Below are 64,251 nucleotides of genomic sequence, written 5' to 3' on the forward strand. Positions count from 1 at the left end.
GTAAAACACACACACACACACACACACACACACACACACACATGCTCACACACACCAACATTCACACAAAGCTGTCTTCAGAGTACAGAAATATTTCTGTTACAGAAACGTTTCCCTCTAATTCTGAACTGTAAAGTAAACACCCACCAAACACCACCGTAGTACATGTGGTTCAGGTGAAGGAGGACGGTGTGAGGGAATGGTCAAAGTCACTGGGGAAAAAAAGAATGTAAATCCAGTAAAAAGAAGGTGACAAGGTATTTGGTGAAGCACATTTGGTCACACCAAAAAAAATGTAAAAATCCAAGGTTTACGTCTCACTAAAAAGGTTCCTCTCTCTAAATGAGGTTTTTGTTATTCTGTCCATTTCCTGCAGAGTCTCCTCAGCCTTATGTCAACAAAAGGCAAACATCTGTGTCAGTTTTTGGTCAGCAGTAACAGGATTTTGAATTATGAGCTAAATTCAGTGTTTAGAGAACAGTAACTCATGAAAGGACATGTGAGACAACACAGTCAATGTAAATCCATCACAGTTACACAGCTGAGGATGGCACATGTGTTTAATGAGACCATCTGTGACACAGTAGCACACTGTGGAAGAAAGAACAAGTTAAACAGTAAAACTCTCCACCCAGTGTGAATTATCTCACACACACACACACACACACACACACACACACACACAAACACAAATATACCCACCCCCACCCCCACTCCCTTTCCGTGCACCCTGTCATTTTAAGCCTGGTGGACTCTTTCCAGGTTTTGCTTGGAACAGTTTTTAAAAACGTATTTATATCTTCAAACTCTGAGACGCCTTGTCATTAGGAGGCCTCATATAGCAGCGAGGCTGGTTCCACCCATCACAGCTCCACTCCCACACCCCTTTTTCTCCACATCGTCCTCTCTCAGTGAGGCCAGTACCTTTGTGGTTTTGCCTAAATAGTGGCAGAAGAAGGTCTCATGGCTTCTTCATGTCGGTGTTATATTTAACAAGTGTATCCAAACACAACTTGATTTATTTTTAAATCCATTTGCTGATCATTTCTTTGCAGCCACATCGTACAGTTGCAGACATCAATAATAAACCGACAGTGGCTTAAACAGGCAGCCACATTCACCATCTAGTTCCCACTGAAACCATTAACTAAACTCCATTAACCTCCAAACATCACTTTTGCTCTTTGGATTTCCCTTAAGTAGCTTTTGTTAAAATTGAAAGAAATATTTCCAGAGGAATGTAAGCACTATCAGTCAGTTTTATACCTCTTATGTAATGGTAATGTTGTTGCCAAAACATCATTTTTGGTGGTATATCTTCTAAAAGCTTTTGCAGCTAGTATAAAGTAAAGAGGGCCAGAAGGGTCTCAGTAGATGCCGTGCTGCTTGCTAACACTTCAGCATTCATGGCATTGACTGATAAAGTCTCTGCTGAGGACTGGCAGTTATGGATTTGCATGGTCCCAGCAGCTTTTATAACAGCAAAACATTATACTGAAATTATGACAATGTAATTACCAAGATCAGAAAATGCATTCTTGAAATCTTCTACTTACTTGTTTGGGGGGGGGGGGGGGGGGGGGGGGGGCTATTGTGGATCACTAGTTCTACAAATGTTACTGGGTGACAAAACTGGTGAGTACCCACTGGGGCTGATTGCAGTGCTTTGAAGCTTTAAAGCTCCTACTGTGGCCATGGTAATCAATGTCCAAATAATGTCCACATCAGTATTTCAAGGCTGTTTTTATGTCTCTGCCCTGTCAGCATGGAGTTAACGCGACATCTCAAGACCGTCTTGAAGGATTTTCTTCAAACTTCTGACAAATGTCCACTTGGACTCAAGGATGAATTAATTAGATTGTGACTGTAAGAGGTCAAAGGTCAGTGGTCACTGTGACCTTACATCCTTCCCTTTATTGTCTGGGAATATATCTGAGGAACACCTTGAGGGAATTTCTTAAAAATTGGTACAAATGTCCACTTGAACTCAAGGATGAGCTGATTGGATTTTGGTGGTCATAGGTCAAGGTAACTGTAACCTTATGTTCGTCCCGTTTTCATGAACATAATATCTCAAGAGCTCCTTCAGGGAATTTCTTCAAAGCTGTTTGCCTTCATACGCTAATTATGACATTTCCCACAAATGTCTAATGAGATACGAGAAGTGACGTGATATTTCATATGTAAAAATAGTCTTTAAGTGAAGACATGTTTCACAAGTACCATTTACATGTAGTTGGTGGTAATTACAAAGTGATGAAAATGACACTGTGATAATTTGCATGAAAACAGCACTTGCGAATTATCACATACTCACCATGAAATTTGGAGGTAATTTGCAGGTAAATTTCAAATAACCTGATTTGTAATTACCGCCAGCTAGATGAAAATGGTACTTGCTAATTATCACAGAATTCACCATGAAATCTGGGAGTAATGTAGAAGTAATCTGAGGGTAATTTCTATGAAATTTCAAATATATTGGTTTGTAATTACCACCTATTTACCATGAAATTATGTGACCTGGTTGAAACTGAGGCATCGTCATTACATATATAGTATGAGTCTGGAATCTGGACATACATGGATGTAAATGGAAAATTGATTGGTCGGTGGAGGCATACAAGCATGAGACGGTAATACTGATTTTTCTTGAAGATAAGGAGGGGGTGTTGCATCAGCTGCACCAAAAAAGAAGGAAAAGTCTTAAATAAATGGTAAGAGATTGTACTCCTCTATGACATATAATTAATTGCAAAAACTGTGCTCACAAAAACCACATGCATGTGTGTGATACAAACTAACACAACAATATTCACAAGTGGAAAACCCCCCATGCAAGGGAGCATTTCTACACAGGCTCAACCCTCTGTATACGCTTACAGCTGCTCAAGGCAGTGGTGGAAAAGACAGTGGCTCATGTCTCCCGACGTCTCCTCATCTCTCATTAGACTCATGGTGACAATAACAGCATTTCAGTAAGTAATGACTCCAGGTCTGAGGAAAGTACACAACATCAGGTCTGGGTTAGCTATTTTTAAAATGACACTGTCTGTTTAATATGTTTGGATTTATGAGCGCCCACTAATTTCTTGTTAGTTTACTGTTACATTTCCAAAATTAAACTGAAACAAAGAAACAAACAAAATCATTTGAAATGTTAAATGTATCAGGGATCCATTGATGATTTAGTGGTTTATGTGTCTTTTATATCGGGGCAATCTTACTGCTTGACTAAATCATCTTGAGTGGAACAATGAAATAGGAAAGGGAAGGAGGAAGGTGCAGTGTGGGTAAGGAAGCAACACAGGGAGAAAAGGAATGGGAAGAGGTGAAGGGGGGCAGGAGGAGGAGGGAGTCTGGGAGGAGCTCCAGTAGTCAAAGGAGGAGGTGGAGGTAAAATTGGTGTGTAATTACTCTCTTACTCTCTTAAATTAGAGGGGAGGACAGTGCTGCCGACCTCCTGCTGGTGCCTGATGTCTGCACCAGCATCTCTCCTCCACTCTCTCCCTCCCTTTTATTCCTCCCCTCCTCTCCTCTCCTCTCCTCTCCTCTCCTCTCCTCTCCTCTCCTCTCCTCTCCTCTTCCAGGAGTATCACAGAAAGGTTTTCTGTGAGTCAACCATGATGCAATGGGAATCTGGGACAATAATTTTCATTTATAAACTGCCAAAGTAGCTTTTAGGTTATGCAAGAGTCATTTTGCTCCAACTGGTTATGAACTAAAATGACAATCTGCATCTCAAAGAAAACAAGGTGTCTCTATAAACAGGATGAAGGATTGAAGTATCATTGATTTTAATATGTTTTATGAACAGTGCAGAGAAGGTTCACATCCAGCTGATACAGAGCAACATCAGCATTCATTCACAGTCATGTGTCTTGGTCACCTGGCAAATGTTGTCAAATATCCATTCTTCTTTTAGCTCCGTTTTGGTCACCACCAACTGAAAAATATCCGTCTCTTTAACAGCTTCTTTAAATGATCCACCATTTTTTTCCCTCCAAGAGAGGAAACAGAATACAGAACACAGTTTGTATAATATGTTTTTAAAATGCTTGAAGATTGAGTCATTACTAAAGTACATGGCCCCAATCAGACAGAGTGCAGTTTTTGAAGGAGAGGCATCTTATTTCCTGTGTTTTTTTTTATATTAATGAGAAAAGTTTGGAGCCGACTAACAGTCCTCAGAGGGACAGAGAAAGAGAGCACTCATGTGGACTGACTTCCGTGATATTTTTGACAACATAAAAGAATTCAGAAAATCAGTCTAATATTTGATCATGTGGTCAGTTATAGTTGACTAATGTATGTAAATTTAAGAACATTGATTACATGACCTGAAACAAGCCACAATTTAAGGCCAACCACCCGAAGGGATTATAATTTCTGATTTTGAGACCCATACCCACACCTCTACCGGTCCCTGAAGGCTACCTTTTAAATGATTTTGGATAGTGTTTGCTTTCAATTTCATTTCCATGGGTCATGCATAAACGTGCACACAGAATATCCTTCACTAGGGACACAAACACTATTTCCCGCCCACAGTCTAACCCTTGATCAGGATCTTAATTCTTATGACCTGGACAGCCCGTTTAATTGATTAACTACAGTGCCTGTGATTGTAGCTGCAGTCTGTGCATCACTAGCACATCACTATATTTACTTAATTTTTTTTTCTGCAAATAGATAACTTAGTTTGCCATTTGGTGTTAGACAGGTAGTGCGAGAACTAAAACAATAAGTTGTGGGCCAAAAGCTGAAAGACACTCAAGCATCCTGTAGAGCAGAGAGGAACTGTAAAATCAGATGATAATCCTCTGTAGTTTGTCACTATGAGCAACCTTTCCTGTCCCAATGTCACGTAAAACAGTGACAATATAAACACTGATTAAAGTCCAGCTTTAAAGTTGAAACTCTTCCATCTCTGGCAGTGTGGTAATCTACAAAAGCAGGATAGACAGGAGGAGGAGACAGATTTTGACAGACTCAGAGTGAGAGGCTTTGTTATTTCGAGGAAGCAACAGTGTCTGCTTATATCTACATATTGAACTCCAAAAAAAGAAAAAAAACAATGAACCTGGGGGTGATTCAGTGTTTTTGTGCAAAAAAATATTAGCAATGTGTGTCTCTTTCTGCCTCTCATTCCACATCTAAGCTCTTTACACCCCCTCACATTACAGTGTCTCCTTTTTTCACATTCCATTTATTTAGCTGACAGTTTTATCTAAAGTGACTTACAATAAGTGCATTCAGCCATGAGGATACACACCGAAAATGGCAAGAATCATGCAAATACATGAACTTAAACATCAAATATGCAGAACTGCTTCAAGTGAGGGAAGATGTGTAGAGTTTCTGCTGTCCTGATGTCAATCGGGAGCTTGTTCTACCACAGAGACAAGACAGCAGACAGTCATGATTTTGTAGCTGGACACCCTCGTAGTCAGGGAGTAGCAAGCCAGTTGGCAGAGGTGTGTGTGGTTTGACCATGTCCTGGATGTAGGAAGGCCTGAGCCTTTCACAGTACGGCCCACATTTCCACGTCTCCACAGTTACTGCTACTGTGTACTGTCTTTGAGTGTATTATTTGCTTTCAGCACAGTCTTTAATTGAGCTCTTCCAGTTTTAGTTCTGATCGGAATTCCAACTGAGCTGATTCTGTGCATAGATAAACATGAAGATGCAGGTCGACTAGTAAACATTAGCTCTTGGTGATGCATTTTGCTCCCTGAGGGGTCATTTGAGGATAAAATGTGTCTGTCAGAATATTTTAGCAGTGGGACAACACAGCCGAAATGGCAGGCCACCAGCATTTAGTTGGTGAAGGGGAAACTCATTTTCATTATGCTCTTTTGGTACAGTACTGTATGTGCTGCTCTCCTCAGCTTCTGCCAGACTGGATATTTTAGCTCCACAAATATTTCTTGAAGGCAGAGCCTCTCAGGAGGGAGAAGAAATATCTTCTTGGTTAATTAAGCTTTAACAGTGCCAAAGGACCTCAGTTTTTTATTTGGATAAAAACCATTAGACTAATTCCCAGTGTGAAAACCAACAGGACGAGAGGAGACGTGTGTATTTGAACAAGTCATACATTCTGCATCGTGGACAGTCTGTAGTCTGTCTCACAAACACCCTGACACCCCAGTCCTTTATTTTGAGTTTCAAAGGTTGGCAAGTTAAAACTGAGTCACATTTAGCCAATGATGATGTGACAATATTGGGACAGTGAGATTGGATATCAGAGAAGCAGCAGGGGAAAACAATTTCGAGCACTGACTGTAAATTAGTGGACAGAGCCACCTGGATGTCACCAATTTCTAGACAATTGTTTTGAAGCCACAAGTTTGGCATTACGGGGGCTGTTATCTTTTTTTTTTTTTTTTTTTGCGCCTAGAGCATGTGCAGCACTGAAAGCATGGAGCTGGTGAGTGACAAGTGTGACTTGGGCGGTGCTTGGTTTTAGTTTGTCCGTTAAGCAGGAGCCTGCTGGGTCTCAGTTTTTCTTGTATTACAACTAAACAGTACACTAAAATATGTTCCTGAAAACACGAAGTAGGCAATGTAGTAACAGGATCTTGATCCATATTTGATTTGTAGTCAACTTTCAGGAGGCTCTATTGGAAACCAGAAATGCACTGAATTACTTGCAGCCCACTTTTGCAGCTGCTGCCTGCAGTGGTCTTCCTCAATACTGGACCATTTAAAAAAATATTGTCCTCATTGGTCACTTGGAAGCACACACATTGCAAAATAGGGTCCAGGTTGAAAAAGCTACCTTTTAAAGGATAAAGCTGGTGTTATTCTGTATTATCATATTGTCAATAAATCCCATGAAATGATCAAAACGAACGATGAAGATGGTCATCCTGTCTGCTAACATGAAAATATAACCATTCTATATTTGAGAATTAACATTACAGTTAGTTTCTCTGACATTTGGGGAGTTGACTTTGGATATATATCAATTTTTCAATTTAGTGGACAGACTGGTCTGGTTTCATGTCAAAGTCTGTTTCCAAATTGATTTGTGTTTCCCTGAAAGCGATGCTGAACCCAACCTTAGCCCTAACTCCAACAAATCTCTCTGAAATGTGCTGTGTGCATGGAATTAACTCAAAATAAACTACACTTTGTGTATTCATGGAAGGATCCCAGTGACAGTGTCACTCGTTGATGGGTTTTATTTACTTTTATTTTTTTATGTAATTGTGGCACACAGGGGTGAGATACATCAGGTTTTCACACACAGACATAGTAGGATCAATTCATTGAGTCTGATCTTTTCAAGAGTTGACATTATGAAAAATTAAGACTATTTACAGGCCCTTTCTTTGATGTTAACATTTAGCATTAATTGCCCACGAGCATTGTAAGATAAAGTGGATTTACCAGAGATCATATTATATTTTTCAATAATAGCTTTTATTGATTTTATTAAGAGACACTTCCAAAATAGGTGTTATTGGCTGTCTCACTTGCTCCCTGTCTGTTTTCCATTGTCCTTATTCAAAGCCACAGTCAATTCATGTAATTACAAGATTTCTTAAGAACAGCAATGGTGCACACGCACAATTAATTAATTCATTTTTCCATACAGTTAAGCCCCAGCCTAATGATCCAATAGACTGCAGCAGACCCTGCCGCCTTCATAACTTATTCATATCCATGTGAAAATAAATAATAATAAATTTCACATGAATGAGGTTTTAATAGAATTTCCAAGGACACCCTTTAGTGTCCCTAGAAATGTTCCTTTTCCAGTTCCTTCTAGGCTTAATGATAAGATAAGAAGAACCATGTACTGAATACTATATGGATATTGCATGTAACTGTGACTGTGTGTGCACTGGTACCAACAGAGACGCAAAGTCACATCCCCTCCTGTGTGCCTCATAGGATCTTACTTATGGAAGCAATATGAACTGTAGTCAATGGTGAGAGACAGATGAGACACCACACACACACACACACACACACACACACACGCACACGCACACACACACACACACACACACACGCACATACAAAGTGACATGGTTAACAAGAAGTGGATGGAGCTGCCATGTACTCAGCTTTTATAAGTAGAACAAATTGCTGGCCTTGACCTTATTTATAAACACACTTTACATACAGTATATTTACACACACATGCACACACACACACACACACACACACACACACACACACACACACACACACACACACACACACACACACACACACATACACACACACACACACTCACTACAAGCATTCTCCATTCACTCATGTTAATCTAGTGTAGCGTTACTATAATCTTATTAACCCCCCGCGGTCTTGCCTTTCTGTACCTATCTACATTTTAGCTGTATATTACATAATAATAAAACATGGCAACAGTTTCCTGGAGTTACACAACATATAACACATAAAAGTAACAACAATAGCTTAGGCAGGGTTTTGGCTGCTGACTATATAACACTGAACTTCACTTCGATCATCAAGCAGTTTGCATAATGCAGACAGTATGTGCAGATTAAAGAATACAAACAGAGCCGTGGTACTAATACTGATGGAGGAGGGGATGATGGAGGGGTGTTCCTGAGTGGATTAATGCTCCTGAGACATCATGAACACACTGTAATGTACATACTGGAATCCAGTGGAATCCAACCCGCCTACTCGGGTGAGACTAAAGAGTTCTGCACAACATTTAGTTTGTGTACAGTAAAACACAAAATGTAGGTACTAAGAGGAATTCCATATTGTTCTAACTGCTAATACATTTGAGATACATTTCCTTTAAACTCCAGACAAAACTGAAAATACTGAATATACAGCAAAGCATTCAATAGAAGGGCAAGTTCAATCATGACTTATGTGTTATGTTCTTACAGTGTCCGTGATTGGACGCCTGGAAATTTTGAGATTTTTTTTTATCACTGGAATGACATGTGTGACTCCAGAAAAATGATTTGAGAAACATGTTGTCTTTACTTAGACATTATTTTTACAGAGAGAACTGACAGAGAGCTGGAGATTATGATGTTACAGTGAAGTTGACCCTTGACCTGTATGATATGAAATGCATTACTTAGTATTTACTATTACTATTAGTAATTTGTGTGAAATGTTGCCATAATAAGCATTTGAATTCTTGAATTATGGCCAAAAACATGCTTTGTGAGGTCACAGTGACCTTTAATCACCAAAATTAAATAAATTAATCTTTGAGTTCAAGTGGACATTTGTGCCAGCTGTAATGAAATTCCCTCCAGGTGTACCTGAGGTATTGCGTTCACAAATATGGGAAGGATGGTGACCTTAAACTTAAACTGACCTTTGTCCTCCAAAATCTAATCAGTTCATCCTTGAGTCCAACTGACATGTTTGCCAAGATTTAAGAAATTCTGTCAAATATTGCGTTAATGAAAATGAGACGTACAAACGTGCAGACGGACAAAATGGACATATAATGCCTCAGAGGCATAACTATGATTCCAAAGCTGTGTTAATGAACTGTAGAATCTGAAATATGGATTATTACACTCAACAAATATGACATTGTTGGATACAACAAATAACACACTGATCAGTAGACTTTCTAGCAGTGTGGCTCTATGGATGGTAATGCTGGTGGTTTGCTAATTTCAAACAGAAAAGATGGCCATAACCCTGTAAAAATTATATCTGAACTCCCCTAAAATATATTGTTACAGAAGTTTTATTTTCAGCACCACAGATACCACTTGTGCTTATTTTGCTATTTTCCTTATTTTGGTACATATATCTATGGTACCCACAGGATGAAACACCGAAATCATCAGTTTAAATTTGGGGGGCATTTTAGAGAGATTATTTTCCATAAAGCAAATGTTGTACATGATGTGACCCATATATGCAGGTGCGATCTTTGCAGTAGATCCAAAAGAGTTAGACAGACAACTGAAACTGTCCATACACTGCTGTCTGATACAGATCTACTCCAGTGTTTTGCAGTTTCTTATGTATTTATATTTCTGTCAACACATCTTGAAAAACTTTTTACTACTCCACTGAAAATCTTACACACTGGCAGCTTGAACAGAAAGACTCAAAACTTGATACCCCAAAGTCCTGCCAGACTCTGTCAGTAAACAGCACACAGGTCATGACCGCTAACCCAGTCTGCCTGTCATGCTTCATATCAAACCAAAGACACAAAGATTACCAACCAGTAAACATAGGTTGATTAGGATAGTATCTATAGTCTATACTTGGTAAATCAGTGTGTAGACGGGGCACTCTTCTCTGCAGCAGCTTGTGATTTAAGCTGATAAGCCTGGCTTACATTTACATGAAAACCCAGCCTGGTGCAGCTTTAAGGAAGCTGGGCAGCTCATTGCAGGGACAGCTGATGTCAGTCATTACTGGTAATCATCTGTATTTGATACTGGCAGCCAGTGATAATGGCTGTGTGTATCAGATGGACTCCTTAATGTGACCATTACATATTTATGGGTAATGATGGTGTGATGATGTGTAAAGGTGAAGCTGTCTGACTGTCGTCATGATATGATCCTGAAGACAAAAAAAACACGATGGACTTCCTGGCAATAAGCATGAGGATGTACTGTAAATGGTCAGTGAAGCATCAGCCCGTAATGTTCAGTGATCACACAGTTAAACAGACAAAAGTCCTCAGAAGATCTGATAATGATATAAAACTTGAAACCCACTGCTTTGGCCTTTTGTCTCAGTTCCTACAGCAACCGCTCTCTCCGGCTTATGTGCTGGGCTTGAATCCACTGGGCCTCTGAGGCCTTGCTGTAAGGAGCCAGCATTTTCAGTTTGCCTCTCTATTTCTATCTTCCTTGGTTAAAAAGAGAGAAGATGCTGTGGCTTCCTTTTCAAGCAATGAGGAAACTTTCTGCGCCTGTGGAGGGGCAGCCCACTCTCACTCCCAGTGCACACTGCAGCTTGGTCAGCGTCCCTGTGCTTCAAACTATGATACTGTAGGTGCCACTCTAGCGTATGTTTTGATGAGCGATCAAAGTCAAGTGAATAAAAGCATGAAGAGTAGGAAAGACTGTGTATGATGGAGTTGGGGTGGATGGATGGGATTCATCAAATAGTCCACACTGACTCCTTTTTGAGTAACATACAAGTTTATGTAACTTGAGAAACTTTCTTATTTTAACCCAAACCTAATCAAGTAGTTTTGTTGCCTCCATCTATCCAAGTAGTTTGTGTGCCTTTAGTTTGAAAGTCTTCCCAGACATCACATTTATTTATTTTTATTGTTGCTAACTTGACCGCAGAGTCGTGCATGTGCAAAACTGACACCTATAGTGTCATAGACGCATTGGGCCCCTCACCAAACTGCCGTATTTGACAGGTTGGGAGTTGGCTATATGCCAACGTCAGCATGCTAACATGCTCACAATCACAATGCTAACCTTAGATATAGAAAAGTAAATGCCAAATTGGCTGCTGTTGTAAGTCTCCATGATACATCAGCACAGTTGCTGTGTTTAGGAGGTCAAGATCTGCTAGCAGACTTCACAACAAATCAACTGTAAGTTGCTTAATTATGAACCGATTTTCATGAAATATGGTTTGTTATAAACATCATATTGCTGGTTACTTGTGAGAATTAAATTCAGTTGCAAGGTAATATCTAAGCTCTATGATAAAACATTAAGTTTCTGAATAGCCACAAATCGCATCCAAATGTAGGCTCTGACATTTTGTGAGAATTTAAGCTCAGTAATTGAATTTGATTCCACTTTTATATTTCATTTCTCAGGTTCTTTGTTCCTCAGTTTTATATTTGGTCATAATCTGACCACAGTCATAACCTGATGATAGTCCTGAAGGAAAAGCCAGGATCACCAAAGCTGTTACAGATCATCCTAAGGGCAACATGAACACCACAGGGGCTCCACAGGGGCCTAAAGCTCAGTTTTGCCCTGTAGCCCCCTCATGGGTTTTTTCTGCCCTATAGTGATGTACAATGATACAACCAAGGTGCTACTCTGAAACTGAGAATCTACCAAGGTGCTCTCCTGAAATTATGGATTACCATTACTTGAATCACTTATGGCTGATCAGGTTAGGTCTCATCAGTTGTACATCATCAGATGATAGATCTGTTGTCTTTCTGCATCGACATTTTCTACTTATTTAATACCTTGTTTCTGTATGATAAATTTCCAGCAACTCTGTTCTATTCATTTCTACAGGAAAAAGCCTGAGTAACATGATGAAAGAGAGGATATGAAGATAAAAATTACGACTTTGAAGGTTACGAAAATGTTGCAGAGTCCCAGCATATCATTACAGAACATGTAGATCCTCCCCAGTCTATTTCCCTGAACAGAAACATGAAATCACCCTGACCACATACACAGTAAAGAGTAGACCATTAAGTTTTGTCCTGAGCCAGCCGCCTCCTGTTTGGCTTCTTTAAATCTGCAGGGCAGCAGGTCTGTCATTATGTGAGCAGGGCTTTGGGTGTGTCTGAAAGGCAGCCAGCCAGAAACTGGAAACCAGGCCACAGCAGCAAAAACATCTGTCCTCCTGACTTCAGTGTGTGATCACACCACCCCCTACTGGCTACAGCTGGTACTACTACAAACTGCTCAGTACATACACAAGTTCATATGTGGAAACTTCTTAACAGTTTCAATAAGTCCCAGTCAGATTGCGGCAAATAACTGAAACGAGTGCAAACTTTCATGTTGCACATGTAACATGTGCCTATTATGTGTTACATTAAATTTATACGTTGAGCTTTAATAGCAAAATCTTGTAGAATAGAATTTAATCCTGTTAATAATTTTACCTTTATTTAATACTTGTAAGGTGTAAATATTTGTGTAATTTTTATATGTTTATGCTTTTATTTGTATCCTCCACATGAGTGTGTGACTGTCAAGTGAAAATCTGTAAATATATTATATTATATATATATGTAATATATTATTATATAGCCTATTTGAGGGAGAGATTTTGACTTCCAGAGTGTATATTTATCTGTATCTGTAGTGTGTGTAATTTTGTAACTAATTTCAAAGCTTGTTATCCTGGTTGGATTTGACTGTTGGCCTGTTATACAGTATGTAGCCTACTGTAACTTATTGTTAACAGCTGCTGAACTTGAGTAAGAAACATCTACCAGCCACTGACAGATAAATCTTCAAATTCACCTTCATTGCCAATATTATTTTGTGTCTGAAATCTCCCAGCCACTTTCATATTTTACCAGCTTTTTCTGGTGTTCAATCTTAATTTTTCTTATTTTTTTTTTGTAAATGGTTTGATTAAGTACATGTGTGCTGCTGGAGCTACTTTTTATTCTCCCAGTGAGGAAATAAAATAAATAAGATATTCACTAAAGCATACGGCCCTGATCAGACAGAGTGAGAGGTGTCCTCTCCAGTAGTTTTGATGAGTGTGATGCTGACTGTGATGCCGACAGACAGAGGGAGTGCTCATGTGGTCTGACAGCTGTATAATATTCTCAACATGACAAAACTACTGATAAAGTCAGTCTGTTATGATAACCTTGAAGTCACCAAAGTAATTACCTGGATCTCAGAGCACAGCAGCTTTGCTACAAATAGATATAACAAGGTAAGAAAGAGGAGTGATCAGACAATCAAACAGGTTTTAAACAAGCCAGATGATCTAAATCAGGGGTCTTCAGTGCTTTTCAGGCCATGGGCCCCTTAGCTGATAAAAAGATGCAGCAGGGATCCACTATTACATATACTGTATTGAATATTTTCAGGTCTTCCCTTGTTTTACACATTCCTATAGCTGTAGGTCAGCCGTATAGCCAATGTTAGGTGCTTTAGCATCACACACTACACTTTCACCAGTGGTTTCTGAGGTGAAATGTACATCAGAATCTCCCCCTGAAGTTGTCTTTGCACTTGGGACAATAATACAGCTGATTGGGCAACATGTTACAATCATGAAATTGTTAATTCAATGTGTATTATCAGATGTATTTTATAATATTTATTTACCCCTTAGGGATCCAGGACCCCCTGTTGAAGACTCATGATCTAAACGACTTCACTTTGAGGTAAAACTGACAGTGAATACATTCACGATGTTGCAAGTAATTCCTCACTACACAAACCATGAGTGTGCACAATTATAACAAGTAGAGTCAGTCAACGCTGGAATATAAATTCACAGTTCAGGTTTGTTTTTTTCTAAGTCTTCCACATGTGTTTGATGAACATGGGAGTTTGTTTGCTGCAAATCCTGGTGTTTGTTGACCCGTTGGACTGATTCTGACTAATTACTTTTACCATTTTTGACAGCAAGCAAGTTTTTTATTTTCACTGAAGCATTCTGAAACAGCAGTGCTGCTGGCTACATTGAGCATGGATGCTTCTGAATGTTTTCCAGATTAGACTTTCACATGTTTCACATGTTCACATGAGCGTGTAGTGTGGGCTTGTTGTGCTTAAAGTAATATGTTGTGTATTGATAACAGATTGATTGGTTGCTTGACTGGCTAGTGTCAAAACAAACCCTTTGTTTTATGTGATGTCTCAGCCTTGCAGCACGCTCTGGTGGTAAAAAAGCTCATTGCTGTCCTTTACTCAGGCTTCATCTGATTTGTACTGATGTGATTACAGTTTTTCATCACGTTTGATGAGCACCAACAGACGTTTAGAATCTACAGCTTCAAAAATATAACCGCATAAACACGAGTTCATATGCACATATATGAAATGAAACTAGTGACACTTTCCAGCAGCAACCTCTGTGGACCAGTCCACATGATATTAATGTTCAGAGGTGCACATGATCTTAAAACAAGAAAACGAACGTGTCTCTCAATAAAGGTTTAGTTACAAGAGTTTAAGTATTCAGATCATTTACTTGAGTAAAAGTATTTATTTCATATTGTAAAAATACTTAACTACAATCCTGCATTCAAAACCTTACTGGAGTAAAAGTATCACAGGATTATCAGCCAAATGTAATTGAAGTAAAAATATTCATGTTGCAGTAAAATGTTCCCTGTCAGTGTTATTTTATCTGGTGTTCTATTAATACTATTGCTGTAGACATTTAACGCTGAGCTCAGTTTAATCACTTTATGGGCCACTGTTGGCTAGTTTAATCTTCAGCAATGCATTATATTCTTTAAGATCATCATGTGACTGTACCATCACTGTCCTGTGAGAACCACAAATCTCCAAAATGTCTGAAAAGAGACTTTTTCACCATTACAGCAGTACAGTATTAGCCTCTGGGCTATAGTGGAGTAGAAGTATAGAATTAGATAAAATGTAAATCCTTAAGTTAAGTACAAATACTTAGTTACAGTCCACCAGTGCTTATAATTCTAAACTAATGGAAGATGAAAATTAATGGATTGAAATTGACCAGTGATTAATCGATTGATCGAATGCTGCATTAAAATAACTTAACTGACTAATCACCAGGCAGCAGAGGTAAAGATTTTTTTATTTTCTACATTTTATAGATTCTGAAATGTCTTGATAATGTTAATATTCATGTAACTTAAGATTCTCTGCAAAATATTCTGTTCAATGTTGTCTTTTTGTACCTCATTCTGTTCTGTATAGATCTACTTATTCTTTGACTGATGGAGCAAACTGGTTTAAAGGGAGTAGGATTGTAGTGGGAGCACTTGGCTGTCAGGTGTGACTATGTGGCAACAGCAAATCATTGTCATGTCTCACGGGTCGATTAAGAGAGCCTCTTAGCAGAATTGTGCTTAGGGCCCCATGGAAGTCAGGACCAGCTCTGGTTTCTCCTGTACAAATCTTTTTGTTGAGACTGATTGCTTACCACACTCTGCAAGAATATCCGTTTTGTCTAGTTGACTGCTGTTGTGTATCACACTGAGCTTTAGGTTCAGATTTTAACAGCATATAAAAGTTTACTGGGAAAGATCAATAATGTACAATACTGTAGTACACAGAAAATTGAGACAAAGCATGCCTGTTACAAGGTTTAATTGAGTTTGATCTTAAATATATTTTCCCAGCTTAATGGGAGAGTAAAAATCAAAGCACTCCTTAAAATACTCTCTTGTCCCAATTCTCAAAAAGAAGTGAATTTCACAAACTAATTTACAAAGCCCTCCACATGCTTACTTGTGCTGTAAACTGGATATGAATATACAGCAAACCTTTTTTAGATACAACGACCACCTCTGAAACACCTAGTTTTCGAAAATGATTGTATACTGTTAAATCTAATTTGGGCTGCAAATGGTAGCAAGATGGTGTGGCTCATGTATGAAGCTTGCATCAAGGTTTACTTGGACTGGATCAATATGTCTTAGTCAGAAGCCCTCTTAAGTATTACGTAAAAACATGATGATGTTAAGTTTTTTAGGCACAATGAATGTGATCCCTAACCCTCAAATGAGCCAAACCAGACTCTTGCAGTTGATCCAGCTCACTTGGACTGGATCAGCCACCCACTGTGCTGACCTGCCTAAAGTCATAGGTAATATTACATCTTTGTTTGATAGGACAGGCAATGTCGAACACTCTTAAAATCTAACTTGAAATACTTCAAGTGTTTTTTTTAAACTGACCTAAATGTTTATGTTTTTTGCCTTGCTAGCAGATGGCCTCCAGTAACGTTTAGACTCACCACTTTGGGTCAAACAGAAATGAAATAGCTAATGTTAACATGTTAACACACTCAGCTAAGATACTGAACATGATAAACATTCGCTTCTAAATGTTAGCATGTCAAAATTGTCATTAAGGATGTTAGCATCCTGTCAGCAGCAGTTCGCTCAAAGCCCCACAGCCTCAGCACAGAGCTGCAAGCATTGCTGATGAACGGACACACCGGTCTGCAGTTACAGCTAACAGCACAATGACTACAGTATATTTTCTATTGGAAAGAAATGCTATAATAGATTGTTATTATAGTTTTTATTATATCATTTTGGTTATTATTTATTTTCAGCTTTATTCAGTGTTGTGACATGACAAACATTTGTTAAAAAAGACAGTATGTTATAACATGGAGTACATCTCTGTTATGTCTATCTTGTTGTGAGCACAGCTAACATGTAAATTGCAATAAACAGCCAACTACAACGATTAGAACAGCTTCAGATCAGAAGTGGGCCTGGTAGGCCAGTAGATAGCCATCATTGTACATGTAGATCTGCTTGTCAGTGGGATTATAGCTCAGACTGGCCACTCCTTTAGCGACCTTCTCTAGTGGCAGTGCTAGTGAGTTGTCCTCTTTGCCTGTTGCTGTGTCGAAGGCGTAGAACACCTCCTCACGGTATTCGTCCACGTAACGAGTGGCATACAGCACACCACATACCATGAAAGCATTGCTCACCGCCTTCTTGAACAGCCTCGTCTCCCACGTCTGCGTGACATTGAGCATCTCAACATCGCTGTCCCAAACTAGACGGCTCACCACTAGATTACCATGGTTACCAACAGTGGCATAGATAGCCCATAGTCCTGTTTCATCTGCCTCCACATCTACATCACTATTGAGACGGCAGTCATAGTAACAATATGGGAACTTGTTGTTGAAACCAACGCCAGTGCCTGGAAGTGTCACCCGTTTAACAGTGCTGCTTTTCAGGTCAAAGCGGCAGATGTCTGCAGAGCGGTAGCAGTGATAGTACAGCGCTTCACCATACAGAACAGCACTAGGACCCTCAAGAGTGTCGGTGTGACTGAAGGATGGAGCCAAGGTGAAGTCCTGGGGGTTGGTAGAGGCCATGAAGTCTTCGTAAGTTTTGTATACGCGCAGGGTGTTGCCATAGATGTGGCTGCTGACCAGAGGCTGAACCCAGTAACTGTTCTTCTCCCCCTCACTGTCCTTCTTGGCCTGTTTGCCCCACGACCCAGAGGTGTAGCTCTTGCCATGGGGACTGACCTTAGTCATGACAGGATCACTAATGCTCCTCATCAGCCCCCTGCGGCAGTGCTTACCTGGAAACAGAGAGAGAAGGGTCTGGTCCTCACTGCTCCATTACTCTCTGCAATATTTCAACCTGATCGTCAAAAAATGCTGACTGTCTTGTTTTGTAGATGCATTTTTGATAAATGATAGTGGTTACACTAAGTTCACTGACAAACACATTGCATTTCCTGTGACTACTTCATGAACGACACCCAGTTTTTAATGCTGCAAATGTATAAATATTGCATGGAGGTTTTTGACTGCGGGGTTCCAGCTGACCCTGGTCCTGAGTATTATCCTCTTTGAGACCATTAGGAAGCCCATATGTTTTAAAATGGTCTAGTGCACTTGAGCCACTAGATGAAGACAGAGACCGTGCAATCCCATGAAGTCTGTTGACTCTCCTCTAGCTCCCTCTTCACATGGGGCCAATACAGATGATGACAGAGTGGCAGTGAGTGACTCAAATGATTTAGAAACAATAGATTATCAATCAGCTTTCGATCACTAAATAGACCTCTTTGTGTGTGTATTAAAAGTAGCTGACCTGTAGCTGTGAAAATGTGGCAAAGAGGCTGAACAGGGGGCACTAGAGGTTTTTAATATGTGGTCATTAATTTGCTTGGTGTTTGAATTGTGTTGGGTGAAGGGAAAAATGGTTTGTTCTGTTTTATTTGATGTGCAGAATGAATATGTTTCTACATGAACAGTATGATCTTTTGTTGGAGAGGAGCTCAAGCACTGGTACGCTTTCTATTTTTCAACAAATTCATTAAATAATATTGCTGTCAAAAAAATAAATAAAATCTCGTTCTGCTTCATTTTAGGTGGTTAACATATGACTCACTGTAACTCTTCCTGGGAAAATGTAAACACATCTCATCTAATTTCTGATTTACTGAATTCAGTCCCATTATACGTTATTAAAAATTGTAAGTAGTTTTTTTACTGGTTATGAAACAGTCTCAGTTTCTTACTGATGCCTTTATATGAGCTAAGTAAGCAAACAGGACCAAGAGAGAAAAGATTGACTATTTCTATGTTGTCGTTCTTAATGGTTGCCACTGAGTCTCTGTGAAATCAAATGAAACAAACCTGTATTTGTTACCACTTTTGTCCACAGGGGCCTCAAAAATCAACAAAATATGAAAACTTCTTTTTAGTAGCTTAAATAAAATTGACTGGGAGCAGTTTCACATATTATCTTTGTGCCAGTGTTGGAACATGTCCAACAGGAGCAGCTGCAGCTGAAATAAGGAAACTGGGAAATCGTAAAATGAAATCTTTGGAAATTCTTTTAATGTTTGTAAAGTTTAACAGTGTGACTGAAGTAGTAGGCAGTGTTGGTTGACCTTAATACCTTAAGCTTGAGCATATATCTGAAGTACAACTGAATTAATATCAAGTTTATTTGACAATAAAAGTTTAGTTGTTTTGAATCATTGCGTAATCACCTCAACTTGTCTTTTCAAATTCTGTCAAGGCAGCCTAGTGACACATTTACAATTTTGTAATGACTGTGTGAGGAACTGAGGTTTGGAGTTACATCATTTCCTCCATTCAGCCCTTTAATGATTCTGCAGTAATTTGACTGTCCGATTGTTTAACTTGAAAATAAGGTTGGATTGATTTTTTCTTTTGTTTTTTGTTTTTACATCAATATCATCTTTTCTTTATTTTCCTGCTGTGCTGCACTCTGCAACATGTTCATAGCCAACATACTTCGTTTAATTGGAGGTGCACATTTTCCCTCAGAATTCTTTTAGTTACTCCTACTGTCGTTATTGAAATATATGAGTGAGTACTCTCTTGCACACACACACACACACAGACACACACACACACACACACACACACACACACACACACACACACACAGTATATTTACCTATGTAGTCTTCGGGGATTGATTTGCAGGACTCTGCAGTGTTCTTCAGGTAGCGCAGTCTCTCTTTCACAGTCTTCATGTTTAGTGTGTTTGTTGTTTGCATCTTCTCTACATCTTTATGCAGTTTACCCATCTAACACACACACACACACACACACACACACACACACACACACACACACACACACACACACACACACACATTTCCAACATTGTGTACAAACAGTTAATATATATTCATGGTAAACTATTAAATTCAACTTTAAAACATTTTGAATGACTCAGCTCTGTTTCTTAGTGTTATATTTGTTCTCTTGATCGATCACAAATTTTCAGTTAGATTATGTAACTTTTCTTTCTGTCTGTTTTATGCTCACAACATGATACAGTTATCTAGCTCAAAGAGTTTACTAAAGTTTGACTACCTTACTTAAATACTGTTGCTTTAGAAATACTTAATTATCTTCACTGCATGTTCTGGTGTACCTCTTTGGAGAGTTTCTGTGTTTGGGTGTTGTTTAGCTGGCTGTGGATGACATCAATGTCTGTTTCCAGCTGGCTGAGCTCCTGACCCAGCAGCCGCAGAGCCAAGTCCGTGTACAAGCCCTGGTCGTGCAGGTACTGGTGAGGCTGTAGCCGGGCTGTCACGTTCTCAACCAGATCCAGGATCTGAGGGAGACGCTGGCTGGACAACAACACCTGTCCGGGCGCACAGACATAAAGTTTTTGATAACTGAATGTATTTTCAGGATTTCAGGAACAGATCACAAAATTCATGGTTTGGATTGTATCGCAGTTTTGAGTCATGGATTGGATCATTTTTCAGATCAGCAAAAAAAAAAAAAAAAAAAGATGTGAAATGCCCAAAGTACTGATTCAACTTCATTACTCATGTATAGGCTCTGAAAAAAAAAAAAAAAAAAAAAAAACTAAGTATGAAAGTAAAAAGTAATAGTAGTAACATTTTACACACTAAAGCCCAGGCCATCGCCTGCATTAGTGAATCGTCACTCCCCTAAAAATTTGTGTTTTCTATGTTTAATTGTCTCATCCATTTAGGTTAAAATTGTTCATGATCTTGGGAAGGTGGCAAGCAGTGATGCAAAATAGAAATAATCAATAATTCTTTTTAAATGCATTAATCCTAAAGTAATGAGCCTGTTTTGAAAATGTAGACAGAGTGGAAAGTACAGATATTTGTATTTGAAAGTACAGATATTTGTATCCAAATATAGTGAGTAAAAGTAAAAAAATAAAAACTTGATGCAAGGTAAAAATAAAAACTTGATGCAAGGTACATATACCTGAAAACTATGAAAATTATTCCCCACCTCTGCACGTCAGAGATGAAAATTTACCAGATTAATTATTATATTCAGCACTGTAAAATGATACTGGTCAATGTTATCTCACCTGTTCCTGCAGGCCGTTCAAAGACACTTGACAGGTCTCAACCTGCTGCAGCACGCCCTCGTACTTCACAGCAGGGAACGACCACAGGTCGGCGTCCACCAAACACACACACGAGCCGTTCTTCCTTTGGCTTGGCACACGCTGAGCCTGGCCATCGCCCTGCAGTCACACATGTATAAAAGTACACTAATGTTGAAAATTTACAATTTACAAGGATAGTAAAGAAAAGAACCAAAAAGAGGGAATAAGGCCAGTCAAATGTTATCATGTGCTACATCTTCAACTTTTATCCTGAGTTTCTAAAAGTAGGATATCAGTTGTTACTCACTGATGACAGCAGCAGTAGGAGCAGCAGCAGCATGTTTACAGCTGGAGAAATGAATGGTAGACTGATGAGGACTGAGGCTGTTAGTTCTAAAATCGCCATCCCTCCTCTTCTCTTTTCTTTAGTTAAGTCAGTCACAACAAAATTACATTTTGCAGACTTGCGTGTCATCACAAGTAAGTCACTAAAAACCTCTCACATGGATGTGAAACTCTAAAAATGCCAATCTATGGAGTTTCACAGGAGTTATTTCAATCCAGAATTTCCCATATCCCATAATATACTTCATGAATTGGGTATTATTTCCCCTTTACAATATCCTCTGTAGTATTTTCGTCTGTTCTGCACATTACTAAAATGTTATAATGCAGTGTATGGAGAATACTGAAAGACATCTCTGCACCCCTGAATGTGTGATAGGGGTATCGCATTTAAAACTAAAAAAAAAATCCTGCATGTTGTCTCACTGCTAGATTATTTCATATTTATTTAATGCAGACAAAAATATTTATTAATTAATGTAATGTGTCAGTCAAAATTACATTAATCAACCAGCAGTATGATAATGTAAAGGAATTTTCACTGTTCATTTATTAGCAGGTACCAGGGCAAATGTGCCAATACTAATTCAGGCTAACATGCTGTTATTTGGCTAACAGATTCCTGTTTATTCTGATTCAGCTAATTGTAAACAAGTCTGCACTTTTGTGGGTTTGGGACTTGTTACCTGTTCCACATGGTTTTAAACATAAAATCCAGACTGATGTCAAATTGTCAACCTGGACAGCTCAGTTATCCAGATTTGAGTCATTTGAACAATGAACAGGCGCCTGTTTACCACAACTTGTTCATGATATCCTAAACAGACACCAGAGGCCTCCCTCATGAACCAGGATTACCAGTTTATCTAGATAACTTTCAGAGGTCAAAGGTACATTAGCTGATCTTTTTACAACACTGGGTTATATAAATACATTGATGACTATCATGCTTTTACACAACACACACACACACACTCTCAACAGGTGAGGGGAATGAATTTAAGTCTCAAGTGTAGAAGGTGCTCTATACTGTGGTGGTACAACAGTGGATACTTCAGTATCCCTTGCCAGAAGGTGGCCTATCAATATTATTTTAATGAAGCTCAGCGTAAGTTCAATCAGGAAGAACTTCTATTACGCTGCCTTCATTCATAACTTTCCTTTACTCTGTCTCTCTCCTCCTATTCCCTCTAATCAGCTGTTTGTGGGCGTTCACCTTCGTCTTTACTATCCAATCAGATTTTGCCATGGTCGCGATAGCCAGTCAATTTGCTGCTGCCAAAACTTTAAATCGTCTCTGTCTTTGCTCCATCAGTTGTCATTCAGTCAGTCGCGCGACCCTCCTCCACCCCTCTGTCCTCCAGTCATTGGACCCAGGAAGCCACAAGATGTTCACCTCGATCCTCCCCGACGCCCTCTCCTCCAGTCTTCAGGTCCAGGCAGCAGGAGTCCAGAGCCACAAGATGTTCACCTCGATCCTCCCTGACGCCCTCTCCTCCAATCTTCAGGTCCAGGCAGCAGGAGTCCAGAGCCACTTCACCTCACCAGTCTCTGCTTCGCACCTCTTCACCACCACCACCAGTGTCTAGACCCCGGTTCCGGGTTCTCTTCACTACAGCTTCATCACCCCCATTTATATATACATATTGTTTCACCTCAATGGGGTCTAACCGTCAAAGACTGTTCATATTTCATATATCATGCACGTGCCAATAAACCATTTCTCTTTTACTCTTAGTCTCTCCTGATTGAAATAGTATTATCTATCTAATCTTTCTGGAAATCTTCTGAAATCTTTCTAGATTTCTGGCGGCGCCCCTGCCTACTACTACTGGAGACTACTGGTAGCAACAGGCTTACTGAAACTTAATTATGTTTTGTAACATAACACGTGTGGTTAATGTTGTAAAACAGCTGCACTTTGCAGGTTTAGGCATAAAAATTACTTGGATAGGTTCAGTAAAAGATTGTGATTTGGGTTAAAATTATGTTATGTGTATCACGTCAGACAGAAGCCATATATAATGACAATTAAGTAAATTAAAAGTTTAAATAACTTCACAAAAGACAAAGGATCCCCCCCAATCTTTTTTTGGAGTGCTTTTTGGTGTAATCGCCCCTCTCTTATGTACCTGTCTCATCTAATAGATGTGCGAAGTGTTCCTTCCCTAAAATCCTGCAGTCTGACTTGGAGTGTAATTTCTTTAGACGATATTTTTTTGGCTTAGTGCAGAATGGTCACTTTCCATTCCCCAATCCTGTAACCACATCTTTAATATAGATACTGTATGTGCATTTCTGCAAAACCATAGACTAAAAAGAAACAAGTATTAGTTCCTTTCCACATTTGCATTTCCTTCCCATGAAACCATCACATATTCTTGGCCTGCAGGACCAACAACCTCCAGCTTCCTCAGACTGATGTCTGAATGAACAGTGGAAACATTTGACTCTCATGAGACACTTCTAAATAGAGATATAAACTTATATTTTGTGAGAAATCTCTATGTTTTTCAGATACTGTATTATGTATTTTAGGCGCTCTGTTATGATATACCATAAAGTTCATATTACCAGTGCTACATAATGTGAAGGAAGTTGAACCTGTTTCAGGACCTGCTCGTTCAGTTCTACCCAGCAAACACCCAGCCTGTTTTCTGTTCATTCATCACTGTCTGGTTTGGATCAGCTGCCAAACAAGACAGGAACAGCTGGACAACAGTCAGTCAAGACTGCTGAGAAAATCACTGTTGCTAACCTGCCCTATATTCAGGACCTATACATCTCCAGAGTCAGGAAACAGGCAGCAACAAACATCAGCAGACCCTTCACACCGTTGACACAACTTGCTCCAACCTCTCCTCTCAGGGAGGCTACAGAACACTGTGTGGCAAAACAGTCACAGTACAGACACAAGAACAGTTTATTCCCACAGGCCATCAGTCTTTCAATGACAAAAACCCCCTAACACCAAATCACCAGGCCCACAGATAGCACAAAAAGTCATTTGTGAGCATGACAGATTGTCGATCTGAGTCTGTGTCAAGGGAATTTGAAGTGAACATTTGAGATGTTACAAAAAATGAACCAAAAAAAAAAAGAAGAAAATGCATTTCCATCAAGAAACAGCTTAAGAAAGAGTAAAAACTTTTTTCCAACTTGAGGATTTTTTTTTCACAAACTTTGCCGTTTCCATCGACCTTTAGGAATCAGCAAAACTCTTGTTTGTTTATTTCCCCTACTTAAATCTCTCTTCACACTATCTTTTTGGCCTGGTCATTCGTGTCCCCCTTGCACTGACTGCATTCATATTTTATTGCAGATGTGTACGTAAGTGTTTCTTTTCATTTCATGTATGCATGACGTGTGTATGTGGAATGTATGTGTGTGTAGGTTTGTGAACAAGTTTGTGCTGTGATGAGGATTTGATTTGTTGATCAGTTACTCACTCACTTTGATTACATGTAGCCATTGCCCTTCTGGTAGCTTTTGTTCTTCAGGAGGTAATAGCGGTGGGCTGCCAGTTTTTTTAGTTTTTTTTTTTTTTTCATCTCAACTTGTAAAAATTTCAACAATCACCACATTAAATTTTCTGTGACTGCTTTGTATTTGTGAAGCATAATACATTATTTCCAAAGGGAATATTTTTAGGTCAAGATGTCTTTAAGTTTCACTTAAGTGCATCCATCAGTGTTTATGCAACGTTTCCCTTCATCATGTAAAAATACTGCACTGCTGTAATACCACAAGAAGGAAGTGATCAAATTCTGATTGAAACTTGACACATTTCCATATGCAAAGCTAACTCACATCATATGCAGAGGTTAGTGGGAGTGTTCACAGGCTAGAGGCTGCTGCTACAGTCATATTCAAACTGTGGTCAGGGACTGTTTCAGTCGTCTCTGATCCACCATGAAGCTGTATGTGATTGTTCCTCTGTGTGCTCTGTTCAGCCTCACCCAACAGGTAAGAAAACACTGGGAATATAGCGATTATTATTTTTTTATTTAAGAAATTTCATCTCCTTAAATCGTTTTACAAATAATCATACACTGCTCATTTCAAATACAGATGAATTTACACATCATATTTAGCATTCATTTTTTACATACCATGTTGTTTGATGCTCTTAATTTCAGGTACCTTCACGTGATGTGAAGTGTGCGTGTCAGTTGGCTCATGCAGACAAGGCATTCCCTCATGACAAACTCAAAACAGCAGAGGACAAAGCATCAAAATGCAACAGTTTTGTCAACCCAAAGAAGGTAACGTGTTATTTTTCTAAGCCACACTGTAAAGAACACAGCCTTTCTCACCTGCTGTAAAACTATAATAATAATAATAATAATAATAATAATAATAATTTTTCAAATCCCTCTCAACATTAAGCATCTGTTAAGTATGTATCACGTATCAAATGCAGACGAGAAGTCAGATTCCTGCATGTGTTGACCTGCTCTTTCTACAGACTCTGGAGCTGGAGAGTCTGCTGCTGGGTTTGAACAACCGTCTGCCCCGGCTAGAAGAAGACGTGTCGATGCTGGAGAGGGAGGATGACGGACAGCTCCATGCAGTTGTCAGCCTGTACGTGGTAGAGAATGAACTGGTGGAGATCAGGCAGCTCATCGACAGGCTCAACAGCACCACCGTGGGACACCAGCGTCTCACTAATGACACCAGTCAACAGGTAAGAACACAGCACCTGCTGCTCAACACTTGACACCATTCAAGAAGGCAGCGTCTGTCAGCAAGTTCAGCACTGTCCAGCTATTTCTGGGTTTACGGCTATTTCTGGCTCTCAAAGGAATCTATGTGCTGTTCAGTGCTGTATCGTATCAGAACGCTCCTGCTCTCCTTTTGGTACTGTACCCTCAATTCAGCAGCCCTGTAGAGTCAGGATGTGGAGTCCGACCTCTAACTTTAATGTGACTCAAAAGAGCTTGCCAGCAGTGAAAATCAATGGAGTGAAAGTGTGAAAACACATAACACAGAATGTTTACAATGATGGCTATCAAAAGCGAAATTTAATGAAATGCAATGCTTAACATAGACCATTCTTTCAGTAAAAATGGTTCAATTTCCAACAGATTGAATGACCATGTGTAACGTAAATCATAGTTTTGATGGTGCAGTTCCTCTATACGTATTTTTAGTGCCTCTCAGCTCATTGTGTTGGTTTTACAGTCCATGACTTTTTAATATAACCTCTTAATATTTACCTCACAGACAGCATCTTTTGATTATTTTAATATTGGATCTCTGTTCTGGTGCTGTCTCTCAGTTGATGGACCTGAAAGAAAAGATGCAGGAGCTGGAGACGTATGACACCATGCAGGTGGTGAAGAGACAACAGGACAACCAGCGTCTGAAGAAAGACCTAGACCAGTGCAAGAATAGACCTAACTCCACCATTCAACCCACACTGCCTCCATATGGTACGTCTCAGTACTACATTACACACCAGACTGTAGGGAGATGTTTTTAGTCCTCTTTACTGTCCACTGGAAACCAGCAGATAGATAAAATTCTGGTTCTGACTTCCTGATCTAATTTGTTTTCGTAGTACTGAGTTGCTTGATATTTTACCAGAGCAAAATTAGATGTGACCACATTTTAACCACCAGAAAAATTACACCCAACATCAGAGCTGCTAGTTTTCTGTCCACTGTGTCTGAACCAGAAAATGGCACCACAGCTGTGAAGGGTCCCCCTCACTCTTTTTCATTTCATTTCATATTTTCTCCCCAAGGTAACTGTCCCCATGGCCAATTTGTGAACATTACTGGGCCGAGGATGCGCACACAAGGAGAGTACCCTGGCTCCTACAAGTATGGAGCCTGGGGTCGAGATCCCAAACCAGAGGCAGGGAAGGAGAGCTGGTACTGGCTGGTAATGCTGACCTCCGGTGACAAATTCTCCAACTATGTCCGTCTCTACTCCAGCCTGAGGGCTCTCATTGTTGGGAAAAGCACACCAGGTAAAGAAATCTTCTTTTCTAATGAATGACAGCATGTGACCAGGCCTTACTAGTAATTTGCTGAGGACTATGTTTAACCATTGATTACTGTAAAGTCCTCAGCACTGAGGCTGTCATTCAAAATACAACAAAATGGCTATTACGGGGGAATTACAGGGCAACCAATTTCTTCTGCTGGTGTTCAACCTTGTGAGTTTGGTGGGAGGGGCTTAGCAGAGTGATTGACTTGATGGCATTTGCTCTTCCTCATCTTGCTTTTTCTTCCTTTTCTTGTTCTTCTTCTTCTTCTTCTTCTTCTTCTTCCAGGTAATGCCGAGATTAGCCCCTCCAACCCAACCACCAACACCATCCAGGGTCCAAATGTTGTGATGTATGGAGAGGCCTTGTACTACAACTGTTACAACCAAGACGCTGTGTGTCGATTCAACCTCACCACCAAAACTGTTACCAACGTACATCTACCCAAAGGCACCAGGTTCGCTGTTCAACTTACTTAAGTTCACCTCCAGTCATGTTATAAACAATATAAAATGCTCTGCAAGAAGTGGTAAATGTGTCTGATATGTTTTTGTTTGTCTTTTTGCAAAATATGTTCAAATACCTACATCTTGCCTTCATTTAGTATTCAACATTTAATAAATATGCAAATAGTTCTTGCTCTCCACACACACCCCGACCACCACCCTTACCCCAAAGGCTCCTCCTCTGTTTTGCCAGCTAATCACAGTAGCAAGCTTCATCCGGCTTCTCCTGTGGGCTGGGCATTGCCACTAAGGGTGTGTCTAACGCCATGCCCTTGATTAATGGGACTGATTCTATTTCATATATGCAGCAATACTCAGACACAGAGTTTACTGCTTATTTTGCTCTCCCTTTGTCTTTTAATACATGAAAAACACTACATGACCATGTTAACAAGGTTAAAAACATGATTTTCACTGGAGGGGGAGGAATTGGTGTTGCTGAATTAATGCCTTGTTTCCACAAAGAAATAAAAAATAAGATATCAGTCTTTCACATTTGCATGCAAATGTTGAACTTTTAAGTTTTATAATGACTGAAACTATAAATGTGAAAAAAATCACAACATAACATAATGAGTCAAAGATTGTTTTCCAAATTTTCACTGAAAAAACTTAAATATCACTTCTGAACCTTGTTTTTTCAGATATAACTCAAAAGGTAATTTTTGCCACCTTGATGAATGCTACCTGTTCACCGACCTGGACCTGGCGACAGATGAGTCAGGTGTCTGGGTGATCTATACCACTACTCAGGACTTCGGCAACCTGGTGCTGTCCAAGGTAGACGAGGGTGAACCGCTGACACTCGGCAAAACCTGGAGAACTTCGGTCTACAAGCAGGGGGTGACCAACACCTTCATGGCGTGCGGCGTGCTCTACGCTACCCGGTATATCAGCAAAGACATAGAGGAGATCTTCTATTCGTTTGATACCACGACAGGGCTAGAAAGATTCAACATTGGCATCTTCATCAGCAAGATCAGTCCCAACATTTATTCCCTGAACTACAGCCCTGTGGACCACATGCTATATGCCTACTGTGACACCCACATGGTTTCCTATAAGGTTTTGTTTTCAAAGTAAAATGCTGGCAACTTTTTCCTTAAAAGCCTGTGAAATTACCTGTGCTTTACTTGCTATACATAGTACATTTACATGGTAAATTCAGCATAATATACATTTGCATTGTACTAATGTCATTTGTCGTACTCAAATTAGTTAAACAACTAATCAAATGAATAACATGTAAGATTATTTAAAAACTCCCAATGTGTGCTGGAAAAGTTGAACCTATTCACTTATATATAAAATACAGTGAAAAATAATAATACCATCTGCAGTCATTTAAACATCTTAGCGCACACTTGTAGCACCATTAAAAGAGATTAGTATTCACAAAAACGCTATAGTTACTAAAGAACACATTGCCTCGAAAATCCAAACCACAGAATTCAACACTGCATAAAAATGCTGCAGGCTGTTTGTTTCTGTTCCTGAATCAAGTAACCACATCTTTTATAAAAGCAAGTATTAGTCACAACTTCCACTCTACATTTGGATTTCCTTCCTATAATCATGTCACATCATTGTGGCCTGAAGGTCCAACAGCCTCCAGCCTCCATCGACTGTCTGCTCTCACTGAATGAGCAGCAGAAGAAACATGTGTTCATCTCAGGTGAAAATATGAAGATCCCAAATAAAGAGTGCTAACTGCGTGTGAATTCTAATATATTGCATGTTTCGTTGGTGTGTGTTTTGCGGGTGATCAGCTACGAATAACTGCTTAAATGACAGCAGGTGCAGATACTGTGGAGACAGCAGAATTTAAATGAGCGTTTTGCGTGTTTCAGAGGTTTCTGCCATGGGAAGTTTGGGTGCAAAGCAGAATGACTACAAGTGCAAAATTAAATTTGATCCCATGGAGGTATTAGTGAAAGAGGCAAATAAACATATTGTTGAAGTGCAGTAAAGTCAAGAACAACAGATGAAATTAAGAGAGGGTGGCAACATATCAGGCAAACAACAAAATAAAAAAATGGCTTATAATAAAACTTCAACTTCAAAACAAACAAACAAATAAACCCATTGCACAGGAGATGTGATCTATGTCCATTGTGGCCCGAGTGGCTCAGGAGGGACACTCGGGCCATTGTCACACACAGTAGGTAGCTGGTCAGCGCTGTATCTGGTCTGACAATGGCCATAAATGCTCTGGTACGAGGGACCAAAGATAGGGTACAAGCTGTGCTGAGGTCTTTCAGTCCAAGTGGTCCCACAGTGAAGCAGCAGGGGACTGGACAGGCAGGAGGAGGATATGGAAGCCCATTTCCGCCAGTGAAAGAAAAAATATCCCCAAGGTAAGTCATAATTATGAGATAAAAAGTTGAAATTATGAGATTAAAAGGTTGAAATTATGAGATAAGAAGTCATGATTATGAGATACTTAAACAACAGTTACAGTATCAGATCTCCTATTTTATTTGACACAGAGGTGGATTGTGAGTACATAAAAGACTACTGTAAATATGGATTTACAACACATACTTATAATCTGGAATTGCATTCAGTGGACACATTGGATGCATTGACAGGTTTTCCAGATCTAAAGATCATCACTGGCTCCTTCATAGATGCTGTGATCACTGCTGCTGGATGCCCTGACAGACTCTGACTTGATTTAGGAACAGAAAATGGCCACATGGCTGAAATACAGCATTTGTTTGGTTGGTTGTTTTTGTTTTGTTTTTTTGTTTTGTCTTTTGCATTTTTCTGAGACTTAAGCTCAGACAGACACGGTCACCTTTGGTCCAAGTAATGGAAACCAGCGCATTGAACAATGGTGGCTGATCCTGCAAAGTGAGCGTGTTTAGTTTTGGATAAACTTATTTAACAAACTGAGAGAAAATGGCTACTACTAAGACAATGTCTTGGACAAATCCTTGATCCAGTTTATCTTTCTTCATACAATACAGGTAATGGACACATTATGAGATGAAAGACTGCCCATTAATATTTTAACAGCCACAAATGACCATGTGTAAATAAAGTAATTGTCTATGTTCTGTGGATAGAATGAATAAAACATAAATTGTTTCTGGCTGGAAAAAACATAATTATAAAGTAAATAAATTCATAAATTCAAATTTTAAAATTAAAGTAACAAATGCACAAAAAAACCTTGGATATTCACTTAAATTATAAAATCATAAATTTGTGAGAAAAAATTTTTTTTTGTCACTGTACAAGGTTTTGACTCAACCTTAGTAGTTCCTGATGTCACCTCATCCAAATAGAAATGTTATATACAAAACAACAAACTGATTTGGATGAGGTGGCATCAGGACCTACTAAGTTTGAATCAAAACCTTTCACAGTGATAAAATCACAGTTTTTCCAAGTTTTTTCCTCTTAAATTTGTTACATTCGTCTAAGAAAATTCCTGAGATTTCCCCTACCAATTTATTATTTCAGAATCTCAGAGAATATCAGAATTTCTGTTTTCCTCATCAGTTTGTGAGTCTTGTCACTTTAATGTTAGAGAATTTCTGATCATTTATCTATGTATATTTATGTGTTAATTTGTTTATTTGTACATTGGTCTACCTAATGGTCCTAATATGCCATCATAGCTCAGAGCAGCTCTGCATCAAATTATTAATCATCATAATAAAATTGTCCTGTATAATAAATGGCATGACACATGATGTAAAATACCCCTTTTTTATTTTGGGGTTCTTCCACTACATTTTGAAAGCTGTGGAAATATAATTGCAACATTATATCAACTACATCAAATTACATTTTGCAGGTATTTATAGAGTAGTAGTAGAATTCACACAAATAAAAGAAACCACGGGTCAGAACTACTTGATTAACGCAGTAATCACCGATGCTAAATAATTTTATGCAGTTGTATTGAATATTGCAATATTTGTCTCCTAGGAAGAACTTCATGTGGTTGTATTGGCTTGGAACAACCACAGAATCCATCAAGTCCACAACTCACGATCACCTCATGGACGTCCCTCCATTCTGCATGCAGTCCCACACCTGTATGGAGGAGACTGTTTGCACCCTGTGGACCTGGAAAAGGTTCAGCTTGAATGTGTGTTCAAGGACTTCCCATGTGATGAAGACGTGTTCTATATCTGTGTGGACTTGATATCAGAATACAATCTGAAACTAACAAATGACGTGTATGAAACAGTCAACCTCTATATTAAACTCCTAAACGATGAACTAGAGCTAAATCATTAACTTTCATGGGCTTGTGTGACATTTTATATTTTAGACAAGATATTTTCCCAGGTCATTCCAGGACAATTTGAAATTTACATAGTGATTGCAATAATTATTGAAATCGTATGTTTTAACCTGTGATGATTTTAAATATATTTGTGGCTATTATAGTCAGATCAAATGTTCCAAATAGTTTAAATTCTAACAAAATCTGTACTTTGTTGTCCATTTCATTGTGTAAATCCACACACGTATAACTGAATTATTTATTAAAATATTTAAACAATCACACCATACAAAACTGCATGTTTTCATTTTCATTCTTCATCAAAAATATTAACATTTAAGATGCTCAAATCAAAGAATTTTGACTTTTTTTTTCTAAAATGACTCAAACTGATTAATTGATTATCCAAATAGTTGGCAATTAATTTAATAACTGATTAATTGTTTCAGCTCTAGACTCAAGACCTTGCATAACATACATTTATTATATGCTGATTTTTTTCAACAGTAAACATCTTGTTACATGCACAGTTGACTCACAGTTGATCAATTTTACATCACATATTTTGCTTGCTATCACACTTCCACTAGGCGTTTCCCTCCTCATGCACACAAGCTATACTTAGTTGTGATTAAAACTGAGCCTGGTAACTGATACAAATGCTACAATCATTTGTACAGATGGAACACTGTCTATAAATATACTTATATAATTATACCAAACACCTAACATTTACAGAAGTCACCTGTAATAGTTACCTTATTTAGCACTGCATATCACTAGCATGCTATGGATGTGCCCGAAAGGTGATGGAGGGTCCTTTAAAGACAGGGCCACTGCAGAGCATGTTTGTATCTCATAATTATGACTTTTTTTTATCTCATAATTATGACTTTTTATGTCATAATTTTGAATTGTTTAAATCTCATAATTATGACTTACCTTGAAGATATTTTTGTCTTTCAGTGGCAGAAATGGGCTTCCATAGCCTTACCTCTGATGCATGCATGCATTTCGGGCCTGTGAATGTATGTACAAAATTACAGCAGAGTGAAAAATGTCATTACCCCTCTGGGATTAATAAAAGTACACAATCTTCTTCTTATTGTATCAGAATACATTTTTTAAGTAACATTCCCCACCCTGCTGGTAGGAGTCCTGATATGGGTTTATGGCATTTGTTACCAGTTTTCTATCTATTTATCTATCTTGCAGCACACTCTAATGGTGAAAAATGTTCATTGCTGTTCTTTGCTCAGGCTTCATCTGTTTTGCACTGAATCATAATATCTTGTAGTACTTTATATCAGTATATATGTATATGTATATATATATATATGTATATATATAATGAAGCCCTTGAGGCTTATCTGATAGAAAAGTATGATTTCATTGTGTAAAATCAATCAATGCCACAGGAGAATAATTAATTGTAATAATAATAATAATAATAATTGTTGCAGCACCAGTCATTTGTGCATGTCATATAGTATTGTGAAACAGCATTTAGGAGTAATAGTACAATACAGAGTAAGTTAGCATGGCTTATAATATTCAGCAATCCTTCACCTCAATATGTCTTAGTCAGAGGCCATAGTCATCTTCAGACCTATGATAAAAACATACTGATGATAACTGATTTGTGTACAATGGATTTTAGTCTTATAGTCAAATAAAAACAAATCAGACTGTGAGAGCTCAGCACTCCTTGTGCCAGTCCCTGCTCACTTGGACTGGATCAGCCACCCACTGCACTGACCTGCAGCCTGTAAGATGTTCACTGGCAGGTTTTACATTATGATCCTCTGAGCTCATAATACACTGCGTTTTGTTGCTTTGTTTTTGTACCAGGCTGCCTAAAAAGAGGTCAACCTGACAGAAACACATTTGGAACAGTTAAGGATTATTTTATGAAACTGAACAAAAATAATTCATAAGGTGAACACACCATATTTCTATCTCTGTTATTTGTGATTAAATTCAGTGAGCACTGAAGGACATAAATAAACATATTATGATGATTAGTGATTAGTGAATGATTACTTCATTAAGAAACAAGTGAAGAACAAATGAGGAATGACTTTATAATTGATGAATTGTTAATAAGTACTTCCCTTTCAATTCTTAATGCTATATAGATAATGATGAGTTACTAGAGAACAGAGTGGAAGATCCTGTATTAATGACTCATTAGGTAATGATTATTCATGAATATCTATGAATCGAGCACAGTGACCACTGTCTTTATGAGTGGTTCCTGATTAACTCTGACCTGGCTAATGAACAGTACAAAACTAGTAACAATACATCATTATTAATTACTGAAACATTACTCACTATTTTTGTGTCTCCTAAAGTAAAGTGATGCATAATACTGAGTGACTGAGTTACTTAGTGGTCCCTCATTAATTCTAACTAGTGGTTAGCTCCTCATCCATTATTCATTTGTTCCCTGGCGACTACTGGTTAAGATTAATGTAATACCCACAGTTATTTTAAACTGAACTTTATTGATTTTCAAGCTTTATCAATACAGTGTTGCTACATTACCAATATCTGTTACAGCATTTAGTATGTGACATGCCTGCAAATCAACAAACAACATGGAGTACCTGACTGCTGACACTGGCTAACACTAATCATCATCATATTCAATTTAATTCAGTTCAGTTCAATTCAGTTCAATTCAATGCAATTCAGTTCATTAATCAACGATAATCATTGAATCATGTCAGGATGTAGTTTGACATAAGCTGTGTTTTCACTGCAGAGTGTGGCCTAACCTGCTTTTGGTACCAAGTATTTTTCTGTTTTTTTTCCACTGCAGATACTACCCGCATGGGCCAATCGTCTAAAGTGATGCCACATGTAACTGCTGGACATCATCTTCAAAACAACAACGTGACAACAACCAAGAAACATTTTGATGTTGAAAAAAGGTTGAAGTGATGTCTAAACCTAGATGTTGCCAGAAGGTTTAAATGAAGAGCTTAACCAATATGAAAGTTGAGCTAGCTGGTTGACACTGTCTTAGATTCAACCTTTAAAAAATATTCAATTTATATACCCTAAAGTTTTTGAACTGTCTTAAAATAATTTCTCCACTGCTTATGTGGACATCAGAGTACAAGGCACTGTCCATGAGAAAAAGGCAAAAAGAGCAAGCCGAGCTGAGTGGTACCATGCAGTAGAAAAGTGGCAATTGTCTTTGAGCTGGACCTTCTCTTTCTCTGTTTATTTATTGTTGTACATGTTATGTGAATACGGCTGACAAAGTAACTACAATTAACAGCCAGCTACAACGATTAGAACAGCCTCAGATCAGAAGTGGGCCTGGTAGGCCAGTAGATAGCCATCATTGTACATGTAGATCTGCTTGTCAGTGGGATTATAGCTCAGACTGGCCACTCCTTTAGCGACCTTCTCTAGTGGCAGTGCTAGTGAGTTGTCCTCTTTGCCTGTTGCTGTGTCGAAGGCGTAGAACACCTCCTCGCGGTATTCGTCCACGTAACGAGTGGCATACAGCACACCACATACCATGAAAGCATTGCTCACTGCCTTCTTGAACAGCCTCGTCTCCCACGTCTGCGTGACATTGAGCAACTCAGCATCGCTGTCCCAAACTAGACGGCTCACCACTAGATTACCATGGTTACCAACAGTGGCATAGAGGACCCATAGTCCTGTTTCATCTGCCTCCACATCTACATCACTATGGGAACGGCAGTCATAGTAACAATATGGGAACTTGTTGTTGAAACCAACGCCAGTGCCTGGAAGTGTCACCCGTTTAACAGTGCTGCTTTTCAGGTCGTAGCGGCAGATGTCTGCAGACTGGTAGCAGTGATAGTACAGCGCTTCACCATACAGAACAGCACTAGGACCCTCATTGGAGCTGGCATGACTGTAGGATGGAGCAAAGATGACGTCCCTGTGGTTAGCAGAGGCCATGAAGTCTTCGTAGGTTTGGTATACACGCAGGGAGTTGCCCCAGATGTGGCTGTTGAGTAAAGGTAGAACCCAGTAACTGTTCTGCTCCCCCTCACTGTCCCTCAGGGCCTGTTTGCCCCACGACCCAGAGGTGTAGCTCTTGCCGTGAGGACTGATCTTTGTCGTGACAGGATCACTAATGTTGGTGATCAGGCCCTTGAGGCAATACCTGCCCTGGCCTGGAAACAGAGAGAGATGAGAAGGGTCTATAGGGTGAAACTGTTTTCCTTAATAGTGATTAAATTGTTATGTAAACCTTTGAACATTTTGTAAAATTCTTAAAATCATGGTTTCCCTGATGGAGACCTGATATTACTGCCTTATCTTTGACTTAAGTTCAAATCTATCCTCTTTTTAATAAAATATTAACTGTGAATAAAAATATAGATGAAGCTTTTTTAAACCCTGAGTGCTGCCTGCAGGTCTTCCTTTCAGCCCAAAAAGGGCCCCCAACCCTTGTAAACCAATTTAATGATAAAATATCAATAAAGGGTTGTAAAATGTTGTATACCAACCAAGCCAAAAAATGTGAATGGTATAACACCAATAATACACTTTGACAATTAGTGTTTAGACATAAAGGATATAAGGTGCTTTTATATTATATTAACCATTTGAACCTCAATGAACCATTTCACTCCACATATTGCTTGCTATGCATTGTGACATTAAGAATACATCAGGGCTGTTCAGAAATGCCATCAAGTGGCACCTTACATGATCTGAAACAGTTATGAGAAAGGAAAAATTAAATTTCCATCTTGGAAAATCTGCTCCATAAAAAATACTTTTGATAGTGAGGAAAACATGGTGATTATAAGTAAGTGGCTCTGATTCCAGCAGTATGTGTATGATGCCTGTGTATTCCTATTGCACTGTGATTTTGAATGTAAGTGAAGAATTGGTCCCACATGATTTCACTTTTCTGTGGGTCCTCCATATCCAAATGCCACCCCATAGTTTGAGGGATTGTAACACCCTGTCCTCTTAATGATCCTCCATATAACCATTTAATGGTTCATCAACAATTTGTTTGTTCAGTTATTGCAATGAATGAGTGACTTCTGTCTTACATACACACAAACGCACACACACAGAATATATTTACCTTTGAAGTCTTTGGGGATTGATTTGCAGGACTCAACAGTGTTCTTCAGGTAGCGTAGTCTCTCTTTGACAGTCTTCATGTTAAATGTGTTTGACATTTGCATCCTGTCTACATCTGTACGCAGTTTACCCACCTAACACACACACACACACACACACACACACACACACACACACACACACACACACACACACACACACACACACACATTTAAAACACTGTATATAGACAGTTAACATATGTACACAGTAATCCATTAAATTTAACTTTAAAACATTTTAAATAAATCAGGGCAAGTTTTGATGTACCGTAGCATTCTACAAAAGTATACCTTAGCAAAGGAACTTTTTTTCCTACGAGTATTTCCCAGACTATCCCTTAGCAGGTGCCCTTAAGTAAGAGCTGCTAAGGTACATCAAAAGCTGTACAGACAGTCAGAAAGGCCATATCCTCAGCTCCACTGTGTAAAAAAAAATCCAATTTTTTTTACAAATTGGATTAGTATAATGGAGAGGTCCTATATTTTATTAGGCTGCCATTATGATAAAGAATATACATTAAATTACATCATTCTCATGGTGTGTAATGCACAGAAATGTTGTTTTCATAATTCACTTTCATTAAGTTAATTCTTAACCAAGAATGCAATTTGTGCAACTAGCCTAGATGTGAACTATACTGCAAGTGACCAAATGAAAAGCATAATGTTGGCCTAATAAAGCTAACACTGTGACAGGAGGAAGGGACAGCTTAGAGTGGTTCCGACCACCCTTCAAAAGATATACCTCTCAGATGGTATACCTTATCTAAGGAGACTCTGGGAAACAGCCTGTAAGCTCAGGGGAGACCTTAAGGTACAACCTATGATGCACATAGCACTATGGAGGCTCTGGGAAACGGGGCTCTGGTCAGTTCCATAAAATCATAAAATGACCATGATATGTCATTAGAGATGGAGGAAAGTTGAATTACCCTATCTTAGAGTCTGGGGAGGAGGAGGAGAGGGAAAACAACCATAGATTGTTTATTAAAAGGGGATTCAACCTATTTAATATACTGTCTATGGCCACAATTTGCTATTTGACTGCAGTACTCATTTTTGAACACTAGGTTCTTACATATCGCTCTTTTAAAGCTATATTTTGTCTCTTGATATAGCACAAAATTACAGTTAGATCCTTTTCGCTCATGTCTGCCTTATGCTTATGACATGACAGTACAGGGATAACATAATGTAGCATTAACCATATTTTTCTTTGCTGTTGTTGATCCAACAACAAGTTTCTCCATAGAGTTTAGTAAAGTTTGACTTCTGTACCTCTTTGGAGAGTTTCTGTGTTTGGGCGTTGTTTAGCTGGCTGTGGATGGCACCAATGTCTGTCTCCAGCTGGTTGAGCTCTTGACCCAGCAGCCGCAGGGACAAGGCGACGTACAAGCCCTGGGTGTGCAGATACTGGTGAGGCTCCAGCCGGGCTGTCACGTTCTCAACCAGGGCCTTGATCTGAGGGAGACGCTGGCTGGACAACAACACCTGCCAGGATACACAGAAAGTCCTATTTCTGAATGTTTTCTCATTGTCATTGGGTACAGTAGTGTCACACAGTCACAAGACATGCAAGTCATGATAAAAAACACAATTTCTGAATCCAATCAAAATGTCACATTTGAATAAACGCTTCTCACTAGTATAGTATGGCTCAGAACCGCTGTATCCACGTAATTCATCAAGTCAGAGGTGGAAATGGACTGGACCCAGTCTGAATTAAGTACCACAGTCAGCACTGTAAAATGAACCTGGTCAATGTTATCTCACCTGTTCCTGCAGGCTGTTCAAAGACACGTCACAGGACTCAACCTGCTGCAGCACGGCCTCGTATTTCACAGCAGGGAACGACCACAGGTTGGCGTCCACCTCACACACACACGAGCCATCCTTCTTCTCGCCTGACACGCGCTGAGCCTGGCCATCGCCCTGCAGTCACACATGTATAAAAATACACTGACATTGTATATTTACAAGGATAGTAAAGAAAAGAATCAAAAAAGAGAGAATCAGGCCTCAGTCAAATGTCATCAAGTGCTACATCTTCAAATTCATCCTGAGTTTCTAAAAGTAGGATGTCAGTTGTTACTCACTGATGACAGCAACAGTAGCAGCAGCAGCAGCATGTTTACAGCTGGAGAAATGAATGGTAGACTGATGAGGACAGAAGCTGTTAGTACTATAATCACCACCCTTCCTCTTCTTGTCTCTCTGATAGACTCAATCACACCAAACCTATATTTTGCTGACTTACCTCTTGTCAGTGATGTGTTTCTACAGAGCGTTAAAACCAGTCTTGTGGATGTGAAACTCTCAAGATTTCAAAATGCAGTTTCACAACAGTAAGGTCAACACAGAAATTTTCCCTCTTTCTCCATACAGTCCTTATTTCTCTTTTACAATATCCTCTGCAGTGTTGCTTTGCACGATATCATGTTGTGCAACTATCTGTCAAAAAAATAATGACAATGTTAACAGAATATGGAAAAAAAACTGAAAACTGTAAGATAAATTGGGGAGTGCAGATCTCTGCAGATCCCTAGCCTACTCTTCCATGATAAGCAAATCTGCAAGTGCAACCTTCATGGTCAATATTAGTGTTTGTTCTCATGAAATTCAAACAGTTTTCTTAATATCTCTGGTGGAGCTTATGGCAGACAAGTCACATTTGGATGCAATCACATTTTAACACCTTAGTTTGAGAAAAAAGTGTTGTCATAGTTGTTGCAATGTTACGATTGTACCAGTTCTCCCATGAAACCAGTCTCACAAGTGCTCTGTAATAACTGTTTACTGTAAGAAGTTTGAGCAATTACACCAGAGGTTTACTGGAAACCCTGGATCATACAAGTCATTGTTTTGCTACAATTCGGTATTTGATTTTTAAGCTGGCTTTGGCAAAAGTTAATGAAAGTGACAAATAATTTGTGTATCTGTCCCGTGATTCTGATGACAATATTTAAAGATACTGTACAGAGAAACATGTTTTTTACCACCCAAACAGATTTGAATGATTAAAAGAAAAGTACATAAAAATAGGTCTCAAAATCATGAAAAAAAAATCAGAAAAAGCACTGTGATAACACAGCAGTTGCAGAAATCACAACGAAAAAGTTGATCTTATTCTCCAGCCATCATGAAGTTTATGTTAGTTAATTATGTTAGTATCTGTTCATTCTCTGTGCAGCTTACATTCCTGGTTACCAGCTGTGATGTTCCTGAATCATCAGGTGTGTTGGGTTTTTCAGCATCTCACTCCTCCAGGTGACCGAGCGAGGGCTGATCAGACTCCAGCTTGTGTCCAGATGGTGAGCTGCTTGTGACTCAGTGGTTCTCCTCTTTTCAGCCACGGCCATCTTGAGACCCTCTCTGCCGCATCAGTGGTACTCCAGATGGGGACCAGACCAAACTTACTTATCAGGATTTTATTTTATTTTTTTTTATCACCAGCCTGTATCTTTCTACCTCACATTTTCATACCTCCATGCTAATCACGGGCTTCCGAAAACAGGAATTCATTCAAATGGCAAAGCACTTGGCACTTACTACCAACCTTCTCAGCCTCAGGATCCATTTTCTACATTCAGGCTACTCGCCCCCTGTAGTAGTCCTAACTCTAGAATCCATGTTCTTGCTGGTATTTTTTGGCTCCCTGCGGTGCTCTGAATTCACCCTAACTTCACCCACCTATAACCTGTCGCTTCATCTCAGACTATTAGAAATCACCTTGGATTCTTCCGACTTTCTCAAATTCACACTCTGGACAGGTAAAATTGACCAACTGGGAGTTTCATTCCCCATCTACATTTTCCATCTAGACTCTTGCTGCCATTTTAGCTTCTACAATCGTTCTGTCTGAGTTAAATGTTACTTCCACACTCTTTTATGCATATTTGTATTAGTTTTGTTGGAAAGAGACTAACAAATAAGAATTTCATTGCCAATGACTGCCTCATTGTAACTGTTGTGAATATGACTACATGAACTTAATGTCACTGGGTGTGTAATGTTTTTAGCAGATATTTTGCTTGCTCAATGCAGAGAGGTCATTTTCTGTTCCTGAAACCCGAATAACACTTCCAGTTTTTCCTCTGTTCCTGTGTATGATGGTTTTTCTAGGTTTTTTAGACATTTTTTTTATTTTATTTGCTTGGTCAGATGATTGGGCCTCGAATGGTCTAGAAGGTCAATACTCAATTCACTCTGATAACACAGCAGTTGCAAAAATCATTTAAAAAAAAGCTGATCTTATCCTCCAGCCATCATGAAGTTCATGTTAGTTAGCTATGTTAGTATCCGTTCATTCTAGTGCAGCTCACGTTCCTGGTTACCAGCTGTGAACACACATCTACTGATGCCTCTGGACACATCAGTCAGGGATGTTTGAATTTGAATTTGAATTTATTGAAGGATAGCCCCTTGAGATGTAGCATCTCATTTTCGAGGGGAATCATCATATGTGTTGGGTTTTTCAGCATCTCACTCCTCCAGGTGACCAAGCGAGGGCTGATCAGACTCCAGCTTGTGTCCAGATGTGAGCTACTCGTGACTCAATGGCTCTCCTCTTTTGAGCCACAGCCATCGTGAGACCCCTCTCTGCCGCATCTTCTCATTTCGTAAATGTAGACTCTTGACTTGTGAATTGGACATTCATTCATACATGTCCCACTGTCATAAGACATACTATTTAACATAGCTCCACAGCTGGAGAACCTTTCAAAGGCCTCATAAGAAGCCATCCTTGGCAGCTTCACCCCAAACACTTCTTAGCCAGCTATAAGTGTTTCAAGGTATATCACATTGATACCAGCTGCTTTTTCCCTTTCTAGACATCAAATGTTATGTACAAATTCATCACTGACACTCCATTCACTCCATTCCATGCTGAAAATCTGCTCCTCTACCATCCAGACATACTTATCGGGGATGATTTTTTCTTTACCACCAGCCCGTATCTTTCTACCTCACATTCTCATATCTCCATGCTAATTACAGGCTTCCGAAAACAGGAATGCCTTCTCACAGGAAAGCACTTGCCACTTTCTACCAACCCTCTCAGCCTCAGGATCCATTTTCTACATTAGACCTAACTCTAGAATCCATGTTCTTGCTGGTGTTTTTTGGCTCCCTGCAGTGCTCCAAATTCACCCTAACTTCACCCACCTATAACCTGTCCCTTCGTCTCAGACTATTAGAAATCACCTTGGATTCTTCTGACATTCTCACATTCACACTCTGGACGAGTGAAACCGACCAGCATCTACATTTTCCATCTGGACTCGTGCCTCAGCTCATATTTTAGTTGCTGCAATAATTCTGTCTTAGTCTTAGATCCTAATTAAATGTTATTTCCACACTCCTTTATGCATATTTGTGTGAGCTTTGCTGAAATGAGACTGAGATCTGAGAATTTCATTGTCAGTGACTGCCTCACTGTAACTGTTGTAAATATGACTGCATGAACTTAATATGACTGGGTGGATGTTTTTCGTGGATATTTTGTATGCTCAGTGCAGAGTGGTCACTTTCGGTTCCTGAAACCTGTTACAACATCTTCAGCACAGGTATTTCTCTCTGTTCATCCTCACCCCCAATATCCTATATTAGTCAATCCTTTACTTCAGCATTTGTATTTCCTTCCCATCATCCGATCATATTCCTGTGACCTCTGTTAGGCAACAACCTCCAGCTCCCATAACCTGTTCACTCTAAATCTGAATGAGCAGCCAGTCATTTTAGGTTAAAATATGAACTGTTATCAGAGGGCGACCTTTTGTTTCTAATCACACAATGCTAAAAACTGAGTTTTAAAATTGTTCAAAAAATACATCCAGATAAGGAGCAACACTTTTATTTTGTCTTCTGTTCCTGTGTGTTTGATAAATTAAGATTTTTTTGTCTTAATTTATTTATTTATTTATTATTTTCTGATTTTATTAGCTAGGATAGATGAAGACTTAGGAGAGATGAAAAAAGAGGCTGACTTGCAGCAAATAGTCACAGGCTTTAGCAGGGTGTCAGGATGTTCTACATGTGGTGCACACTCAAACAGGTGAGCTTGAAGCTTTAAAGTTCATCATATAAAAATTTCCCTGTGCTGCTGCAATGCCAACCACAAGGAGGAAGTGCTTCTGATGACACATCTTAAACACACGCACCAAACACACACACTCACGGACATTAGTGGGAGTGTTCGCAAGTTAGAAGCTACAGACACTGAAACTGTGTTCAGGGACTGTTTCATTTAGCTGTGCTCTCTGACCCACCATGAAGCTGTATGAGATTTTCTCTCTCTGTGCTCTGTTCAGCCTCACCCAACAGGTAAGAAAACACTTACACTAAGTGATTTAAAAAAAAACAACAAAACTTTAATCTTCTTACATTTTATTACAAATTATCTTATACTGCCCATTTCAAATGTAGGCATATTTATATGTGATGTTTGGTATTAATATTTATATTTGATATTCTTGATTTCAGGCACCTTCAGATGACAGGTGTGTGTGTCACCTGACTCATTCAGAAAGATCATTCCCTCATGACAAACTCAGCACAGCAGAGAACAATGCAGCAAGATGCAACAGTAACATCACCCCACAGAAGGTAACTCGTCATGTTATTTTCTAAACCAAGAAGGCAATAATAATAATAATAATAATAATAGTATAAAACCATACTACTATGGTACTGCTCCAAAACAAATAAAGGAATATCTCTGCTTGTCTGTGATGTTCATCTGATCAACTCCATGCTTAGCGGTGTATTGCCATGGGAGTTACAGAACGTATATACTCTGGACCACAACTGCGGACCAGCTGGATCTTTTCAGACTTTTGATATACCATTCAGTTTTGGCCCTCAAAGTTTGCTTAAATGCTGTGGGCAGGCATTACAAAGAATGTCATATCTCCTGAATGCTTTCTGTTACTGCATCCACAGTTGGTGGCATAGGGGGAATCTACAGGGGGGCTAAAGTTCAAGATAGGGGTGCAACGACCCCCGACTCCTGAGGCAAACCAGGAAAAAATAGTTGTAAAATTGCCACCGACTTATAAGTTTCATTGCCGTTTGAAAGGACTGCTAATAAAGTCATAGCATATGCTATATTATGTTTCAGATTTAATTTACATTATGAGGCTAGTGTGCATCTTGTGTGTTAACAGCTGAGCACATGGAACGCCTAAATAAATTAGTTAACAAACACAAAGCACAAATTAATTCAAACACTACTGACCATTAATGCAGTTACACACAACAGTCTGTCACCAGCTCTGTGTGGAAATACTACAAAAGATAAAACGACATTTGGAATATCGGATACAAACAGAATATGGAATTTGTCTTAGCTCAGTAAAGTGACTTTAAAAACACCAAATAACTTGTGTTAATGAATTTCATTAGTTTATACTATTGAGAATTGTACAATATTACTTTCATAAGGTTGCTCTGTCAGACAGTGACAGATCACAGGCAATAAACTTGACATTTAATCTTTGCAGTTGTGGCAAAGGTCAAGCTGCATGTAGCATGCACAGTTTATTATTATGCTCATTATACTGTTGATTAATGTTGAAATGCTATTCTTCTGCCTCAATAATTGTTAATACCACCAGATAATATACTAAAGTGGTCAGGTTTGAATTCATAATTATCCTTGTTAAATATTTGTATGAGATAGGCTAAGACTAAAGAGTTTTGACAGAGAGAAACAAAATTAAACCTTAAAAACAAGTGCATTTCCTAGGATAGTCAGCTTCCACCTACAGGATAGAAAATGTCTCATATCACACATGTAACAGATCTAACATCTAACCCACATTGACGCCCATGTTTGATGGACAGTAGCAGCAGCATCTAACAATGAAGACAGAAATCTCTGTCTGTTTATATGTGAATGACTGTCCTCTGCACATCACAAGAACTGTTCATCCAATCAACTTCACACTTGGTGGGAGTATTGCAGAGGACCTAAGGGAGTGCAGTGTTGAGTTAGAAGGGGAGGGTTTTACGTGAGCCAAACAATTTGCCTGTTCCAAATGGACACACACTCTGAAAGGCCACACCACAAATTGGCACTGCATTAGCAATAATTAAAAGGAAAAAAAAAACAGATTTCTGTATGCATTCATGCTGAAGAGTCCTGAATGGTGTGTGAACACAGTGTTGACCTGCTCTCTCTGCAGATTCTGGAGCTGGACAGTCTGCTGCTGGGTTTTGAGAGACGTCTGCCCCAGCTGCTGAAAGACGTGTCGATGCTGGAGAGGGAGGATGACGGACAGCTCTATGCAGTTCTCAGCTTGCATGTGATAGAGAACGAACTGATGGACATCAAACAGCTCATTGACAGGCTCAACAGCACCACCCTGGGATACCAACGTCTAACTCATGACACCAGTCAACAGGTAAAATTCACTCAGAATGACAAGCAGCAGCTGTTCGACACTGACATTATTCAAGAGAGTGAGCTCACTTCTAACAATCCCTTTTAAAAAAATCATCACTTGACGTAATTTATCAGATTTCATGCAGCTTCAGCGACCTCCACAACAGACTTATTACAGCTTATTTAATATGTCTGAATAATATTCTCTCTTTGTCATATTTACCTCACATATAGCATCTTTTAACAAAATATTGGGATGTGTGTAGGGCTGCTTCCGGATAGTTGACAATTCAAGTCATTTGTTGAAGCCCCTGACAGTTAGAAGAACAACAACAGACAGAAGCTTAAAAAATACACAGGAATTAAAGGGAATCATAAACATATTTTTATATTAGCTGGTGCACTTATTAAAAAAAATCCTCAGCACCACATGTGCTGTCGGTTAACTGATGAGTGAGGCTGACAGAAGTAGCTGGTAAATAAGCTCCAGCTCTTGTTTGTTATCTGCGTCATTGTACACAGAGCAATGTAACAGCATGACAGGGTGTAAACTTTATAAAGTGAGTCTCTAAATCACCACAAACGACAAAACTAACAGTGTGAGAAGCTGTCACACACCACATCCTAACGCACAGCCCACACAGCAGGTGATGCATTCTTGTTTGCTTTTTGTTTGTGATTTTTTGAGACTGACAGGCTCAGATTGTTAATGTTAGTGTCTAACAACATCATGGAAAGGATCACAACAGTGAGAGACCTTACTTTAAAGAGCAAGGTACGTTTCGGTTGATCAGAAACAGCTGTTTAATTGCCCTCGCCAAACTCCTTTTACAACATCATAAGCTACATTCAAACTTTACAAAAACTAAATAAAACTCAGCTAAAACATCTTGGTTCATCTTTACACCGTACCAACAATCACTAACTCTGAAATAAATCTCAATAAATCCTTAATTCACAGTGTGGATAGTGTCTGCAGCCTCAGGAGAGAAGCCCTACAGGTGCACTGAATTTATAACTTAATTATAGGAAGCACACCTTCAATTTCTCTGATTGTGTTAAAATCTGATATTTTAACATCACAGACGACAAAGAAGATGAAGAAACCATTACAACACAAGTCTAATTGCTAAAGCATACTCATGTAGGCTCATACAGGAATTAAGTGTTGCGCACTGAAAAAAAAAAAAAAAGGATGAATTTCTGAATATGGACTGAGTCTGATTCGACTAAAGAAAACCTTGATCGGGAACAGCCTTAGATGTATGTTCTGCTGCTGTCTCTCAGTTGAAGGACCTGAGAGCACAGATGCAGGAGCTGGAGACGTACGACACCATGCAGGTGGTGAAGAGACAACAGGACAACCAGCGTCTGAAGAGAGACCTGGACCAGTGCAAGAATGGACTTCAACCTACCACCCAACCCACTCAGCCTCCACATGGTATGTTTTTTACCTCTCTTTAACTTCCACTGGAAACCACTAGAGATACTGAATTTGGTTGTGTAGCAGTTGCTTTTTTCTGTGTAGTTCACTCAGATGTGACCAGACTTTACTCTCCAACAAAATTACACTCAGTCAGCATCCATTCTGGTTCTCTGTCCACTGTGTCTGCACCAGAAAGGGCCACTACAACTTTTAGGGACCAATCACCATGATTACATAATTAAGTAATTATCAACCAGTGGAAGCCTCGCTCAGTCAGCTGTACTTACGTTTCCTTTCCCTTCCTAACATTTTTGTCTTTAGTGCTTTTTTTATATTCTAACTATTTTCTCCCCAAGGTAACTGTCCCCATGGCACCTTTGTGAACATTACCGGGCCGAGGGTGTACACAGCAGGAGAGTACCCTGGCTCCTACAAGTATGGAGCCTGGGGTCGGGATCCCAAACCAGAGGCGGGGAAGGAGAGCTGGTACTGGCTGGTAATGCTGACCTCGGGCAACAAATTCTCTAACTACATCCGTCTCTACTCCAGCCTGAGCTCTCTGATTGTTGGGAAGAGCACACCAGGTAAAGAACTCTTGTGTTGTAGTTTTGAATGTTAATGTTAAAAATGTACAACTGGACTTTGCAACACAAAAAGCCCACTGGTTTCTACTGTAGTTGCAAATTTTTAAAAAATGTCCATGTGTACATGTATCAGTGGTGCGTCATAGCTGAAAAATTGTTCACTTTGTGATAAAAGCACCTGATTTGGCAGATGAGTTAATAGATGCATTAGGAACACATATGGATATTGGCCCATCACAAACTTGCCCCTTGGTGGGCATGGCAGCCATTTTTCAAAATGGTAAAACCTTCCTTTTTCATGGTTACCTTGTGAGGCAGCTGGATTCGTGAGACACGAGATCAGATCAGAATCCATCTTTCCAGGCTCCAAGCTATCCGTTTATGTCTGCACCAGAGGTGGTGTGAGTCAATCAGCATCCTAGGAGGAACTACTGGCAGACACGGCATCACTGGCAGCTACGGGCGTGATTTCAGGTGCACCAACTGCAAGAAGCATCCATCCAACTACTCATCGAATAAACAATGGTGGCTTGTGAAGAGGTTTGCGTAGATACTGTGACAGCATCAGCTATATCAGAACTGGGGAGTATTTCTTCATAGAAAGAAGAGCAAAAGACAGCACTGAAGGCTTTGATCGACAGAAAAGATGTTTTTGCTCTTCTTCCGGCCAGCTTCAGTTAAGTGAGTTGATCCAATTGGTTGAAGTTAGCCCATTTTAGACTTGACAGATGGCTCATCGAATCACCTGCCAAGTGTTTTGATGTAAGCTTTTGCTAGTTTCAAATGCTAGCCACAGCTTTGGTGGACATGGAAAGAGGGCAGCGTGGCCAGCATGGAAGTCACTACTGAGGCTGACAGATGGACTGACTGTGGGAAGGTGAAGACAGAAGAAATGTATGAGCCCCACTGGATGAAGATGTACCATCAAAAGAAAGCAGCAAGGTCAATATAGAAGTGCTTCATTTTTTGGTATCTTCACAGAGCCACTCGCTGCTGCTATATGTCATAACAATATCATTAAAGGAGCACATACTACAAATCTTGAACATAAAATTAGCTTTTATGCTGCATGTTGCAGTTGCAGGTGTATGTGGGCTTTAGCCAAAACTTAGTGTGTCAGTGCAACAGTGTGGTGTTTGTTTTTGGACAGTTATGGAGTTTAATACTTATTGGGATCAGTTATTTGCTGGTTTGGGTCTTTTCATGGGATCTGCTGGCAACAAGAAAAATGCTACATCATCAGACCTATCCTTTACAAAAGAATAAGGCACTGAAAATACTATTTTGTTTTCTTTAATATTATCAAACAGTAATACCCACTTATGATTGCATTCACTTCTCTCTTGCTTCTTCTTCTGCTTCTTTTTCTTCTCCTTCTAGGTAATGTTCAGATCCACTCCTCTAACCCAACCACCAACACCATCCAGGGTCCAAATGTTGTGATGTATGGAGAGGCCTTGTACTACAACTGTTACAACAAAGACGCTGTTTGTAGATTCAACCTCACCACCAAAACTATTAGCACCTTACAACTACCCAAAGGCACCAGGTTCACTGCTCAATTTTGTCTTAAATGTTGTTTGAATAGGTGTTGCTGATATCAGAATTAATGCCTTGTCCTTTTTTTTTTTTTTTTTTTTTTTTCAGATATAACTCAAAAGGTAATTTTTGCCACCTTGATGAATGCTACCTGTTCACCGACCTGGACCTGGCGACAGATGAGTCAGGCGTCTGGGTGATCTATACCACTTCTCAAGATTTTGGGAACCTGGTGCTGTCCAAGGTAGACGAGGGTGAACCGCTGACACTCGGCAAAACCTGGAGAACTTCGGTCTACAAGCAGGGGGTGACCAACACCTTCATGGCGTGCGGCGTGCTCTACGCTACCCGGTATATCAGCAAAGACATGGAGGAGATCTTCTATTCGTTTGACACCACGACAGGGCTAGAAAGATTCAACATTGGCATCTTCATCAACAAGATGACTCCCAATATTTATTCCCTGAACTACAGCCCTGTGGACCAGATGTTACATGCCTACTGTGACGCCTACATGGTTTCCTATAAGGTTTTGTTTTCATAAAAGGGAAATGCTGACAACTTTTTCCTTAAAAGCCTGTGTTTAAATGACGGGTCCAGTAATACTGACCAGGCTAGAAACCAAGCAGTGAGGGGGTGTGAAATTACGGTAAATTAATCATAATGTACTTTTGCATTCTACTAATTCCATTAGTATGAAATCAGACTCATGGCATACTGATTACTCTACTGCTTAGTTTATCTTCTTTCTCTTTGACTGTTTTCATGCACTAAGTTCAATTACTTCTATTTTACTGTTCTTCCAACCGATGTTGAACTACCAATAATAAATAAATACAGTAAAAATAAAATAAAGTAGTGTGACTTGAATTATTTAGCAAGCAGGGCTGCCGGAACATACATTCTCGACCGACTGCATGTGAACTTTTTTCTTTTTTTGTGAAAAGATGCTGTATCATTCTAACAATCCAAATGTTCCTACCACAACTGAGCAACAATACTAATACAAAATATTATTCTGCATTGTGTGCAAAGAAAAAAAAACAGGATCCAACTGATATTGGATCTGAAAAAACATGCTGACAATATCCCTAAATGAAAGTCTGGTACAGTGCAGTAATAACTGTACCAGAGCTGGTACACACAGTGACAAATAATAGTAATGATAATTACATAAACAGGCAAGTATTAATTGTATTTACAGCAAACAGAACATGTTTGAACATGTCAGAAAATGTGGCACTTTTTTGCTAAAAACATGATAATAAAATCCAACTATACAGGAAAGAACTGTTCATCTGATCCACTTTACGCTTGACGGATGTATTGCTGGGGACCCAAGGTGGATTTGGACATGGGACAGGTTCAATATTAAAATACTCTGAATAGACAGAAGACCAGGTCTCTCTAAATGTCCTAGTCAATGTCTCTGATCATGACAACAGTGCATCACAAAGATGGTTATGGCTAACAAAACCTTGCCCTCCATCATCTAAAGTGTGGGAGTATTTTACACAACCAAAGACCCAAAGTGGTCCTCTGTAAGTTCTCTAAACTAGAAGTATCTCATCACAGCATGAACACTTCATCCTGGGGTGCTTCGTCGACAGCAAGCCAGCACTGTCGTGTTGTGATGTTGGACTTTTTGTCCCCACCCAAGCATGATATATTAGGATTATTGACACGCAGATAGTTCTGTTAGTAGGACTCACTTAAAACTGATTTTCTAAATCTTTCTTCATCAACCCATGTTAAATGGAATTTCTGCACTGCTGCTGTTATGGTAATGTAATGTTACACCATGCCTCATCTAATGTTGTTATTCAGCTGTTTTATGTTTTATGTTTAACAGCCATGTATCAGAGAGAAAATAGTTTATAACATTACAGACTGTTACAATCAAGTACATAAGTAAAAATCAACAATCAAATAAAAGCACAAAAAGTCCATAATAATAATAATAATAATAATAATATTTTATCAAACACTGAGCATAAAAAATGTTGTGCATACAGTACAAATTACAGCAAGATATTATATATCACTGCAGACGCAGCGTTTGACCGATCTGCACACAATTCGAAAGACTTGATATCTACCATCTAGAGAATGACTGTTTTTATTTTGACTGTATTCCAATGAAGACTTGTGGAAATATAGAGGTTAATTGATTTTGCATATTTTGAAAAATATAGGGTGATGGACTTCTGAATTGACCACAGGTTGCAATGAGGCAAAGTTGTTGCAATTCAGCAGATGTGCTGAAGAAATTTCAGTTCCATAAGACGTACAGCTGATTTTTTGAAGTTTGGATTGTGAAATGTCTATACATTTAGATGTGTTTTAATAGGTCACACACACACTTTAATCAACTATTACCAAAATTTATGCACTGACTGAGTCATGATCCAAGATTTTCATACAAATAAATTAGCCAGTTTTGAGATAGAAAACGTTTTGCATTTGTGGCCCACCCCTAGAGGTCAAACACAATGTGATTTAATATGCTATCTTAGTGAACACTCCTTAACACGTGCCTCCATTTTTAGGTTGGTATTTCATTGCGTTCAAGAGTTACTTCAAATTTTTGAAAATTAGCTCTTTTGACAAAAATTGATCGGTTTGTAAAATCCAAATGGATCAACAAATCAAAATTCCTGTCATAAATTTAAATCAGCAGAGCCTATATATGATGCTGATGACAGCCCTACACTTAGATGGCTCAAAATGCAAATGGAACATTTACACACAAGGTTACTGGAAAATTATTAACAATTTTTTAAAAGATGATACCTTTACCAAAATTGTTAAAACAACCGCAGAGGACATTTTTAAAAACTGAACTTTAGATCCAATTCAAAGATGGGAATTTTTCAAATTTAAATTTAGACAACTGCCAATTAAAAATGGCAATTTTTTAAGAAATTAAAAAATTGAAAGTTGACGAAGAAAAACAGATAATGGAGGAATTACGTAATCTTATCATCTAAGATCCCCTTTAAGAAGATGAACATGTTAGACTTAGGAATCTTCACACCAAAATTGATGGAATATACATAAAGATGGCCAAAGGAGCTTTTACAAGATCAAGAGCTAAATGGCTTGAAGAGGGGAAAAAAGCACCAGCTACTTCTTTTCACTAGAGAAAAGAAATCAAAAAAGCAATAATATCTGTGCTCTTAAAAATAATGATAAGATTAGCACAAACCCATCATAAATAGTGGAACATGTTCACTCTTTCTACAAGAATCTGTAGAAATCCAAATTCCACCCCCTTCATTGTGATAATTTAAAAGACACAATAATCAATGATATTGCCACCATTTCAGAAAAGTACAAACCTTGCTGTGAGAAGGACATCATGGGAGAAGAGATGGCTGAAGGTATTCACTCCATGAAAAAAGAAAATCCCCGGGCATAGATGGGCTCTCAGTAGAATTTTATGTTAATTTTTGGCAATTCATTGAAAAAACATTATTAGAATTGTATAAAAAAAAATGTATAAGCAGAGAAGAACTATCTTAATCAATGAAACAAGGTTTAATTACCCTATTACCCAAACATGATAAAGATACACTCTTAATTGAAACTTGGAGACCAATAACCCTTTTAAAAGTTGATTTTAAAGTACTTTCCCTTGTGTTCGCCAAAAGATTGAAAACAGATTTACACAACATTATTAATGAAATGCAAACTGGTTTCATGTCAGGCCGACATATAAGTAAAAATATAAGATTCATACTTGATTTGTTGGACTTCTCTTAGAAGATGGAACCTGGTGCTCTAATCGTTTTTCTTGATTTCTATAAAGCTTTTGATACAACTGAGAATCAGTTTATCTTCAAAGCAGATTTTGGAGAAAAATTAATTTCCACAATTAAAATATTTTACAGACACAAATAGCAGTGTTCTGTTATACCCCTTTTGTGTGAAAAGCTCCCTGTCTGATGACATCACAGCTTCTCCTCCTTGTCATCTGAGTGCGGGCCTACTCACCTCATTCACCTTTTCAGCATTATTATTTCAGCTTTTCAGTAGTGATAAGTTGTGTTCAGAATTGTCTGTTAGTTGTTGAAGTTCCCTGCCTGAATCACCAGTGGTGTATTGTGTGTTGACCTGTGTGCGTCCCTGAGAATAAGTAAGTACAGAAATATGGTTGGTTTAGTTTCTGTCAAGTGTTGGGAAGATGTACAATGGGTGCCTGTAATGCTAACATTGGCACTTAGCATGCTAGCAGATCGCGCCCGCATGCTAACATTAGCGATTGGCATGCTAGCGGTTAGCACGCTAGCTAACTGGATGCACATCATATGTACCTGTATTGTTTATATGTTTCGGTTAATAATGGAAATGAATGAACCCTCATTTATATTTGTTGTGTTCACAGTCTGTATTCAGTTTATTATGGGTGTAATTTGAGTTATATTCTTGGTGTAGTATGCTAATTTATGCCATAGGTGTGGTGCTGTACTACGTCTCTTAGCTAAATATGTGCTCTGTTGAAGCAATAGTATAACAACAGCTATATTAGTACAGAGGTAATGTCATTGATTTCTGTTTTATTGTTTGTTGCAGACCATACACACATACACACACAGATACACCCAGCTGTACTACAAGCACACTGGAAATAACGAAGTCTTAAAGAGAGAAGAACTGCTTCCTGGGTGTTATTACCAACGCAACCTGAACAACACTCACTATCCAGACCCAGCACTACAGTTTACCTGGTTCTCACCAACACCTTTAATTCTAAAAGATAGTAAATAGATCAGTACGTCAAGGGTGTCCAATATCTCCATTTCTCTTTCTCATCGTGACAGAACTATCATCCTGTTTATTACTAAGCACTCCCAAAATTCAAGGTTTATCTATTTTTAATAGAGAAATAAGAGTTACCCAACCAGCTGATGATGCAGCATTATCCCTCAAAAATAAAAACCAGGTTGAACCTGCATTTCAAATAATAGACAAATTCTCACAAGCATCAGGTCTAAAGTTAAATATCTCAAAATGTGAAATTATGAGTTCACGCAATACAGCTGATAAATCAATCTGTGATATTCCCATCAAAAACTGTGTAAAATACTTAGGTGTTCACATCTCTAAGAACAGTGTTGGGAAAGTTCACTTTCTACATGAACTAGTTCAAAGTTCAGTTCACAGATTTTAAAATGAACCAGTTCAGTTCATAGTTCATAATTCAAAATTTTGAACTAAGTTCACAGTTCCAAAAAAGAACTAGTTCATAGTTCTTTTTTTTTTTCAATATGTTGCTTTGAGCTATTATTTTTCAAAATTATTGCCACAGCCCATATAGAACCACAGACAGCAATTATTTTATCAGTTTTAATGTTGGAGTGTCTTTTGATTATTTATTCGCTTGCACATACCTTGAAAGGCTACCCGGGTGCTCGAGTTCAATGCGCCGTTTCAGGTTTGCTGTTGATGTAACAGTTACAGTTACAACTGATGTGCGGAGTTGCTTTTTGAAACCCGGCGGGCAAAGTTTGCACAAAAATGTAAGATTTTTACCATTGCAATCCTCACCGACCTTCTCATAAAACTGTTTTAAATTATCATACGAAGAGTCTGAGGTAGTGCTGCTGCTACATGTTGCTGTTGTTGTCGCCTCCATGCTGCTTTGTGTTTTGATGATGCATGCGGCGGTGCGACACTGTGGTGGCTGGTGTTGCCAGATTGGGTGTTTTTTCCATTACATATTAAGGCCTGTTTACGGTGTTTTTTAGCCAGGTTTTCACCTGGAAGGCTCTATGGAAATGTGGCACCCTATTTAACGAAGTTAAATTGAATGAACGTGCCGTTCACAGACATCAGAATGAACGCGTTCACAGTAACGTTCATCAGGCAGAAATACTGTACGTTCAGTTCACGTTCGCCCAAAATATGAACAAGTTCATGAACTATCGTTCAGTGAACGTGTTCAGGCACAACACTGTCTAAGAATAACTTGGTCCAAGAAGACTTGAATTTTCCTCCAAAAGTAAAGAAAACCAAAATGATATTAAACGTGGCTCCAAAGAGACTTGTCTATAATAGGTAGAGTTCTGTTAACCAGAGCTGAGGGAGTGTCCAGATTTGTATATCTAGCTCTTTCTTTAGCAGTGAATGATGCCACATGCAAAGAAATCAACAAAATATTCACTGATTTTGTTTGGAATAATAAACATCATCACCTAAAGAAGGATTTTTTTTTTCTTTGAGAAGTTGGACTTTTACAAGTCTGAACTACACATTTAAAGTAAAATGGCTCAAAAAATAATTAGAAATCCCTGAATCTATTTGTTTATTTTATTCATCATAATATTTTCAAACAAGTAGGAATGAAATTTCTCTTATCTTGTAATTTCAACATTACAAAACTACCTCTAAAATTATCTCTGTGTTACCAGCATTCCTGTTGGCATGGAAATTATTTCATGTACATAACTTCTGTCCATATAAAACAATTATCTGGAACAATGAATACATCACTATTAAAAAGAAGTCTATTTATCTTCATAATTGGATTGATACAAACATATTTTTTCTGGAAGATCTGTACGACAACAGTGGGAATATACTGAGTCATGAAAATTTCCTCAGAATTAAAGCATTCCCACTTTCCTTTAAGGAACATAGTTCTCTGAGCAAGGCTATACCCACAGGCCTTCACCAATTAATGAAAACTCAAATTGGAGTTGAGGAGAGAAGAGAATTGAAAATATATCTCAATGGAATATCATTAGAAAGTTCTAAATGCCAAAACAAGAATATAAGACAAATTTTTCAAAACCAAAACAGGGTAACTCCAAGAAGAACATTTTTTTGGAACTCTTTATTTTCAGAGGTGCAATGGAAAATGCTTGGCTTTTGCCCTACAGATTTTGTGTTACTAACAAAATCAAACATTCTGCATAGAATATATCCCTCCAACTTTCTCTTATCCAAATACACTGAGATGGATGCCAACTGCAGTTTCTGCAATAATGACACTGAAACACTGGTACATTTATTTTTATGAACGCTATTATTCCATCAAACTTTGGTCAAACTGGGAGGAATTTATACTATGCAGAATCAAGGGACAAATTAAGATTAAATGTAAGAATGTTGTTACAGGTTTTGATTATAAAGATGTATTCATGAAAAAATTATTAACCTTATGATATTACTGGTTAAATGTATTTATTTGTTAATATTGCTGTTTAATAAAGTTTGAAAAAAAAAATCTAGATCTAATCTAGTTATTCTGTGATGATGTCATAATAGAATGTGATGATGTCATAATAGAATGTGATGATGTCATAAAAGAACTGGTTTCAATTTAAATCTCATCTAGTTAACAGGTTATCCTGTGATGATGTCATAATAGAATGTGATGATGTCATCAAACCATAATCTCTTTGATGATGTCATTAAATCAAACCAACATTTCACATAAACTCTGACTTAAATCGGAATCCATTCTACTTGTACTACAGTTTCAGAATCACACTCTTACTGAAAAAATACAGTTGGATAGAACATAATTGCCATCAAATATGGGATACAGTATTAACCCTGACTTAGTACCCCTATATAGAAATAAAAAGATAAGTAGGTTCAAGATATGCCAACTTATGAAAACCTTGACTATTGCGCGAGAATCTAACAAAAATCTTCGGAAACAAAATCAGGAACTTCAGTTCACGTCACGCACAGTATTCCTATCACATCTGACAGACAACTCTCTACGATCTGAAATCAAGACAGTGCGAGCGCAAAAAAATAATCTTATTACACAGCTAGAATTTAACAAAAGGTGTTTCTTTGAAGAGAAGGAGCAATGGATACAGAAGATCAAAGACCTGACTGAGGAGAAGGAGAAATATGAAAACATAGGTGCTGAGTGGAAAAGAAAATACAGAGACCAGCAAGTGGCCATGGACAGGCAGGAGACAAAGCTACAGCAGAAAATACACATCCTCGAGTTGGAGGCTGAGAAGTCACAGATAGAGATAAGCAATGTGAAAAGGCAACTGGAACGCAAAGAATTTATTATACAAGATCTCAGGGGGAAACTTAACCAAACAGTTGCCAGTGCACAGGCTGCAAAAAAACAGTGTGCTTTCCTTGAGGAACAACTGAAAGAGGCATACAAAAAGCTGGAGGAGGAGAAAACCAAACCTATTAAAGTGCCTCCTAAGGAAAAGGTGCCTGATATAAATTGTGAAAATGAAAATCTTAAGAAGAAAATCACTAAAAAGGAGTTGAGACTAAAAGAGCTGCACCAACTATATAGGAGCGTTTGCAGAAAACTGGAGAAGAAGGATCACATAATAGCTGAAATGGAGAAAGAGGGTGAGGAGGTGACGCTGAGCGATTTAGGGCTGGTGCCTCAAGAGAGATTAGCTGTGATTCCGATATACCAGAATGAAATCAAAGAGCTGAAAACACAAAATAGGTCATTAATTGCAGAGGTTAAAATGTTCCGAAAAGAAGCTGAAAAGTATAAGAGTCTGTATAACGAACTTTTTGACAAGGAATTGTACGTCAGAAAGTTGTATATGAAAGAAAGAGAGAGGCATATGGATTCGATGGAGGTCTCGAAAGAGACTGATTGCATTCAGGTCCCCACCACCTTCAATGTGTTACACAAGCACGGCCACACTGAGGGGCAAACCCTCTTACCCACCTCCAATAATGCCCAGGTGTTGTCTGACCTTAAATCAGTCCACAAACAGCCACCCACTGTAATCAGCCACCCCTATGACCCCAAATCTGTAGGCAAATCCAAGTATACTGTACTGCCACCTATCTGCAGCAAGAAAAAAACTTTCCTGACTGAAACTGAATAAATTTCTTTAAAAGTGGTGGGAGAATTTTTCCCTGCAATAGACCAAAATGACCTCAACAAAAAACAGCACAACAACAATTTAAAATCAGTTCTTTCAGAGCCTTTCTGTGCAGACTTTGCATGTTCTCCTCATGTACATGTGGGTTCTCTCCGGGTGCTCCGGCTTTGTCCCACAGCCCAGTTAAAAAGGTCACCAGTTAAACTGGTCATTCTAAATTGTTCGTAGGAGTGAACATGAGTGTGAATGGTTGTCTGTCTCTATGTGTCAGCCCTGCGATGAACTGGCGACTTCTACAGGGTGTGTCCCGCCTCTTGCCCAGTGTCAGCTGGGATAGGCTCCAGCCCCCAGCGACCCTTCAAGGATAAGCAGTGACAGACAATGAATGAATGAATAAATCAATGACTTCATCTGCTTGATGAGGTGAAATGTGTACAACGCATAAAACATATTTTATCTAATTTGGAGTTCACTGTTTGTGTGTAGCATTGATGCCATCAATGTCTCATTAAAATTTGTTAAACAAGCACCACACCTCAGCAACTGGAAGCTACGCCCCTTCTGACAGGGGACCAAAGGTTTTTTTTTTAATGAAACTTGAAACAGAAGAAGATGATTTTGGTACATGATACAGGGGACCCCATCTCTCATCACCATTGACAGATTTGATGGAGGTCTTGAAAGTGACTGATTGCATTCAGGTCCCCACCACCTTCAATGTGTTACACAAGCACGGCCACACTGAGGGGCAAACCCTCTTACCCACCTCCAATAATGCCCAGGTATTGTCTGACCTTAAATCAGTCCACAAACAGCCACCCACTGTAATCAGCCACCCCTATGACCCCAAATCTGTAGGCAAATCCCAAGTATACTGTCCTGCCACCTATCTGCAGCAAGAAAAAAACTTTCCTGACTGAAACTGAATAAATTTCTTTAAAAGTGGTGGGAGAATTTTTCCCTGCAATAGACCAAAATGACCTCAACAAAAAACAGCACAACAACAATTTAAAATCAGTTCTTTCTGAGCCTTTCTGTGCAGACTTTCCATGTTCTCCTCATGTACATGTGGGTTCTCTCCGGGTGCTCCGGCTTTGTCCCACAGCCCAGTTAAAAAGGTCACCAGTTAAACTGGTCATTCTAAATTGTTCGTAGGAGTGAACATGAGTGTGAATGGTTGTCTGTCTCTATGTGTCAGCCCTGCGATGAACTGGCGACTTCTACAGGGTGTGTCCCGCCTCTTGCCCAGTGTCAGCTGGGATAGGCTCCAGCCCCCAGCGACCCTTCAAGGATAAGCAGTGACAGACAATGAATGAATGAATAAATCAATGACTTCATCTGCTTGATGAGGTGAAATGTGTACAACGCATAAAACATATTTTAACTTGTTTGAGTTCACTGTTTGTGTGTAGCATTGATGCCATCAATGTCTCATTAAAATTTGTTAAACAAGCACCACACCTCAGCAACTGGAAGCTACGCCCCTTCTGACAGGGGACCAAAGGGGTTTTTTTTAATGAAACTTAAAACAGAAGAAGATGATTTTGGTACATGATACAGGGGACCCCATCTCTCATCACCACTGACAGATTTGATGGAGGTCTTGAAAGTGACTGATTGCATTCAGGTCCCCACCACCTTCAATGTGTTACACAAGCACGGCCACACTGAGGGGCAAACCCTCTTACCCACCTCCAATAATGCCCAGGTATTGTCTGACCTTAAATCAGTCCACAAACAGCCACCCACTGTAATCAGCCACCCCTATGACCCCAAATCTGTAGGCAAATCCAAGTATACTGTCCTGCCACGTATCTGCAGCAAGAAAAAAACTTTCCTGACTGAAACTGAATAAATTTCTTTAAAAGTGGTGGGAGAATTTTTCCCTGCAATAGACCAAAATGACCTCAACAAAAAACAGCACAACAACAATTTAAAATCAGTTCTTTCAGAGCCTTTCTGTGCAGACTTTGCATGTTCTCCTCATGTACATGTGGGTTCTCTCCGGGTGCTCCGGCTTTGTCCCACAGCCCAGTTAAAAAGGTCACCAGTTAAACTGGTCATTCTAAATTGTTCGTAGGAGTGAACATGAGTGTGAAAGGTTGTCTGTCTCTATGTGTCAGCCCTGCGATGAACTGGCGACTTCTACAGGGTGTGTCCCGCCTCTTGCCCAGTGTCAGCTGGGATAGGCTCCAGCCCCCAGCGACCCTTCAAGGATAAGCAGTGACAGACAATGAATGAATGAATAAATCAATGACTTCATCTGCTTGATGAGGTGAAATGTGTACAACGCATAAAACATATTTTAACTTGTTTGAGTTCACTGTTTGTGTGTAGCATTGATGCCATCAATGTCTCATTAAAATTTGTTAAACAAGCACCACACCTCAGCAACTGGAAGCTACGCCCCTTCTGACAGGGGACCAAAGGGGTTTTTTTTAATGAAACTTGAAACAGAAGAAGATGATTTTGGTACATGATACAGGGGACCCCATCTCTCATCACCATTGACAGATTTGATGGAGGTCTTGAAAGTGACTGATTCCATTCAGGTCCCCACCACCTTCAATGTGTTACACAAGCACGGCCACACTGAGGGGCAAACCCTCTTACCCACCTCCAATAATGCCCAGGTATTGTCTGACCTTAAATCAGTCCACAAACAGCCACCCACTGTAATCAGCCACCCCTATGACCCCAAATCTGTAGGCAAATCCAAGTATACTGTACTGCCACCTATCTGCAGCAAGAAAAAAACTTTCCTGACTGAAACTGAATAAATTTCTTTAAAAGTGGTGGGAGAATTTTTCCCTGCAATAGACCAAAATGACCTCAACAAAAAACAGCACAACAACAATTTAAAATCAGTTCTTTCTGAGCCTTTCTGTGCAGACATTGCATGTTCTCCTCATGTACATGTGGGTTCTCTCCGGGTGCTCCGGCTTTGTCCCACAGCCCAGTTAAAAAGGTCACCAGTTAAACTGGTCATTCTAAATTGTTCGTAGGAGTGAACATGAGTGTGAATGGTTGTCTGTCTCTATGTGTCAGCCCTGCGATGAACTGGCGACTTCTACAGGGTGTGTCCCGCCTCTTGCCCAGTGTCAGCTGGGATAGGCTCCAGCCCCCAGCGACCCTTCAAGGATAAGCAGTGACACACAATGAATGAATGAATAAATCAATGACTTCATCTGCTTGATGAGGTGAAATGTGTACAACGCATAAAACATATTTTAACTTGTTTGAGTTCACTGTTTGTGTGTAGCATTGATGCCATCAATGTCTCATTAAAATATGTTAAACAAGGGTGGCATCTCTCCATTAAATAATAAGAATCTCAAAAAAACACAAGAAATTTATTTTGTCACAATAGAAGTGAGAGCTGTGAAAACTAAGGTTAGAGCTGCTCACTATATATTGAAAACAGGATTTAAAATGATCTGACACCCAACTCCACATGAAGTCTTTATTTCTACTTGTTACTTGATCAGTACATGGACAGAGACAGCTTACTTTGTATATGTATATATATATATATAATATATTTAAACTTTACAGTACACATCAGAATGACAAAGCAGGTAAGAGTCCTTCTACTGTTGCGAATAGAAACAACCTCATAGGGAGGACTCCCACTATATGAGACAATCCAAACAAGAAAAAAAGAATTTATTGCTCAATACAAATCAATCATAATGGCAGTAAGAAGAAGAATAGTAGTAATACACATTAACCAATGTTATTATATTAAGATGAGGTTAACACCTTATTGTTGCCCATAAAAAAGAGAAACTCCAAAGGAAGAAGAACAGAAATACATTTTCTTCACAATACAGCAGTGTTAGAGTGTTTGGTTTGGGTAACCTGCTCTATAAATAAAAAGTATCTACAAGTGCAAGGAGGACCAAGGTCTATACAAATTGATCCAATGCCAGCTTACTGTGTACTTTCACAAATCGCTACAGAACTTCACTATTTATAGACCTTGAAGAGGAGCAGAAAGGAGCTGAGTTTTCATGTACAGGGATAAATGTCAAAGATGTGGGGTGGGGATAGAAGTGCAAACCATGATGAGGGATCCAGAGAGGCATAGGTTGACAATACTGTACAGCACTTCAAAAAGGGACAAAATACATTCAGGAACCCCCCTGGCAGTTTGGGTAGAAGTTGTGTAGGAGGAGACCAAAGTTTAGATGGCAGAATAGCTTAGTGAAGAGAGAAAATACTAAAAAAGATGATCATATACCAACTCCGCTACATGCAAACTTCAGTGTTCATGAAATTGATCCACGAGGTTCTGAGAGGAGTGATTGAGATGACTGAGCTGACTCTCTCATATATTCTCATACTCTCTAACTACATTTACTGAATATTCAAACAATTCAACAATAATCTCTCCAGCTTCAACAAAACACATTCTTTTTCCTTTAACATTCATTTGCAATCTCTCTCTCTCTGTCTTGCTAATAATCCCTTCTCTTCTCATTTGCATAAAAATGGCGTATTCTCTATCAATCCGCTGCTCTCCTGGGCCCCCTGGAGCTCAGACTAACACAACTAACGCTACTAACATTTTAAAAAGTGACTTCAGCTGATAGCCCTTTAGGGTGCGACTGGGTTTGCCTGTGAGAGCCGGGGCACCTTGTGATTTTTTTAGGGGGAGGGGGTTATTTTTAAGGTAGCTGGGGGTTGCCCTACATTCCGAGCTTGGCGCCCAATGGCTCCAAAAAAGCCCCGTCCCTTACAGGCTACCGCAGGGAAGCGCACACCTCAGCAATTGGAAGCTACGCCCCTTCTGACAGGGGACCAAAGGGGTTTTTTTTAAATGAAACTTGAAACAGAAGAAGATGATTTTGGTACATGAATACTGTACATTACTAAAGCCAAAAACAGGGGACCCCATCTCTCATCACCATTGACAGAGTGCTCCAGTATTAAAGCAGATAACAGCACACAGCTTCACTGGTCTAAAACTATATACATGTATCACAGCACATCAAAACACACACTGACCTAATAGCAGTGAATTCATTCTAATGTGAGAATTTGGCGTAGTTATGTTTTCTTCTCATTGGCTCATTTCCCTTAAAATGCACAGCCCACAAAGGTTTCATTTGAGACAATGTGTGTACATAGGTGTATATGTGTGATTGTGGATACGTGTGTGTGTGTGTGTATGTGCATGCTTTGGTATATCCACGGTGAGGGGCTGGGCACTGTAAGGGAAGGCTGCTGCGAGTTCTTTGGTGGTGACCTGGAAAGAGACTTTCTTGGGTCAGCCTGGTCCTGCCTCGGTCCCCTGGTCTGGTTTGGTTTGGGTCAGAGTGTGATTGTCATGTTAGAGACCACAAAGAGCCGACTAGGGCGAGAACCATGTCCATGCACAGGAGTTACAGACGGTGGTTGCATCCATGGCTCTGTTTAACTAGCCACATGTAAAGTGCTACTGAAGAATGCCATAATACTAGATACTACTCAGATACTAGAATGCCCTAAGATTACTTCTACATTCACATGCATATACATGTTAATAAATACTTTTTCTAGTCTGTATTCATGTAGTGGATTGTCTTATAAATATGAGATGACACAGCTTAAAGCTGCACACAGCAACATTGCACTAATGTGGCTCCAAATGGCACCAATAAGGGGAAATTTAAATAGTATAGTAGTCAATAATGGCACATCAGTACATTGGTTATGGTCACCAGACTGGCCTGATACAGAATCACACATAATAATGTGGTTTTGATTAATGTCTGTCTAGAAAGAGATGTGACATAACAAGTGATTAGGCTGTAAGAATCAGTCCTGATTACTGTCAATAGGATATTCTTCTATATTTCACCTCTATTTTGCAATCCAAGCTCATACAAATAGAATAGTATTTCTCTTTTGGGCCTAACTTTATTCCTCAGTTTACATGCTACATACAAACATTATACATGAAACTAAATAGCTCATAATGGTGCATTTTCCATGGGGTGAATTTTGGGGTGAAACAAATAGGTGA

At 39.1% G+C, this 64,251-nt stretch overlaps 4 protein-coding genes across 4 annotated transcripts; 2 read left to right on the forward strand and 2 right to left on the reverse strand.

Moving 5' to 3' along the window:
- Positions 1-16,946: 16,946 nt before the first annotated feature.
- Positions 16,947-21,673, reverse strand: LOC146316234 (olfactomedin-like). Its single transcript, XM_084734379.1, has 5 exons — positions 21,547-21,673; positions 21,219-21,377; positions 20,292-20,504; positions 19,806-19,938; positions 16,947-17,946 (listed from the first exon to the last, which is right to left on the reverse strand). Exons 1-5 carry the CDS (start codon positions 21,643-21,645, stop codon positions 17,105-17,107), a joined length of 1,446 nt encoding a protein of 481 aa, XP_084590505.1. The 5' UTR covers positions 21,646-21,673; the 3' UTR covers positions 16,947-17,104.
- A 3,740-nt stretch (positions 21,674-25,413) lies between these two features.
- LOC146316235 (olfactomedin-4-like) lies at positions 25,414-29,569 on the forward strand. Its single transcript, XM_084734298.1, has 7 exons — positions 25,414-25,550; positions 25,724-25,849; positions 26,053-26,271; positions 26,866-27,019; positions 27,334-27,561; positions 27,868-28,036; positions 28,730-29,569. The coding sequence occupies exons 1-7, from the start codon at positions 25,497-25,499 to the stop codon at positions 29,166-29,168; spliced, it is 1,389 nt and encodes a 462-aa protein (XP_084590424.1). The 5' UTR covers positions 25,414-25,496; the 3' UTR covers positions 29,169-29,569.
- A 5,252-nt stretch (positions 29,570-34,821) lies between these two features.
- Positions 34,822-40,958, reverse strand: LOC146316236 (olfactomedin). Its single transcript, XM_084734054.1, has 5 exons — positions 40,953-40,958; positions 39,243-39,401; positions 38,748-38,960; positions 37,430-37,562; positions 34,822-36,500 (listed from the first exon to the last, which is right to left on the reverse strand). The coding sequence occupies exons 1-5, from the start codon at positions 40,956-40,958 to the stop codon at positions 35,653-35,655; spliced, it is 1,359 nt and encodes a 452-aa protein (XP_084590180.1). The 3' UTR covers positions 34,822-35,652.
- Positions 40,959-43,635: 2,677 nt separating this feature from the next.
- Positions 43,636-50,259, forward strand: LOC146316237 (olfactomedin-4-like). Its single transcript, XM_084734980.1, has 7 exons — positions 43,636-43,793; positions 43,953-44,075; positions 45,656-45,874; positions 47,143-47,296; positions 47,638-47,865; positions 49,246-49,414; positions 49,513-50,259. Exons 1-7 carry the CDS (start codon positions 43,740-43,742, stop codon positions 49,946-49,948), a joined length of 1,383 nt encoding a protein of 460 aa, XP_084591106.1. The 5' UTR covers positions 43,636-43,739; the 3' UTR covers positions 49,949-50,259.
- Positions 50,260-64,251: the final 13,992 nt, after the last annotated feature.

The sequence above is a fragment of the Lutjanus erythropterus genome, chromosome 13 (genome assembly GCF_056507025.1).
Source record: "Lutjanus erythropterus isolate fLutEry1 chromosome 13, fLutEry1.hap2, whole genome shotgun sequence".
Taxonomy (NCBI): domain Eukaryota; kingdom Metazoa; phylum Chordata; class Actinopteri; order Lutjaniformes; family Lutjanidae; genus Lutjanus; species Lutjanus erythropterus.

What these genes read in the sequence shown, in the direction of transcription:
- LOC146316234 (XM_084734379.1), bottom strand. Translation starts at nt 21,645, where the DNA reads ATGGCGATTTTAGAACTAACAGCCTCAGTCCTCATCAGTCTACCATTC. An exon ending in TGAACGGCCTGCAGGAACAG is followed by an intron (nt 20,505 to 21,218) that starts GTGAGATAACAT and finishes GCGCCCGGACAG; the next exon opens with GTGTTGTTGTCCAGCCAGCG. An exon ending in AATCCCCGAAGACTACATAG is followed by an intron (nt 17,947 to 19,805) that starts GTAAATATACTG and finishes CTCTGTTTCCAG; the next exon opens with GTAAGCACTGCCGCAGGGGG.
- LOC146316235 (XM_084734298.1), top strand. Translation starts at nt 25,497, where the DNA reads ATGAAGCTGTATGTGATTGTTCCTCTGTGTGCTCTGTTCAGCCTCACC. An exon ending in TGTTCAGCCTCACCCAACAG is followed by an intron (nt 25,551 to 25,723) that starts GTAAGAAAACAC and finishes TCTTAATTTCAG; the next exon opens with GTACCTTCACGTGATGTGAA. An exon ending in TGTTGGGAAAAGCACACCAG is followed by an intron (nt 27,562 to 27,867) that starts GTAAAGAAATCT and finishes TTCTTCTTCCAG; the next exon opens with GTAATGCCGAGATTAGCCCC.
- LOC146316236 (XM_084734054.1), bottom strand. An exon ending in TGAACAGCCTGCAGGAACAG is followed by an intron (nt 38,961 to 39,242) that starts GTGAGATAACAT and finishes GTATCCTGGCAG; the next exon opens with GTGTTGTTGTCCAGCCAGCG. An exon ending in AATCCCCAAAGACTTCAAAG is followed by an intron (nt 36,501 to 37,429) that starts GTAAATATATTC and finishes CTCTGTTTCCAG; the next exon opens with GCCAGGGCAGGTATTGCCTC.
- LOC146316237 (XM_084734980.1), top strand. Translation starts at nt 43,740, where the DNA reads ATGAAGCTGTATGAGATTTTCTCTCTCTGTGCTCTGTTCAGCCTCACC. An exon ending in GTAACATCACCCCACAGAAG is followed by an intron (nt 44,076 to 45,655) that starts GTAACTCGTCAT and finishes CTCTCTCTGCAG; the next exon opens with ATTCTGGAGCTGGACAGTCT. An exon ending in ACCCACTCAGCCTCCACATG is followed by an intron (nt 47,297 to 47,637) that starts GTATGTTTTTTA and finishes TTTCTCCCCAAG; the next exon opens with GTAACTGTCCCCATGGCACC.